Raw genomic sequence first — 72,089 nt, forward strand, 5'->3', positions numbered from 1 at the left:
TCCGAGCGAAAAGCCTATTTTCGACCCACCCTAATATACATACATACATACAATAACAAAATGTCACTAAAAAATCATCAAAATGCTTAAATTTAAATCAATTTTTATTTAAAGAAAATATCTAAATTTATAAGTATAGTAATTTATAATTTTATAAATTTTAAATTAATTAACAATTTCTATTAGCAATAATTATCAATTACTTTGTTTACTTTTGTCAAATTTAAACACAAAAATATACAATATACTAAAACAAATTGCATACAATAACAAAGTCTTAATGAACAAACAACCCATCAAGTTTTATTGTTCAGTCGGCTTGATTTGTACTAACCAGTCAAACTATCAGTTTTTTTTACGTCCCTTAGTAAGAAAACGAAACCAAGAACTAAGCAATACGTAAGCAGCACACGCAAAACTGTTTTTACTGTTCAGTCGTTGTGTTCAGTTCGGCTGAGTTGAAAAACTTAACATGGCCGCTGCTTGTGTGTGTGGCTGCTGAAGAAAAACAAAACCATTTGCAAGTTATTGCAGCAATGTGTTGACACAGTTGACTGACTTCAGTTAGCTTGTAAGGGGAAATTTTAACGAGTTACTATTTTTTAAGCATGGTACTAAATTTAGTCAAATATTTAGTAATTTGCGACTGCAATTAGCAGTTTTTTGAAACCCTGGTTATTATTTAATTTATTTGTAAACAATAATTGTTATTTAAATTGTTTTTATTTATTTGTATTTTGTTTTGCACAATTTTGTTTGTTTATTTTAGTTAGCACTTTTTATGTATGTTTAGGGTAATTTTTCTTTTAGTTTGTAGGGTACTATTTATTTATTTATTGTGAACTTTTATTTTATTTATTTATATTTTTAATTTGTGGACTGTATCACTGTTTCACTTCACTTTTTAACGGTTCGTGAGGACCAATGTTTATTCGGGTTAGAAAGTGTAGGGTATAGAATAAGTTTAAGTAGCGGGTAAGTAAATAAAAACTCTTGTTCTTTCCTTTTTTCATAAAACGTTATAAATTCATGTGTTTATTGAACTATAGCGGGTAAGTATTTATTATATAGGATTAAGGTAAGTATATATATATATATTGTGCTGTGTGGGTTGGTGGATTTGTTGAACATCTGTTTGTTCATTGAACAAACAGAAAACAAAATAAACAACAAAAAAAACAGTGTGGCCAGATTGCCGGCGGCGCTGGTATGCTCGCGATTGCCGGGCTTGGAGCTCGCCGGAGGGGGTGGTCCTTGCCAGCAATCTGTACCGAATACACACACCATCACAAAAAAATCATACCAGCAAATATATATTAAAGTTAAAGGGCTCAAAGTAGTCTTTCTCCATTTCCCTGCGTACTAGTCTATCGAACAATTCTTCTCCTGGCTGATGTTGTTGCCAGGAAATAACCCTCCCACTCGGGATTGAATCCCGCCATGACATCCAATAGTAGGGATGTCCCAAACTTTCCCCGCAGACAATACCTTCCCTACTTACCGCCGCGTTTACTGAATTTTAGCCAGTCATATTAATTAAAATAAAACTTGGAAAGTAGTATTTTCATTTATACATTATAAAATTTGTTTTATTAAAAAAAAAAGAATTTATATAAACGAAAATATCGGAATAAAATTTACAAAAATTTTACTTTTAGATGACGATTTCATATTTTACTCTTATTTCTAGTTTTAATTTTCAGATTTTAGTTTTAAATTTCAATTTTAAAATTTTAGTTTTAAATTTTAATTTTTAAGATTTTAGTTTTAAATTTCAATTTTAAAATTTTAGTTTCAAATTTTAGTTTTAAAATTTTAGTTTTAAAGTTTAATTTTAAAATTTTAGTTTTAAAGTTTAATTTTAAAATTTTAGTTTTAAAGTTTAATTTTAAAAATTTAGTTGTAAATTTTAATTTTACAAATTTAGTTTTAAATTTTAATTTTAAAAATTTAGTTTTAAATTTTGGATTTTTTTTCTTTTTAGTTTTCGACTTTTCTTTTCCAAGTTAGGTTTAATTCAATAGTTCCCTTCTGATAATAATAATTTATAATTTCACTTTCTCAACCTCTCGGATTTATTACCGATTTCCGGCTCTAGTTCCTGGCGGCCAACTACTTTATCGGAAGTATCTCCCAAATGAGGATAGGGTAGATGGATATTTCCTGTTCGTGACGTGTCCAGATGTCAAAGTAGTTTGAGGTACGAATAAATTATAAATTCTCTAATTCCTTTTATTTATTTCTAAATAATTATATATATTTTTTTTTTATTAGGAGAATTACCTATATAAGATTTTAGGAAAATCTTGGTTAATCAACCTCGCGACTCACTGATCCCTAGGCCAGAGCTCTAACCTAACTCGCGCACGCGTGGTTAATGTTCACACGCGGGATGAAATTTACGAGACGTAAGACTTCCTATTTTTTTATATAAATATCTCACTATTCACTTTTTTTTTAATATATATTTATCTTTTTTTTTTTTATTTTCTTAAAGAAAAGGAACCGAATCGAACGTCCGTCTATGTGTCCCGGTATTTCACTGTACTGTAGTCGGAATATCACCAAATATACCCTAGCACCCCAGGCGTGGTGATGCTAATGCGGCTGCTCCCTCGATGGATGAAGTTTGGTGTTGAGTGGCTTGCAGGTTTGTTTATTTAGCTTTTTCTTATTTTTATTTTGAAGATTTAGTTTTAAGTTTAATGTTACGTTTACAATTTCTTTTCAATAAAATTTATTTAATTTATAAAAAAAAACAAAAATTTAGTTTTTTTTTTGTATGACGGAGCCACAACTCCACCTTCTTCTTTGTTGGCCCAGTTCGATTAAAAAGAACGAATTTGTCCTCGTTTCCTGCCTCGAAACCTAGCTTTATCGAAAAGATGGCTGATATTTTTTTTTTTCAGCTATTTAAAATTCATAGTTTTGTTCATTTGTTTTTGTTTACCAAATTTCCATTTGTCAAAGATGACAAGAAGTATAGAAAATCCCTTTATTTTTTTGTTTACTCTTCTTCTTTTTATTAGTAGCTGTTTATTAGGGAGGTGCACACTACAAACCCCACCATTCCTGTTATCCATCCCTGGATACAGGATGGGAGGGAAAAAATCGCACCCTAAATTTTCCTAAAACTTTTCTGGGATTTTGGGTATTTCATTATTCCCATACAAAAATTTGCGCTATGGCAACCCTTATTCATTCGATAACAAAAGTACAACTCTGTACCGCCGTTAAAAACTGGTCAGGCGGCGACGTACTCTGAACAGCTGCTTGAATGAATGGAAGAGGAGGAGGCAAATAAGAAAAATACTACGCGAGGTAAGTAGTTTTTTTGTTGATAAACAATAAAATAACAAAAATATTACTTTAAATAGTTTAAAACAATATAATAATTTTTTCTTTTGTTTCTTTACAGGTTCTGGTGGAGATTTATGGCCAATAAAGGGGTTTTTAAACAAGGTAAGTAAAAGTGTTATACAAATGGGAATTTTATTAGTGGTGTTGCTAACTAACACAACCAAATTTTCTTTCTTTACAGATATCATGTTGGCGGCCCTGGGCCTATATAAAAAAACTGATGGCCGATTCTGAAAGATGGCGGATCGAAGCAGAATGAAATGGTAAGTAAAAAAAAGTGGAAATTATTTTAATTATTTTTATAAAATTTTCTAATAATTTTGTTTTAAATTTTCTAGGTTTTGTTCCAGATGGGCCAGTGGACTAGGGATTAAGGTCGTTCCGGAAATTTAAGGTAAGTGAAATGAATTATTTTTGAAATATAAAAAGTGGAATTTAGTGAAAATTAAAATGTGGTTCGGTGCAACAAAAAAAACTTTTTGGTTACAGTGTGCGTCAAAAGTGTGAGTGCCGTGTAAAAAAAAATTTTAATCGAATAAAATAAAAAAATTTGAATAAATTTAAAATAATTTCGGTTCGGGTTTTGGAAAAAGTGAATTCGGGTAAAAAAAAATATTTTGGAATTTACAGTGCGTGTAAAAAGTAAACGGAAAAAAACTTGAAAAAGTTTTAACAATCGTATCGTGTAGAATAATTAAAAGTGAAAATGTTAAAGAAAAATTATTTGATCGGAATTTATAGTGAGTGTCAAAAGTGTTCGGACAAAAAAAAAATTAATTTAATGAAAAAAAGTTGGAAAAAGAAAATTGTTTAAGAAATTAGAGTGGTTCTGAAAAGTAACAAAAACAATTTAAAATTTAAATTCGGAAGATACAGTGAGAACAAAAAGTGAAGTGACAGTGAAATATTTTTTTTTTTCTTCAAATACAGTGGGTGTAAAAAAAAAGTGAAAATTTTTAGTGACTGGATTTAATAAGCGAGACCAACGGAAACTAAAGTTTGAAAATTTACAGTGGCCATCAGAATTTGTGAATCAGTTAAATTTAAAACAAAATTATTTGTGTAAACAAAAATGAAGTGAACCGTGACCAAAACCTTTTGTAACCAAAACAAAAGAAAAATTAATAAAGAAAACTCTAAAAAAAATCAAACCAATCCTAAATGGATAAAATAAAAGAAAAGTGAAAATAAAATTATTTCTCCGATTAAAATATCTTTTGCTTTAATTCAAAATTAATAATTTTATAAATTTTCTTTTACTTTCAGCTAATAAAATTCAATTGGACCTGGGATTTGGCCTTGGTTGCTGCTTCCGTTCAGGAAAGGTAAGTAATAAACCTAAAACTAAATAATATATAATGAAACATAATTTCACTTATATTAAGTTTTCTCTTCATATTCACGACTTAATCGCAGGAATTTGGTAGAAATGTAAGGACTAAGTTCACCAAAGCTCATAGACTAACGTCTAGAGACTTTGGCGAGAAATACCCCTTACAATTTCTCCGGAAATAAAAGTAAAAATATTCAAAAATAAAATTATTTTGAAAGAAAAAAAAAAGAAAAATATATATATAAAGTGTAATTTTCTAAAAGAAATAATAAATAAAAATGATTTGATCTTAGCTTGGAATTCAGTTTGTCCTTTTAGAAGATTACAAAAAGCTAGATTAAATTAATTCAACTAATTATATTCTATTTCTCTTCCACAGGTTATAAATTCAGATTGGACCTGGACCGGAAGCTTGAATGCGGTATATGAACCCAATTATTGTTCTAAAACGTAAGTACTAACTAATACTGAACTTATCTAAATCAAATGATTAGATATTGAAAATGACTTGTATCATCAAAATTTACATTAGACCAAATACTAATTGTTTTGTTTTTCCTTTCACAGGTTGAATCATCACATTTTGGTTCCTGAAGAAAATCAATAATACCAGCCAACTGTAAGATCGAGAGGAAAATTTCTCCAATCAACGAAAATTTTAATCGGTAAGTGAAAACTTTAAATTTCTATTATTAACATCTAATTTTAAGTTATTCTGTTTAGTCTAATATTAGATTTAGTATTTAAATTAGATTTAAAAGCAAACTATAGATATATTGCCTTATTTCGTGATCGTTAAGATCATAATGTTTTCCATTAGAAAAAACTATTTTGCCAGGAATAGTTCGTGTTGTGAGAACAACATACCGTAGTGATAGATTTCCCTGTTAACGAGTAATTCACGTGTTTCTACCCGAAACGCTTGTTGGATACTCGTCGCAGCTTTGCTCCCAGACAATTCAAATTGCCAAATTTTAGTCAGCGCTTAGATGACTAATAATTCCTAACCCTGAGCGCATGGTTCCAAAGGGTGCTATGACGGAATTGCATCTATGACTAGCGTCTGACGATCACAACGTGGTCATAAACGAAAATTAATATATTTAGTCTGGTTGAGCACTCGACGAACTACTCGTTAACGGGCAAACTATCACGACTGTTTACTGTTCCACAACACAAATGAACTTCCCTGGTCGTAGGCTTTCACAAAAAAAAGAAAACAAAGTGTTAAATATAATCAAGGCAAAATATCATTAACAAAATGTTTTGTGTAGAAAGTATCTACTAACTCATTTATACAAAATACAGAAAATAAAATAGGTTTTATCATTTTGGTTCGAGCTTGGAGTAGGTATAATCGTTGGGACTAGAACCACCAAAGATGTTGAAACTATTGTTTTAAATCTTTGGCATGAAATACCCCCAACGATTTTCCTTGAAGGTCTTCAACCTCGTATAGGCTATTACCAATAGGTCTGACAATTCGGCATTTTAAAAATTTCTTGGCTAGTTTAGCATTAAAATTATTTTTGAAATCGCTTTGCTGAAAGTTGCGGCGATAAACCTCTTGACCTGGTACAAACTTGACTTGACGGCAACGGGTATTGTATGTCTTCTCGTGTTTCAAATATGCTTTGTGCAGATTCTCACGAATTTTGTGCCGTACTAAGTCCATTTTTACGGGTTTTGGTACTATGTCGATTTCCGGATCATGAAGCCATTGTAGTTTCTTCGCAAGCTTATATACACTTCCGTGCGAAATCATGTTCATACCGAACAGTGCGAAGTACGGCGTAACCCCAATAGACGTTTGGACTGACGACCGCAGCGAAAATTCAATTTCGGACAGGTACTTATCCCACTCAGTGTGATCCTCCTGTAAGTAGGAACGAATTGCGGACAGGATGGACTGGTTAACCCGTTCCGAAGCGTTGGCTTGTGGCGAGTGTGTGGCAGTTTTTACATGCTTTACGCCAAAGCTACAAACCATATCTTGAAATTCTTTGCTGACGAACTGTTTCCCGTTGTCTGACACAACTATTTCCGGGGTACCAAATTTGTGGAATACTTCGGAGATTAGGAATTTTATGACATTTTTCGTATTTGCCTTTGCCATAGCTTTCAAAAGCACGAATTTCGTAAGGTGGTCCAGAACGATGAATATAAATGAATTCCCGTTTTTGGACCGCGGATACGGACCTAGGAAATCGATAAAGATTCTCTGGAACGGGCGCTCCGTTTGAGATTCCGCTCCCATGGGTGGTCGTAAAGTTGAATTGGCGGGTTTTGTTTCTCGACAGATTTGGCAATTGGCTACAAAGGTACGAACCTGTATATTTTGGTTTGGCCAGTAGAAATATTCTTTGACCCTTCGGAGTGTTTTTCCAAAACCTCCATGTGCGGCTTGAGGTGGATTATGGCACTTGGCAATAATGTCTTGGGTCAATTCAAGCGGAACCCAAAGTTTCCAAGCGAAGTCTTCGTTTATTGGAATACCATCGCAAGGCAAAACTCGTTTGTAGACCAAATCGTCAACTACCTTCAAATCTGGTAAACGTTCGGCATTTTCATGGATTTTGGCGATTAAGTCCAGGTAACCTTGCTCTTTAAAATAATTTGACTGCAAATCTATTAAATTATTTACCTCCGCAGATATTTCCTCCATATCATATCTCGATAAGGTGTCAGGTACTATATTTTTGGATCCGGGCCGATGTTCAATAGAGAATGAAAAGGCTTGGAGGTGTAAACTCCACCGAGCTAGTCTGCCACTGAGGTCCTTATGAGACATTAACCATTTGAGGCTACTGTGGTCAGTGATGACGGTAAACGGCAACAGTTCGATGTACGGCCGGAATTTTTTAATTGCCATCACTACCGCCAAGCACTCTCTCTCGGTGACCGAATAGTTTTTCTGGGCACTGGTTAATTTATGAGAGAAGAACGCTACCGGATGCTCGCCGTCGTCTTCATCTTTTTGGAACAAAACTGCTCCCAACCCGACGTCTGAAGCATCACACTGCACGTAAAAATGCTTGTTGAAATCCGGATGTCTAAGTACTGGTGCTGTTGTAAGGGCCGATTTTAATTTGTCGAAGGCTTCTTTAGCTTCGTCCGGAAAACTGAAGACTTTTCCTTTCTTGAGAGTGTTAAATATTGGAGTGGATATGGTGGCATAGTCGGGAATGAAGCGTCTGTACCAACCAGTGGCTCCCATAAAGCTTCTAACCTGCTTCGCGGTTTTCGGGTATGTATATTTTATAATAGTATTAACTTTATCAGGATCAGGTTTTAATTTTCCTCCTCCTACTATATACCCTAGGTACTTCAGTTCCTTGAAGCAGAATTTGGACTTGGCTACGTTGATGGTCAGACTCGCTGAATCCAAACAACGCGCTACCCGTTCCAGCAATTCCAAGTGTGTCTTAAAGTCTGGAGATACTATCAAAAGATCATCTAGATAGACGAAAACTCTATCACGAAGTGCTGCGGGGATCACTTTATCCATTAGGCGACATAACCTTTGGGCTGCATTACACAACCCAAAAGGCATGACCGTAAAATGGTAAAGTGGTCGTCCTGGCACCGTGAATGCAGTTTTCTCCTTACTAGATGCATCTAGTGGTATCTGCCAGAACGCGTCTTTGAGATCAACGCTTGATATGTAATATGTATCCCCTAACCGGCTGAGAAGACCTTCGATGTGCGGCAGAGGATAGGCGTCCTTAACCGTGAGAGCATTTAGCTTACGAGCGTCCAGACACAAACGGTTCTTCTCGCCCCTACGGACGAGAGTAACCGGATGGCTCCAAGGACTCTCGCTCTGCTCAATGACCCCAAGGTTAAGCATCCTATCCAGCTCTGCGTACATCAACTTCTGCACAGCTGGTGAGACGGGATAATGTCTGTCTTTAACCGGAATCGCTTCGCGGGTATCGATTGTATGACATTCGAGCGTAGTCTGGCCAAGACCTTTCTTAGTGCAACAAGGAAATAACGCCACCACTTTCTCTAAAGCCGCCTGATCATCAGGAGTGAGTACATGAACTTTATGGGTGTCCTTAACTTCTTCCGACTCTGGACATAAATTTACTCCATTAGTAGAGAGACTACACAGGGCAGGGAAAAGACCGAAACTCTTCATGAAGTCTACGCCTAAGAATAGACTCCGACTTAGTGTTGGTACCAAATATAAGGTGACTTCATTAGAATGATTATTAAATTTTATCACCGTTTTTACCCTTCCAACAATTTTGTGTGGACTGCCATCGGCCGTTTTAACGTAGGACAGAAACTTTTGGACTGGTAGACCCGTACTCTCCACTAACTCCATACAACCTTTACCCAGACAGGAAACGGTAGCTCCACTGTCCAATAAACCATCTACCTCGTGTCCATTAATAGGAATTTTCAAATATATTCTAGCATCTTTTCCTTCATACAAACTTGTCGACATTATTTCATGCTTCACTCTTTTCCTGATTTTGTAACGCTGTCTGGCTTTCTTTATCTTGTTAGAGACCTGCCCGAAGATTCTTAATTTAGCTTCATTATACTCATGAATTCTTTGATGTAATGGTTTAATTACATGAACTTTCGGCTTTTCAGCTTCAGGAGCTAAACGCTCGGAATTAATTAGAATTCGAGTAGGTCTGGACGGAGTATTATCCGGGATTAGGGTTGGTTTGAACGAGTCTCCCCCGTTTGGGACTCGCTCCCCTTCAGGTTTCCCTGACATTTAGGGCACTTAGGCGTGACTACATCGTCTCTACCGCATCGAAAACAAAATATGCGCCTATTGGGTGATGGGCAATCCATGAAGCTATGGCCTGGTTGCTTGCAATTCCAGCATATATACCGGCTACTAGTGGCTAAGGCGTCTACTTCGGGGATAGGTGTCGGCTCTTCATCTCCAAACTGGAGTTCATGTACGCGAGCTGGGACGGAATGTCTAGCTTGAAAAGTCTGCCTTTGAGTGGTAATTAAGTTTTCGGCTCGTTTCGCCTGTTGACAGAACTCATTCAGATTAGCAGTGGTCACCGAAAATAGCAAGTGCGACATTGACGGTTTTAAGTTACTTTTCATAATTTCCACCAAGTCTCGCTCAGAATATGGATTTCGCTGCTGGTTCCTTAGCTTTATCACAGCATTGTAGAAACTTTCGAAGCTTTCCATCGGTAGTTGGCGACGGTCCATTATTTGTTTCTGCAGTTGGAACTCGCTCTCGTACCGTCGGAACTGCGTAAGAAATGCTCCGACCAACTCTTCCCAGGAGCGTATTGGCCTTAACTTGCGGAGGTTCCAGTACCAATCTAAAGCCTGGCCTTCCAACAACGAATGGAAACTTCTTAAAATGTCATTGAAGCTACAATCATAATCCTGCCTCAAGACGTCAATACGGAAGATAAAATCCTCCGCACTCATGTGCCATCAAATTTAATCCCCCACTTTGATAAATCCACCTTCCGTGCGATGGAAAAGGCACCTTCTGTGGGCCAGCTAGGGGCTTGCGACGACTGTGGTGGTGGCAAAACTGGATTGAAGTTTAGCGGATGTGTATAAGCTGCTTGTGGTGGCAACGGCTGAAAAGCGTCTGGTTGCTGATTATTAAGCACAGGTATATTTAAATACGATTGTGGTTGAACATTTGTCGCTAAATTGTTATTTTGTTGTAGGACAGGTGGTTGCGGTTCGGCAGGCTGTGGAGGTGATGCTTGGGATAACGCTCGAGTTATGGATTGCGCAATCTCTTGTTGCATATCGCTACGCAAGAACTGCATTTGCCTTTGCAATTCCTCGCGCATAAAATTAACCACCTCGGTTGCGGCTGTCACATTATTAGCAGGTGGAGGTGCTGCCGGTGGCATGCTGGAACGATATTCCTGCTGCACATTCCTGGCAGTAATACTGCTATATTCAGGCGAAGTTATCGTACTGTTTATAAAAGAAGACTCGTGATGAAATCCTGAGCGTTCTTGTGCTAATGACATAAACTGCCGGACGGCGGGTGTTACTGTCGAAGTTGCTGTAGTTGTGGTTGTTGTTGTGGTCATAGTATTAGCGATGGTGTACAAGGGGAGCGCAGCGGAAACCGCAGTTTCAATCACGGTTCTGTTAGCGTTCTCCATTTCAAGATTATTTCTGTTGTCTGCTTGGGATCGACTCCTAGCTGAGCGAGTTAATACCATAGTAGAGAACACCAATATTAAAATGAGCTTGACCAAATAATCGTAAATATTTAGGTCCAATTCAAATGATAAAATGTCAATACATATATATAAATATATAAAAGCAAAATCGAGCGCTAGTAAAAAAAAAAATATATATATATATTTTTTTAAAGGTAAATCTCAAACGAGATACTAAGAAAATATCTTCCTTTTTCTTTCAAAAAACTAAAAGTCTAAATCTAAAAAGAAAAGATCCAAACTCAAAACAAAAAATGAAGATTCAAAACGTAATTTTGTAAACGGCGATGCTTTCGGGAAAGTAAAGTTTGCAGGTAAAGTATATTGAAATTGTTCGAAGATATAGTCGTAATTGTTTTCCTATTGGTTTCAGGAGATGGAGAAGTTAAAATGGATGATAAATGGTAGTGCTTGTTTCACCACAGCAAAAATGTTAAGGTGCAACTAGATGTTGGTTTTAAAAACCTAGTTCTTCTAGGACTACTTTAACTATTTAGCTGTAGACAAACGTGAGTTTTAAACAAACACTAATAGTTTTGCTATTAAGGGTGGCTGCCTATGCTATTCTTTCCTCCCAACTTGAGCAATCTCGCTCTTGCTATGGAAAGCTAATACGAGAGCCTCAAGTTGCTTGGAAAGAACAGGCTGAAGAATCTATAATTCCGCATGACTATATTGCCCACACCAAACGTCGCAACGCGAACCAGACTGGGTTGTCCAGATGTTCGGGACTTACGTTAGTGTGTACAATATTAGTCATGCACAATTATAGATTCCCATCTATTGAAAAGTAGAAATGAAAAAAAATAAAATAAATAACTATTTCGTCTGACGACGTCGCTACAATTAGGGACTCTTGTTATGACCTAACAGGACTTACGTAGTCTTGACTGAATAGCATTAAGGACTAACTAGATTAATCTATGGACCTACTTCGGGCCCCACGTTGGGCGCCATTTATTGCTGTGTGGGTTGGTGGATTTGTTGAACATCTGTTTGTTCATTGAACAAACAGAAAACAAAATAAACAACAAAAAAAACAGTGTGGCCAGATTGCCGGCGGCGCTGGTATGCTCGTGATTGCCGGGCTTGGAGCTCGCCGGAGGGGGTGGTCCTTGCCAGCAATCTGTACCGAATACACACACCATCACAAAAAAATCATACCAGCAAATATATATTAAAGTTAAAGGGCTCAAAGTAGTCTTTCTCCATTTCCCTGCGTACTAGTCTATCGAACAATTCTTCTCCTGGCTGATGTTGTTGCCAGGAAATAACCCTCCCACTCGGGATTGAATCCCGCCATGACATCCAATAGTAGGGATGTCCCAAACTTTCCCCGCAGACAATACCTTCCCTACTTACCGCCGCGTTTACTGAATTTTAGCCAGTCATATTAATTAAAATAAAACTTGGAAAGTAGTATTTTCATTTATACATTATAAAATTTGTTTTATTAAAAAAAAAAGAATTTATATAAACGAAAATATCGGAATAAAATTTACAAAAATTTTACTTTTAGATGACGATTTCATATTTTACTCTTATTTCTAGTTTTAATTTTCAGATTTTAGTTTTAAATTTCAATTTTAAAATTTTAGTTTTAAATTTTAATTTTTAAGATTTTAGTTTTAAATTTCAATTTTAAAATTTTAGTTTCAAATTTTAGTTTTAAAATTTTAGTTTTAAAGTTTAATTTTAAAATTTTAGTTTTAAAGTTTAATTTTAAAATTTTAGTTTTAAAGTTTAATTTTAAAAATTTAGTTGTAAATTTTAATTTTACAAATTTAGTTTTAAATTTTAATTTTAAAAATTTAGTTTTAAATTTTGGATTTTTTTTCTTTTTAGTTTTCGACTTTTCTTTTCCAAGTTAGGTTTAATTCAATAGTTCCCTTCTGATAATAATAATTTATAATTTCACTTTCTCAACCTCTCGGATTTATTACCGATTTCCGGCTCTAGTTCCTGGCGGCCAACTACTTTATCGGAAGTATCTCCCAAATGAGGATAGGGTAGATGGATATTTCCTGTTCGTGACGTGTCCAGATGTCAAAGTAGTTTGAGGTACGAATAAATTATAAATTCTCTAATTCCTTTTATTTATTTCTAAATAATTATATATATTTTTTTTTTATTAGGAGAATTACCTATATAAGATTTTAGGAAAATCTTGGTTAATCAACCTCGCGACTCACTGATCCCTAGGCCAGAGCTCTAACCTAACTCGCGCACGCGTGGTTAATGTTCACACGCGGGATGAAATTTACGAGACGTAAGACTTCCTATTTTTTTATATAAATATCTCACTATTCACTTTTTTTTTAATATATATTTATCTTTTTTTTTTTTATTTTCTTAAAGAAAAGGAACCGAATCGAACGTCCGTCTATGTGTCCCGGTATTTCACTGTACTGTAGTCGGAATATCACCAAATATACCCTAGCACCCCAGGCGTGGTGATGCTAATGCGGCTGCTCCCTCGATGGATGAAGTTTGGTGTTGAGTGGCTTGCAGGTTTGTTTATTTAGCTTTTTCTTATTTTTATTTTGAAGATTTAGTTTTAAGTTTAATGTTACGTTTACAATTTCTTTTCAATAAAATTTATTTAATTTATAAAAAAAAACAAAAATTTAGTTTTTTTTTTGTATGACGGAGCCACAACTCCACCTTCTTCTTTGTTGGCGCAGTTCGATTAAAAAAGAACGAATTTGTCCTCGTTTCCTGCCTCGAAACCTAGCTTTATCGAAAAGATGGCTGATATTTTTTTTTTCAGCTATTTAAAATTCATAGTTTTGTTCATTTGTTTTTGTTTACCAAATTTCCATTTGTCAAAGATGACAAGAAGTATAGAAAATCCCTTTATTTTTTTGTTTACTCTTCTTCTTTTTATTAGTAGCTGTTTATTAGGGAGGTGCACACTACAATATATATAACAAATTTTAGGTTAAGGTTTATTTTCTTTTAAATTAGGGTTTAGTTTGAACACTAGGGATAGGTTTATATATAAGTAATTTTAAATATATTTTATGTTTAAGGGTTTTTATATAAGCTTAGGGGTTTCACTATGTTTTAATGTTTGTAACCATAGGTTTAAGTTTGATATATAAGTTTTAACTATTTTAGCTGTGATATACTTTAGGAACACTAGTTTTAAGTTTTATTTTTAGGCTTAGGGTTTAAAACTAATTGTAATTTTTACCACTAGGTTTTTGCTTTAAGTTTTATAAATTATTTATTTCCAAAAAAACACTTCTAGCTTTAATTTTTTGTTGTAGGGATTGATGTTTTGTTTGTTTGGTTGGTTGTAGAGCGCTTGTTGGCTGTAACACTTGTTGTTACTTGCAAATTTGTACTTGAAGTCTTTATATTAAGATGTGGGTGCTGTTTGACATCAGGGATGGGTATGTTTTGTTCATTGAAATGAACAGTCAATTTGATAGATCGGTAGAATTATTGTTCTATGTTTAATAAACGCGGTAATCTGAGGTTCCGATATGGCTGCAATTAACTTTGGCAGTTTTCGTGCACCATTTTAAAGCATTAAAATTGCCATTTGTTTTGGTATATAATTTATTGCATAATGTATTTTTAGAAAACGGCCAATTGGATAAATCGGTAGAATTATTTTCCCAGGTTTAAAAACGCGGTAATTTGAGGTTCCGATATGGTTGTGAATTGACAGTTTTCGTGCTATGACAGTCATTTATGCATCATTTTAAAGCATTACAGTTGTACTTTGTTTTGGTGTATAATTTGTGGCATAATGAATTTTTACAAAAATTGGATAGATCGGTATATTTATTGGTACAGGTTTAAAAATGCGGTAATTTAAGGCCCCGAAATGGTTGCAAATAACTTTTATAGTTTTTATGTTATAACAGTCGTTTATACATCTTTTTATTGCATTATAGTTGCCATTTGTTTTGGTATATAATTTATTGCATAATGTATTTTGAGAAAATGGCCAATTGGATAGATCGATAGAATTATTTTCCCAGGTTTAAAAAGGCGGTAATTTGAGGTTCCGATATGGTTGTGAATAACTTTGAGTTTTCATGCTATGACAGTCATTTATGCATCATTTTAAAGCATTATGATTGCACTTTAATTTGATATATCATTTGTGGCATAATGTGTTCGTCTAAAAAATGGTCAATTTGATGGATCGGTAGAATTATTGTACTATGTTTAAAAACGCTGTAATTTGAGGTTCCGATATGGCTGCAAATAACATTGACAGTTTTCATGCTATGACAGTCATTTATGCATCATTTTAATATGGTATATAATTTGTTGCATAATGTGTGTTTTTACAAATTGGTCAATTTGATAGATCGGTAGAATTATTGTTCTATGTTCAATAAACGCAGTAATCTGAGGTTCCGATATGGCTGTAATTAACTTTGGCAGCTTTCGTGCTAGGACAGTCGTTTATGCACCATTTTAAAGCCTTAAAATTGCCATTTGTTTTGGTATATAATTTATTGCATAATGTATTTTTAGAAAACGGCCAATTGGATAAATCGGTAGAATTATTTTCCCAGGATTAAAAAGGCAGTGATTTGAGGTTCCGATATGGTTGCAAATAACTTTGACAGTTTTCATGCTAGGGCAATAGTTTATGCATCATTTTAAAACATTACAGTTGCACTTTATTTTGGTGTATAATTTGTGGCATAATGAATTTTTACAAAAATTGGATAGATCGGTATATTTATTGGTGCAGGTTTAAAAATGCGGTAATTTAAGGCCCCGATATGGTTGCAAATAACTTTTATAGTTTTCATGTTATAACAGTCGTTTATACATCTTTTTATTGCATTATAGTTGCCATTTGTTTTGGTATATAATTTATTGCATAATGTATCGATAGAATTATTTTCCCAGGTTTAAAATGGCGGTAATTTGAGGTTCCGATATGGTTGTGAATAACTTTGACAGTTTTCATGCTATGACAGTCATTTATGCATCATTCTAAAGCATTATGATTGCACTTTAATTTGATATATCATTTGTGGCATAATGTGTTCGTCTAAAAAATGGTCAATTTGACGGATCGGTAGAATTATTGTTCTATGTGTAAAAACGCTGTAATTTGAGGTTCCGATATGGTTGCAAATAACATTGACAGTTTTCATGCTATGACAGTCATTTATGCATCATTTTAATATGGTATAGCATTTGTAGCATAATATGGTATATCATTTGTAGCATAATGTGTGTTTTTACAAATTGGTCAATTTGATAGATCGGTAGAATTATTGTTCTATGTTTAATAAACGCAGTAATCTGAGGTTCCGATATGGTTGCAATTAACTTTGGCAGTTTTCGTGCTAGGACAGTCGTTTATGTACCATTTTATAGCATTAAAATTGCCATTTGCTTTGGTATATAATTTATTGCATAATGTATTTTTAGAAAATGGCCAAATGGATAGATCGGTAGAATTATTTTCCCAGGTTTAAAAAGGCGGTAATTTGAGGTTCCGATATGGTTGCAAATAACTTTGACAGTGTTTAAGTGTAGATTATTATTATTATTATTATTATTATTATTATTATTATTATTATTATTATTATTATTATTATTATTATTATTATTATTATTATTCAACTGGCACTGAACTGCTCTTATTTAATTCACCACTAGTGTACTGGAATGCATGTACATTTGGTGGTTGTTTTTATTATGCTCTTTGTATGTCTCTCAGTTCTGAATTCGCCGCATACTTCATATGTACGTACATATAATTGTGTTTCTTAAATGCATGCAGTTCAGTTGATCAGTACCCAGGGAACGACAATAAACAAAACAACACTTAAATACATAAAGAAAAAGAGGTTCTTGTGTTTTTTATTTAAAGTGGACAACAATAAAAATAAATTACAGTAAGACAATTTACAGCATTTAAAAATAATCTATTTGTTCCCCTTTCCCCTTCATAATAACATTTGATCCAACGAACCGGATTAAAACCCCCTTATAAATTTTGTCAAATACTTTATTTTTAAATATTGTGAAACCCCTTATTCCTTGTTTTTTTTTAAACCCCTTATTGTAAAAGTGTTGTGTTTAATTGCTCTTGTGCATTTATTAAAAAAAAGCCTTGGTTCAAGAAAAAAAAAAACCCCTGGCTCTTGTGAAATTTATAGAAAAAAAAACGCCTGGCTCTTGTGAAATTTATAAAAAAAACCCCTGGCTCTTGTGAAATTTATAGAAAAAAACCCCTGGCTCTTGTGAAATTTATAACAAACCACGTGGCTCAAGTGAAATTAAAAAAAAAAAAAAAAGAAGAAAAACCCTGTTTTTAAATGGAAAAGTTAACATACAAACCCAGGCCTAAAGTGTGGAATATCATCTGTATCCATCAGTAACAACAACAGCAAGTAACCCCATTTTGCGGAAATTCAAAGGTAATATTTGATTTTTTCATATTTATCTGCGTATCCCTAATAAAACTGTGGCATCAATTTTTTGTCCGTTTGATATTGTCATATTTATTTGAGCATCCCTAATAGAATATATATTATTGTGTGCAACAACAAGTTTTCCGTTTGTTAACTCATCTTTATATACATACCGTTAGAAATCTCTAAAAAGTAAAAAATCCCTTCTTAATAACAATAAAATCCACAAGTGGTTAAATTAGTGTTTGTATGACAGTTTTGCTTGTTTTTTAACATTAATGCTGTGGATCAAAGAGTACCTAACATATTTCAACTTTAAAGTTTACATTATTTGTTACTCGCTACTTTATCTTACTCAGAGAGAATTAAATACATACCACAACAATTGGTTAGAACTGAAAACCACAAATTTAAGAGAATTTAACTGTTCATTAAATTCGTAACACTCACAAAAAATATTAGTAATAAACGGAAGATACTTTACAAAAACCAAATCACTTTAATAAAATACTACAAATAAAATCTAAGCAACTTTGAAACCTGTGAATCAGTTGCAAAGTTTTTTTATCAACTTTTGAAATTTAAAAACTATTTTATATGTGCGGATATTTTTTTTTAAATAACTTTATAAAATAACTTAACAAAAACAACATAAAGTTTTAAATTAAATCAAATAATTTTGCCATTATAACTCTTGTTTTTTATAATAAAAACCGAACATTCTTTCATCACTCGTTGTGAAGTAAACTAAATTCGTGTTTACATATAGAATCCTGTCAAATACAAACGCAATATGGCGGTTTTAGATGAGTTTATTCGATCATCCGATAAAGTCGTTGAATTTGAGGCCTTTTTCTCTGGCATCCCAGTTGCTACTCATACAATTCACACCCTCGATATACATAAGGATGAAATTCTTAGACACTGGTCAGATTTTAGAACAGCCTATGATAAAATTTTGCTAAATTATAACACGGTTGAAGAAAATATTGATGTCGAAACTCTGAAAGAAAGATTTTTTAAAACTTTTGACTCCCACGTTCGGGCTCTGTCAAAAGCTAATGAGATTTTAGATTCCCTCAGAAACCAAAATGTCCCTGCGATCACACCCCCTACAGTTTCGACAGATTCTAACCCCAACATATCTTTACCCCCTTGTGATACGCAAACCTTTTTTGGAGATTATGTCTCTTGGCCATCTTTTCGTGATATGTTCACGGCCCTTTATATTAACAACCCCAGATTGTCCCCCGTTGAAAAATTATTTCACTTATTAAAGAAGACGGAGGGAGAACCCCATGATATTTTGAAGAATTGTCCACTCACAAATAATGGATTCGAGATGGCGTGGAAGAATTTAGTCGAACGATACGAAAATTCTCGTATTCTTGTAAATTCACAACTGAAAACACTATTCAGCTTATTAAATAACCCTATTAGTAAAGAGTCTGGTCGCTGTATCAAACAACTGCAGCAATCGATAAACAATTGTATTAAAAATCTTTCTCTGCTTCAAATAGATACCAAAAACTGGGATGTTATTTTTGTTTTTATCTGTGCGAAATGTCTTCCTGATATCAGCTTACATTTATGGCAACAACACTTAGGGAACAGTAAAGAATTACCCACTTGGCAGGAAATGGATAGCTTTCTAACTTCTAGGTATCAATCCCTTGAAGGTTTCGCGGATATACGGACTACTTCGTCCGATTCTCACAACACCTACAAGAAATATAATCCGAAGAAACAGAATCCCAATAATAATAAAAAAGTTAATACATTTCAAACAAAAGTTAAAACAGATAAGCCTCTAAAATGTCCAATTTGTCAAGAACCACATCCCTTAAGGTTTTGTCCCACTTTCTTATCAATGTCAAGTGAAGATCGATATTCGTTGGTTAAAAAACAAAGGCGGTGTACTAACTGTCTAGCAGCCTCACATGATCATAAATCTTGTAAAAGTCAATTCAGATGTTCATTCTGTAAACAGAAACATCATTCCCTCTTACACCGTTCCGAAAATCAACCTGTAACCCAACTAGCGAATAATATATCCTTTAACGATTACTCAATGAACAATAATAATGGTAATACTAATCACGACTCAAATCCCTCACAAACCAATGGCAATCCTGTTGATAACCCCACAACTTCAGCTGCTGCTGCAGCAAGATCACGACAAGCGTAGCAACCTTTATTTCTAAAAAACTCCAGGCTTCTCAGGCAATCCCCACAAAAACTTCACATACCACTATAAGGGGTCTTAGCGGTTCGTTATCTGCTACTGCTACTCGAATTTGTACTATTACAATAAGTTCCCCTCTAGAAAAACTCTTTAAAACTTCAACCGATGCATTCGTTGTTAATAAACTGACAGGAGACTTACCCTATTACGAACTCTCTTCCATTATGAGTACCAAGTTTTCTGATCTTCCCTTAGCTGATAGCTACTCTGCTAAAACTTCGAATGTTGAACTTTTGATTGGTTGTGATGTTTACCCAAAAATCCTTAGAGATGGTATTCGTTGGGATTATAATAGATCACTCGTCGCTCAGCGTACCATTTTTGGATGGATAATCTCTGGAAAATTACAATCTCCTACCCCTCTTCTAAATTCTGTTTCTTCATATATGAATCTTATCGATCTAAATACACAACTTACTAAATTCTGGGAACTCGAAGAAGTTTATGAAAAACCAACCCAATCTGATGAAGATATCTTTTGCGAAAATTTGTACAAAAGTACAACCTTTAGAGACGAAAATGGTCGATTCGTTGTCTCCCTGCCCTTTAAATCTGAATATTCTAATAATATTCCCCTTGGCAACTCTCGCAACTCTGCATTATCACAATTTCTTAGAAATGAGAGTAGACTCACTAATAACCCTACATTAAAGCATGATTACGATAAAGTAATCCAAGAATATTCAACATTGAACCATATGATTCCCGTAAAACCAGATTCATCTACTCGATCTAACTGTTCATACTATTTACCCCATCATTCTGTGCTCAAACCCGAATCTACAACTACTAAACTACGTGCTGTATTCAACGCCTCTAACCCCACTACGTCAGGACTAAGTCTAAACGACGTCTTATACCCCGGTCCAGTTTTACAACAAGATTTAACTGTCCTTATAACCCGTTGGCGTTTGTTCAAATACGTTTTTAATGCCGACATCGAGAAGATGTACCGGCAAATACTTGTTAATCAACATCACACCCCATTTCAAAGGATTTTATTCCGAAGTTCTCCTGACAAAGAACCCCAAGATTTTGAGCTACAGACCGTAACATTTGGAGTTAACTGTGCTCCATATCTAGCCCTGCGAACTCTTATTGAACTTGCTAAATGCTGTAATCACGATTACCCCGAAATCTCTACCATACTTAAAGAGAATATGTATGTCGATGACGTACTAGCAGGATCCCATGATCTTTCTTTAGCCTTAAAATCAAGAGATAACCTAATTAAAATCTTAAATTCTGCCGGATTCCCTCTCCGTAAATGGATATCAAACGAAAAATCCCTACTAAAAGGCTTAGAACCTGAACATTTACTTATGTCTGATACATTAGAGCTTGAAGACACAGTTACAACTAAGACATTAGGACTCCGCTGGAATGCGAGTGAAGATTATTTCTATTTTAACCCCATAACTCAACCAATCCGAAATAATATAACCAAGCGAACTGTTTTGTCAGATATTGCAAGATTATTTGACCCCGCTGGATGGCTAGCCCCAAAGATCATCGTTGCAAAAATAATAATGCAACAAATCTGGAAAGATCAAATCGATTGGGATGAACCCCTCAAGCTCGAAACTTTGCATAGTTGGCTAGCGTTTTTAGATGATTACCCGAACATTAGAATGATAAAAATACCCCGATTTGTAAATTATAACCCCTCATACTCAGCAGAACTTCACGGTTTTTGTGATGCTTCTGAAAAAGCCTATGCTGCTACCCTATATCTTCGAACCACAAGCGAAACAGGTCATATATCTACTCATTTACTCTTAGCCAAAACTAAAGTTGCCCCAGTAAAATTCGTTACGCTCCCCAGGAAGGAACTCTGTGGCGCTGAACTGTTAGCCAAATTGATATCTACATTTCTGTCGCAAGTTAATTTTGATAAATGCAATCTACATCTGTGGACAGATTCAACTATTGTGTTATCATGGCTTCAAAAACACCCGTCGCATTGGACCACTTTCGTCGCCAATAGAATCACATCTATAGTAGATAAAGTTGGTAATGATAAATGGCGTCATGTTTCCTCTAAAGATAACCCAGCTGATCTAGGATCTCGAGGTCTTACAGCAAACGATTTGATTTGCAACGATCTATGGTGGCATGGACCAAAGTGGCTTAAACTCCCTAGTTCTGAATGGCCATCAGTTTTGCCAATTATAGACACACACGAAGAGGTTAGACCTTTAAAAACTCATGTAAATCAAAATTCTGAAGATATTCTTACCCGCTTCTCTGATCTCTCACGCGCTATGCGCGTAATCGCTTATATATATCGATTTTATCATTCTACTCACCCACGTTATAAAACCACATATAATTACCCCTCTCCCACCATTTAACACACAGAAATGAAACATGTTAAACTTCGCTTAGTGTTTTCTTGTCAAAAATTCTATTTTCCCGAATATACACTGCTTTCTAGAGGTCAAGAGATTCCCAAGAAAAGTCCCTTGTTAACTTTAAACCCGTTTATCGATTCTGATAATATAATGAGGATCAATGGTAGACTTTCTCGGAGTGAGATGCTATCTTATGATGAAAGATTTCCTCAGATTCTCCCCTACTCAGGTCGTTTTACCCGATTGTACTTAGAACTTTTACACAAATACACGATACATGGAGAAAATTCCCTTCTAATACGTCTAGCACGTTTAGAGTTTTGGGTACCAAAGTTAAAAAATCTTATCAAAACTATTATTTTTAACTGCAAGACTTGTGTTTTATTTAAGAAAAAACTGAGTCAACAAATCATGGCTTCTCTGCCCCCCGAACGTACGTTTTTATCGCGCCCTTTTACTAATACCGGTCTAGATTTCGCCGGCCCATTTAATATAAAGTCATTTGCTGGCCGTGGAAGTAAAATAATTAAAGGCTATGTACTAGTATTTGTTTGCTTTGCTACAAAGGCAATTCATTTGGAGGCCACCAGTGAACTTTCAACCCAAGCTTTTTTAGCAGCATTTTCTCGTTTTTACTCCCGTAGAGGCACCCCACAAGTTCTATATTCTGATAATGGCGCATCTTTTGTAGGCGCTGCTAACATATACAATACAACCCAAGAAAACTTCTTATCCCAAGTACGACAGAACATCCTATCTCAAAATGCGTTTCAAAACATTGAGTGGCGTTTTAACCCCCCTGGAGCTCCTCATATGGGAGGACTCTGGGAGGCAGGTGTGAAAAGTTGTAAATCACACCTCAAAAAGATATCCCATGCTCAACATTTTACCTTTGAAGAATTCACAACTATGCTTACAAGAATTGAAGCTTGTCTCAATTCAAGACCATTAAGTCCAATGAGTGACAACCCCAATGAAATAAGTGCTTTAACACCCGGCCATTTTCTTATTGGCGCCCCCCTTCTATCACCCCCGGAACCAGACTTCTCTAATCGACCACTTAGTCATGCTAATAGATGGCAAAAATTGAACATACTCCACCATCATTTTGCGTGCAGATGGAAAGAAGAGTATCTAAAAGAATTGCACAAACGCATAAAGTGGAAATATCCACAAAGAAACCTCGTTGTAGGTGATCTTGTAGCTATAAAGAAAGAGCATCTTCTCCCTAATGAATGGCGACTTGGTCGTATTCAAAAGGTTTACCTTGGTCACGACAATAAAGTCAGAGTAGCAGAAATTATTACTACAACTGGTCCTGTAATTAGGCCAATTGTCAAATTAGTTCTTCTTTCCCCGATTAATAATGCATCAAACTAATAATTCCCTTATATTTGCAGTATTATGCCTTCACTCAGACGTCAAGCCAGAAATGTATCTCCCATCAACGAGAGACGAAGACCACAACGTCATCAGCCAGACTGCCGTCTATGTAAAAGGGACCACCCTATGCGTACTTGCTACCGGTTTAATAATATGAACGTAGCCGATAAACTTAAAGTGGTCAAGAAGTATAAATACTGTCAAAATTGTTTGGCTCATAGTCATGTCCTGGCAAGATGTCGCAGTACTGAAAGATGTCGAAAATGTCACCAAAAGCACCACACCATATTGCACTTCCATCGTCTCATCAGGCCTACCAGAAGCATCCGTACCAACCCAGACGTTAATCTACGCCAATCAACTATCTTACGACCAACAGTATTAGTTAGCATCCAGCTCGGTGGGGAATGGCGTGATATTAGAGGCATTATCAATCCATCTATAGATACGAGTCAAATTGCAGAATTTCTACCAACCCGCTACCAATTGCCTATTGAAAGGTCAGGTTCCAGACGCATTTGTAAACTCATGTTTAAACCACACTTTTTTTAAAAAGACATCTTTTGATTATAAATGCCCTAGTAACAAAAGAGTTACCTCAATTCCCACACCCCCAAGAGCTGGATGCAGCGGTTGCTGAGCCATATAAAAATTTACGTTTGGCAGATCCCAGATTTTACGTCCAATCAGAGATAGATTTGATTCTTGGCGCTGATGTTTATCCCCACATCATAAAGTCCGAAATCCGTCCACCAACATTCACTTCACCGATGGCCCAGGATACCGTGTTAGGCTGGATCCTAATCGGAAAAGTTCGCCAATCTTAAAGATGACAGCTGTATTTACCAAATTTATGTATATAAAATTTTATAAAAAATTTATTACCATTCAGTATTGTGAATTATTTTCAAAAAATCATGAATTCCCCATAACTATTAACAAAATTATTAAAATTATCGCTTTATAAAAGTATAAATTTTCTAAAAAAAAAATTTATTGTTTCATACAAAAAAAACCAAAATGAATTGTACTTATTGAATTTGTCAGCACTGTAATTATTTTCTTATCTTATTGTATCTTATAAAACTTAAACATTCTAATTTGTCAAAAGGAACCAAAACAGATATGTAATCTCAACTTGTATATAAATCTTGAACTTGTATTTATTGTTCCAATTTGCTGTAAATTTTTTATTTGAAATTACATATATATATATATATATATATATATATATATATATATATATATATATATATATATATATATATATATATATATATATATATATATATATATATATATATATATATATATATATATATATATAAATATCCACTCCGTCCTCTTGTGATTTTGCGTAACCGCAAGGGGGCCGGAATGTTTAAGTGTAGATTATTATTATTATTATTATTATTATTATATTTATTATGCTCTTTGTATGTCTCTCTCTCTATTTGAATTCGCCGCATACTTCATATGTACGTACATATAATTGTGTTTCTTAAATGCATGCAGTTCAGTTGATCAGTACCCAGCGAACGACAATAAACAAAACAACACTTAAATACATAAAGAAAAAGAGGTTCTTGTGTTTTTTATTTAAAGTGGACAACAATAAAAATAAATTACAGTAAGACAATTTACAGCATTTAAAAATAATCTATTTGTTCCCCTTCATAATAACAGACAGTTTTCATGCTTTGGTATATAATTTATTCCATACTATATTTTTAGAAAATGCCCAATTGGATAGATCGGTAGAATTATTTTCACAGCTCTAAAAACGCGGTAATTTGAGGTTCCGATATGGCTGCAAATAACATTGACAGTTTTCACGCTATGACAGTCATTTATGCATCATTTTAAAGCATTATGATTGCACTTTAATATGGTATATCATTTGTAGCATAATGTGTATTTTTAAAAATTGGTCAATTTGATAGATCGGTAGAATTATTGTTCTATGTTTAATAAACGCAGTAATCTGAGGTTCCGATATGGTTGCAATTAACTTTGGCAGTTTTCGTGCTAGGACAGTCGTTTATGCACAATTTTAAAGCATTAAAATTGCCATTTGTTTTGGTATATAATTCATTGCATAATGTATTTTTAGAAAATGGCCAATTGGATAGATCGGTCGAATTATTTTCCCAGGTTTAAAAAGGCGGTAATTTGAGGTTCCGATATGGTTGTGAATAACTTTGACAGTTTTCATACTATGACAGTCATTTGAGCATCATTTTAAAGCATTATGATTGCACTTTAATTTGGTATATCATTTGTGGCATAATGTGTTCGTCTAAAAAATGGTCAATTTGAAGGATCGGTAGAATTATTGTTCTATGTTTAAAAACGCGGTAATTTGAGGTTCCGATATGGTTGCAAATAACTTTGACAGTTTTCATGCTAGGGCAATAGTTTATGCATCATTTTAAAGCATTACAGTTGCACTTTATTTTGGTGTATAATTTGTGGCATAATGAATTTTTACAAAAGTTGGATAGATCGGTATATTTATTGGTACAGGTTTAAAAATGCGGTAATTCAAGGCTCCGATGTGTTGCAAATAACTTTTATAGTTTTCATGTTATAACATTCGTTTATATATCTTTTTATTGCATTATAGTTGCCATTTTTTTTGGTATATAATTTATTGCATAATATATTTTTAGAAAATTGCCAATTTTATAGATCGGTAGAATTATTTTCACAGCTTTAAAAAGGCGGTAATTTGAGGTTCCGATATGGTTGCAAATAACATTGACAGTTTTCATGCTATGACAGTCATTTATGCATCATTTTAAAGCATTATGATTGCACTTTAATATGGTATATAACTTGTAGCATAATGTGTGTTTTTACTAATCGGTCAATTTGATAGATATTGTTCTATGTTTAATAAACGCGGTAATCTGAGGTTCCGATATGGCTGCAATTAACTTTGGCAGTTTTAGTGCTAGGACAGTCGTTTATGCACCATTTTAAAGCATTAAAATTGCCATTTGTTTTGGTGTATAATTTATTGCATAATGTATTTTTAGAAAACGGCCAATTGGATAAATCGGTAGAATTATTTTCCCAGGTTTAAAAAAGCGGTAATTTGAGGTTCCGATATGGTTGTGAATAACTTTGACAGTTTTCATGCTATGACAGTCATTTATGCATCATTTTAAAGCATTATGATTGCACTTTTATTCGATATATCATTTGTGGCATAATGTGTTCGTCTAAAAAATGGTCAATTTGACGGATCGGTATTATTATTGTTCTATGTTTAAAAACGCGGTAATTTGAGGTTCCGATATGGTTGCAAATAACATTGACAGTTTTCATGCTATGACAGTCATTTATGCATCATTTTAATATGGTATATCATTTGTAGCATAATATGGTATACCATTTGTAGCATAGTGTGTGTTTTTACAAATTGGTCAATTTGATAGATCGGTAGAATTATTGTTCTATGTTTAATAAACGCAGTAATCTGAGGCTCCGATATGGTTGCAATTAACTTTGGCAGTTTTCGTGCTAAGACAGTCGTTTATGCACCATTTTAAAGCATTAAAATTGCCATTTGTTTTGGTATATAATTTATTCCATAATATATTTTTAGAAAACGGCCAATTGGATAGATCGGTAGAAATATTTTTACAGCTTTAAAAACGCGGCAATTTGAGGTTCCGATATGGCTGCAAATATCATTGACAGTTTTCACGCTATGACAGTCATTTATGCATCATTTTAAAGCACTATGATTGCACTTTAATATGGTATATCATTTGTAGCATAATGTGTATTTTTACAAATTGGACAATTTGATAGATCGGTAGAATTATTGTTCTATGTTTAATAAACGCAGTAATCTGAGGTTCCGATATGGTTGCAATTAACTTTGGCAGTTTTCGTGCTAGGACAATCGTTTATGCACCATTTTAAAGCATTAAAATTGCCATTTGTTTTGGTATATAATTTATTACATAATGTATTTTAAGAAAATGGCCAATTGGATAGATCGGTAGAATAATTTTCCCAGGTTTAAAAAGGCGGTAATTTGAGGTTCCGATATGATTGTGAATAACTTTGACAGTTTTCATTTATACATCAGTTTAGAGCATTATGATTGGACTTTAATTTGGTATATCATTTGTGGCACAATCTGCTCGTCAGTTGCACTTTATTTTGGTGTATAATTTGCGACATAATGAATTTTTACAAAAGTTGGATAGATCGGTATATTTATTGGTACAGGTTTAAAAATGCGGTAATTCAAGGCTCCGATATGGTTGCAAATAACTTTTATAGTTTTCATGTTATAACAGTCGTTTATATATCTTTTTATTGCATTATAGTTGCCATTTGTTTTGGTATATAATTTATTGCATAATATATTTTTAGAAAATTGCCAATTGGATAGATCGGTAGAATTATTTTCACAGCTTTAAAAAGGCGGTAATTTGAGGTTCCGATATGGTTGCAAATAACATTGACAGTTTTCATGCTATACACCAAAATAAAGTGCAACTGTAATGCTTTAAAATGATGCATAAACTATTGTCCTGGCATGCATAGTGGGGCAGAATGGAAATTTTTTGGAAATAAATCTGGCATTTCTAAACGGCTGATCGGATCGGGATAAAATTTGGCGTGAGCGTAGCCAAGGAGTATTCGAGTTTAATTTTTGAAGATGAACCCTGCATATGCCCCAGGGACGGCGCTGTGGCGGCTAAAAGTAGGGTACCTACGACATGTAAAATTTTTAAACTCGTGCCATTTTTTTGTTTTTCACCCAAATACAAAGATTTTTATATTTTGTGAAAGCGCTCGACGAGATCTTGAAAAAACATGCTTGGACATACTACTTATCTCTTATAATATCCGAGTTATAGGCATTTAAAAATTTGGTGATACAAAATTTACCATACCTTGGTCCGCCTTTTTTTGAACACCGGGCGTAATTTTGGACCAAATGGACTCAATTTTTTCTTGTTAGTTAGACAACAAAATTTCCAATAATATACAAAAAATTTCAGATCAATATCATTTACTGATCCAAAAATATACGTTTTTTAATTTAAAAATTCAAAAAATTTTAGATTTTTGGCATTTTTTTGCCAAAAATGTGTCTTAACTCTTATATTAATAAAATAAAATTTTCTTTAAGAACATATAACAATTTTATAGTTTTCTAAAAGGTATCCTCACGCAGAACGCTTTGGCGTAAAAAAACTTGTCCTATTTTTTGAAAATGTTGCCACTGCGTCCTTCCGAATGTGACCTATTTTTTATCAAAACTTCAACTTTGGGCGACATGTTCTAAAATCCCAAAGCTGGGATCAGAAAACTGAAAGCACTTTTGGAAACCTCAATATGTTTTCTATTTACTCCAAAAGTATTTTCGCATCCCTGAAAGAAATGTGGACCCTATGGGCAAAAAAGTAAAAAATCCCATTTTTGGGATTTTCATTCCTATTTTTGGGAATTGCGGGATGCCCTTTGACATTTTCAATTTTTTTTTGCATTTTCTTATTTTAAATGACAAATTTAACAATCGTTGAAAATTTCATTGAGTTTTGTTCATAAATAAAGATTTTGTCATATATTACATATTTGTTTAATTTCTAAAACTATGATTTATATCAAAATTTTAATAGGGTCGCAGATAGCTACAACAATTTAGTCCATATTTATCCCTTAATATCAGTTTTTAGTTAGATATGGAAATTCTCGACCCTTTACAAAAAATTTCAAGCCAATATCTCAATTACATTCAAAAATATGTTCATTTAAACCTGTGTCCTTTAATTTCATCTTTTTCATATTTTAGTATTAAGTATGACAGAACATATTTAAATCTTATATTTACCTATTTTCTATTTGTTTGCTTATCCTTATAATTGAAAGGTCCTATTATGCTTAAATTGTCAAAAATTTATAACTATTTTTTACCTAAATTTTTTCGACAGATCATTTCGTTCTGTTTCGTTTATGATCATGTAGGTAAAAATATACAGGTAATGATAATTTCGATTCATTCACTAATAAGAAATATCAATGACTGAATTACAGGTTATAGTAATATAGTCCTAAATGTTAATAGGTAGACAATTTGTAATTTTTACTTTGAAATACCTGTATCGGAAATGACAAGAATTGGTATATAAGTAAACTTCTTAGATTTTAAGTACCATATTTAATAAATATACAATGAAGATTACATTAAAGTACGAAGAGTTGTGTTCCGTTTTATGGAGTGTATCTTCAAAAGGGCCAGAAAGAATTGAAGACATTTCAAATTATATAAAAACTACATATAGTAGAAAAGTAGACAAAACAGGCATATCAAAAATTGAAAACTTTTTAAAACTTTTTGATGTAAAAAGTAAGTCTATGGATGGAAATCAAAAGAAATTTCGATTAAAATTTTGTAGTTGGATGGAAACTACTACGGAAATCTCAACTTACAACACATCAACAGGAGCGCCTTGCCAGTCATACGAAGACTTATGTTCAAGGTCAAAAAAAAGAGGGTCACACAAAAACTTTTTTCAATCTCAAATGAGGAAATTGCTGATACATTTAACGAAATGCTGAAAAAGGAAAACCAACCTATGGATGCCGTACATATTGCAACCATTCTTCCTAATGCATCACCAAAACGACTTAAGCGAATTGTGGAAAGTATACCAACTCCAACATCACAATCAAATTTTACTGAAGAGGAAGCAATAGCGCTTATGTTGGAACTGGGTCTCAGTCGAAATAAGTACCAAATATTAAGGAAAGCTCTGCATGAAAAAGGACACAATATATTACCATCATACAAGGCGATCCAGGAAAAAAAACCATCACCTATTGCTGTTAATGATGTGGAAGCTTGTATTGATATATCATCTTTGCTCGAAAACACAGCATCAAGAATTGTGTCAGACTTTTCAGAAGACCAACTAAGGAAAATTCATAACTGTGATGTTGTCTTAATGTGTAAGTGGGGATGTGACGGTTTATCAGCACTTCCAGAATACAAACAAGCTTGTGGAAGTCGGACATTAGCAGACTACAAAAGTGTATTTATGTCATCATTAGTGCCATTACGAATTCGTTCATATTCCCTTAATCCATCATCGTCAAGCATCGAAAATTCATTTGAAGATATATATATATATCAATACAACTCCGGGTTCAAAAAATTTTTGTAGACCCATTGGATTTGAACATATAAAGGAGTCAAAGAAAACAACAAAAGATTTAGTGGAATATTTAAAAGATGAAATAAATGCACTGGAGCCCATTTGCATAAAAAGAAAGGAATTCTCTATTAACGTATCATATCAGCTAAGCTTAACAATGATTGATGGAAAGATCAGCAATGCCATAACAGAAACTTCTTCCTTCTGGAGATGCTCAATATGTAATGAGAAAAAGTCGCAATTCTCAAATATAAACAAAAGCAAAAGTATTAATGAAGAAGTCCTGTCTTTCGGAATTTCACCACTTCATGCCAGAATACGATTTTTGGATTACTTTTTACACATAGAATACGACTTCAAATATAGAAGTGTGCCAGAGAATCTTACTAAATCAACAAAAAATAATGAAGAATTGAAAGAACTGAGAGCTGCGGAAAAAAGCAGAATCCAAGAAGAATTTAAAGTTCAGATGGGATTAAACATCGACAAACCACTTCCAAGTTGCGGTAGTACAAATGACGGTAATACGGCGAGAAGGTTTTTTCGTGATTTTGAAATTACTTCAAAAATAACTGGAATCGACAAGGAGTTGCTTCGAAGAGGTAACACTATTTTAATGGCACTGAATAGTAAACATAAAATTAATGGAAATCGATTTGGGGAATATACATCTGAAATTTCTAAATTACTTGTATCTCTGTATCCATGGAGGGAACTAACACCAACAGTACACAAAGTATTGTGTCATGGTCAAATAATAATTGAATCGAATATTCTTCCACTTGGAGAGTTAACAGAAGAAGCCCAGGAATCGAGGAATCGAGATTTTAAGCATGTTCAACTATTCAGCTCAAGAAAATGCTCCAGGCAATCACAGAATGAAGATATTTTTAATAGTTTACTTCTGATCCTGTTCTTTCAACTATGCGAAAAAGATGGATTTGTTATGAAACTTTATCATCTCAAAACAAGGAAGATTTAAAGGACTTATATTACCTTCTGGATATGTATACCGATATGACAGATTATTTTATAGAAAATAAGTAGTGTTAGGATTTAACTATAAAAGTAGGTTGTAAGAATTAATTGTATTATGTTTAAGATAAACAGTTCAAATAAAAATAGCTATTATACTAACTGATGATATTGTATTAAATTGTGTTTTATATTTCGGTGGGCGGGAAAGGTGGTTTGTGTGGGGTGATTTAGGTGTTGTTGTGCGTGGCTCATAATAAAATTATAACTTTTTATTGTATATACAATGTTATAGTCTTTAATAAAATAATTAACTAAATAATTTTTAAAAATTGTCCAAATATTTTATTCAACACCAAATGTATGTTCTGTCATACTTAATATTAAAATATGAAAAAGATGAAATTAAAGGACACAGGTTTAAATGAACATATTTTTGAATGTAATTGAGATATTGGCTTGAAATTTTTTGTAAGGGGTCGAGAATTTCCATATCTAACTAAAAAATGATATTAAGGGATAAATATGGACTAAATTGTTGTAGCTATCAGCGACCCTATTAAAATTTTGATATAAATCATAGTTTTAGAAATTAAACAAATATGTAATATATGACAAAATCTTTATTTATGAACAAAACTCAATGAAATTTTCAACGCTTGTTAAATTTGTCATTTCAAATAAGAAAATGCAAAAAAAATTGAAAATGTCAAAGGGCATCCAGCAATTCCCAAAAATAGGAATGAAAATCCCAAAAATGGGATTTTTTACTTTTTTGCCCATAGGGTCCACATTTCTTTCAGGGCTGGGAAAATACTTTTGGAGTAAATAGAAAACATATTGAGGTTTCCAAAACTGCTTTCAGTTTTCTGATCCCAGCTTTGGAATTTTAGAACATGTCGCCCAAAGTTGAAGTTTTGATAAAAAATAGGTCACATTCGGAAGGACGCAGTGGCAACATTTTCAAAAAATAGGACAAGTTTTTTACGCCAAAGCGTTCTGCGTAAAGATACCTTTTAGAAAACTATAAAATTGTTATATGTTCTTAAAGAAAATTTTATTTTATTAATAAAAGAGTTAAGACACATTTTTGGCAAAAAAACGGCAAAAATCTAAAATTTTTTGAATTATTAAATTAAAAAACGTATATTTTTGGATCTGTAAATGATATTGATCTGAAATTTTTTGTATATTATTGGAAAAAAATTACGCTCGGTATTCAAAAAAAGGCGGACCAAGGTATGGTAAATTTTGTATCACTAAATTTTTAAATGCCTATAACTCGGATATTATAAGAGATAAGTAGTATGTCCAAGCATGTTTTTTCAAGATCTCGTCGAGCGCTTTCACAAAATATAAAAATCTTTGGGTGAAAAACAAAAAAATGGCACGAGTTTAAAAATTTTACATGTCGTAGGTACCCTACTTTGAGCCGCCACAGCGCCGTCCCTGGGGCATCTGCAGGGTTCATCTTCAAAACTTAAACTCGAATACTCCCTGGCTACGATCACGCCAAATTTTATCCCGATCGGATCAGCCGTTTAAAAATGCCAGATTTATTTCCAAAAAATTTCCATTCTACCCCACTGTGGCATGAAAACTATCAAACTTATTTGCAACCATATCGGAACCTCAAATCACAGCGTTTTTAAACATAGAACAACAATTCTACCGATCCATCAAATTTACAATTTTTTAGAAGAACACATTTTGCCACAAATGATATACCAAGTTAAAGTACAATCGTAATGCATTAAAATGATGCATAAATGATTGTCATGGCATGAAAACTATCAAAGGTATTCGCAACCATATGGGAACCTCAAATTACCGCCTTTTAAACCTGGGAAAATAATTCTACCGATCTATCCAATTGGCCATTTTCTAAAAATACAATATGCAATAAATTATATACCAAAACAAATGGCAATTTTAATGCTTTAAAATGGTGCATAAATGACTGTCCTAGCAGAAAACTGCCAAAGTTAATTGCAACCATATCGGAACCTCAGATTACTGCGTTTATTAAATATAGAACAATAATTCTACCGATCTATCAAATTGACCAATTTGTAAAAACACACATTATGCTACAAATTATATACCATATTAAAGTGCAATCATAATGCTTTAAAATGATGCATAAATGACTGTCATAGCATGAAAACTGTCAATGTTATTTGCAACCATATCGGAACCTCAAACTACCGCGTTTTTAAAGCTAAGAAAATAATTCTACCGATCTATCCAATTGGCCATTTTCTAAAAATATATTATGGAATAAATTATATACCAAAGCAAATGGCAACTATAATGCAATAAAAAGATATATAAACGACTGTTATAACATGAAAACTATAAAAGTTATTTGCAACCATATCGGGGCCTTAAATTACCGCATTTTTGAACCAGTACCAATAAATATACCGATCTATCCAATTTTTGTAAAAATTTATTATGCCACAAATTATACACCAAAATAAAGTGAAACTGTAATGCTTTAAAATGATGCATTAACTATTGTCCTGGCATGAAAACTGTCAAAGTTATTTGCAACTATATCGGAACCTCAAATCACAGCGTTTTTAAACGTAGAACAACAATTCTACCGATCCATCAAATTTTCAATTTTTAGTAGAACACATTTTGCCACAAATGATATACCAAGTTAAAGTACAATCGTAATGCATTAAAATTATGCATAAATGATTGTCATAGCATGAAAACTGTCAAAGGTATTCGCAACCATATCGGAATCTCAAATAACCGCCTTTTTAAACCTGGGAAAATAATTCTACCGATCTATCCAATTGGCCTTTTTTTAAAAAATACAATATGCAATAAATTATATACCAAGACAAATGGCAATTTTAATGCTTTAAAATGGTGCATAAATGACTGTCCTAGCACGAAAACTGCCAAAGTTAATTGCAACCATATCGGAACCTCAGATTACAGCGTTTATTAAACATAGAACAATAATTCTACCGATCCATCAAATTGACCATTTTTTAGACGAACACATTATGCCACAAATGATATACCAAATTAAAGTGCAATCATAATGCTCTAAACTGATGCATACATGACTGTCATAGCATGAAAACTGTCAAAGTTATTCACAGCCATATCGGAACCTCAAATTACCGCATTTTTAAACCTGGGAAAATAATTCTATCGATCTATCCAATTGGCCATTTTCTAAAAATACATTATGCAATAAATTATATACCAAAACAAATGGCAACTATAATGCAATAAAAAGATGTATAAACGACTGTTATAACATGAAAACTATAAAAGTTATTTGCAACCATATCGGGGCCTTAAATTACCGCATTTTTAAACCTGTACCAATAAATATACCGATCTATCCAATTTTTGTATAAATTCATAGCATGAAAACTGTCAAAGTTATTCACAACCATATCGGAACCTCAAATTACCGCGTTTTTAAACCTGGGAAAATAATTCTACCGATTTATCCAATTGGCCGTTTTCTAAAAATACATTATGCAATAAATTATATACCAAAACAAATGGCAATTTTAATGCTTTAAAATGGTGCATAAATAAAAAAATGGTCCTAGCACGAAAAGTTAATTGCAGACATATCGGAACCTCAGATTTCTGCGTTATTAAACATAGAACAATAATTCTACCGATCTATCAAATTGACCAACTTGTAAAAATACACATTATGCTACAAATGATATACCATATTAAAGTGCAATCATAATGCTTTAAAATGATGCATAAATGACTGTCATAGCGTGAAAACTGTCAATGTTATTTGCAGCCATATCGGAACCTCAAATTACCGCCTTTTTAAAACTGGGAAAATAATTCTACCGATCTATCCAATTGGCCATTTTCTAAAAATACAATATGCAATAAATTATATACCAAAACAAATGGCAATTTTAATGCTTTAAAATGGTGCATAAATGACTGTCCTAGCACGAAAACTGCCAAAGTTAATTGCAACCATATCGGAACCTCAGATTACAGCGTTTATTAAACATAGAACAATAATTCTACCGATCTATCAAATTGACCAATTTGTAAAAACACACATTATGCAACAAATTATATACCATATTAAAGTGCAATCATAATGCTTTAAAATGATGCATAAATTACTGCCATAGCATTAAAACTGTCAATGTTATTTGCAACCATATCGGAACCTCAAACTACCGCGTTTTTAAAGCTGTGAAAATAATTCTACCGATCTATCCAATTGGCCATTTTCTAAAAATATATTATGGAATAAATTATATACCAAAGCAAATGGCAACTGTAATGCAATAAAAAGATATATAAACGACTGTTATAACATGAAAACTATAAAAGTTATTTGCAACCATATCGGAGCCTTAAATTACCGCATTTTTGAACCAGTACCAATAAATATACCGATCTATCCAATTTTTGTAAAAATTTATTATGCCACAAATTATACACCCAAATAAAGTGCAACTGTAATGCTTTAAAATGATGCATAAACTATTGCCCTAGCATGAAAACTGTCAAAGTTATTTGCAACCATAACGGAACCTCAAATTACCGCGTTTTTAAACATAGAACAATAATTGTACCGATCCATCAAATTGACCATTTTTAGACGAACACATTATGCCACAAATGATATACCAAATTAAAGTGCAATCATAATGCTTTAAAATGATGCATAAATGACTGTCATAGCATGAAAACTGTCAATGTTATTTGCAGCCATATCGGAACCTCAAATTACCGCCTTTTTAAACCTGGGAAAATAATTCTACCGTCATTTTCTTAAAATACATTATGCAATAAATTATATACCAAAACAAATGGCAATTTTAATGCTTTAAAATGGTGCATAAACGACTGTACTAGCACGAAAACTGCCAAAGTTAATTGCAACCATATCGGAACCTCAGATTACTGCATTTATTAAACATAGAACAATAATTCTACCGATCTATCAAATTGACCAATTTGTAACAACACATTATGCTACAAATGATATTCCATATTAAAATGATGCATAAATGACTGTCATAGCATGAAAACTGTCAATGTTATTTGAAACCATATCGGAACCTCAAATTACAGCGTTTTTAAACATAGAACAATAATTCTACCGATCCATCAAATTGACCATTTTTTAGACGAACACATTATGCCACAAATGATATACCAAATTAAAGTGCAATCATAATGCTCTAAACTGATGCATAAATGACTGTCATAGCATGAAAACTGTCAAAGTTATTCACAGCCATATCGGAACCTCAAATTACCGCATTTTTAAACCTGGGAAAATAATTCTATCGATCTATCCAATTGGCCATTTTCTAAAAATACATTATGCAATAAATTATATACCAAAACAAATGGCAACTATAATGCAATAAAAAGATGTATAAACGACTGTTATAACACGAAAACTATAAAAGTTATTTGCAACCATATCGGGGCCTTAAATTACCGCATTTTTAAACCTGTACCAATAAATATACCGATCTATCCAATTTTTGTATAAATTCAAAGTGCAACTGCACAGTGGGGCAGAATGGAAATTTTTTGGAAATAAATCTGGCATTTCTAAACGGCTGATCCGATCGGGATAAAATTTGGCGTGAGCGTAGCCAAGGAGTATTCGAGTTTTGAAGATGAACCCTGCAGATGCCCCAGGGACGGCGCTGTGGCGGCTCAAAGTAGGGTACCTACGACATGTAAAATTTTTAAACTCGTGCCATTTTTTTGTTTTTCACCCAAATACAAAGATTTTTATATTTTGTGAAAGCGCTCGACGAAATCTTGAAAAAACATGCTTGGACATACTACTTATCTCTTATAATATCCGAGTTATAGGCATTTAAAAATTTAGTGATACAAAATTTACCATACCTTGGTCCGCCTTTTTTTGAATAACGGGCGTAATTTTGGACCAAATGGACTCAATTTTTTCTTGTTAGTTAGACAACAAAATTTCCAATAATATACAAAAAATTTCAGATCAATATCGTTTACAGATCCAAAAATATACGTTTTTTAATTTAAAAATTCAAAAAATTTTAGATTTTTGGCGTTTTTTTGCCAAAAATGTGTCTTAACTCTTTTATTAATAAAATAAATTTTTTATTAAGAACATATAACAATTTTATAGTTTTCTAAAAGGTATCTTTACGCAGAACGCTTTGGCGTAAAAAACTTGTCCTATTTTTTGAAAATGTTGCCACTGCGTCCTTCCGAATATGACCTATTTTTTATCAAAACTTCAACTTTGGGCGACATGTTCTAAAATCCCAAAGCTGGGATCAGAAAACTGAAAGCAGTTTTGGAAACCTCAATATGTTTTCTATTTACTCCAGAAGTATTTTCCCAGCCCTGAAAGAAATGTGGACCCTATGGGCAAAAAGTAAAAAATCCCATTTTTTGGATTTTCATTCCTATTTTTGGGAATTGCGGGATGCCCTTTGACCTTTTCAATTTTTTTTTTGCATATTCTTATTTGAAATGACAAATTTAACAAGCGTTGAAAATTTCATTGAGTTTTGTTCATAAATAAAGATTTTGTCATATATTACATATTTGTTTAATTTCTAAAACTATGATTTATATCAAAATTTTAATAGGATCGCAGATAGCTACAACAATTTAGTCCATATTTATCCCTTAATATCATTTTTTAGTTAGATATGGAAATTCTCGACCCTTTACAAAAAATTTCAAGCCAATATCTCAATTACATTCAAAAATATGTTCATTTAAACCTGTGTCCTTTAATTTCATCTTTTTCATATTTTAGTATTAAGTATGACAGAACATATTTAAATCTTATCTCTTTACCTATTTTCTATTTGTTTGCTTATCCTTATAATTGAAAGGTCCTATTATGCTTAAATTTTCAAAAATTTATAACTATTTTTTACTAAATTTTTTCGACAGATCATTTCGTTCTGTTTCGTTTATGATCATGTAGGTAAAAATGTACAGGTAATGATAATTTCGATTCATTCACTAATAAGAAATATCAATGACTGAATTACAGGTTATAGTAATATAGTCCTAAATGTTAATAGGTAGACAATTCGTAATTTTTTACTTTGGAATACCTGTATCGGAAATGACAAGAATTGGTATATAAGTAAACTTCTCAGATTTTAAGTACCATATTTAATAAATCTACAATGAAGATTACATTAAAGTACGAAGAGTTGTGTTCCGTTTTATGGAGTATATCTTCAAAAGGGCCAGAAAGAATTGAAGACATTTCAAATTATATAAAAACTACATATAGTAGAAAAGTAGACAAAACAGGCATATCAAAAATTGAAAACTTTTTAAAACTTTTTGATGTAAAAAGTAAGTCTGTGGATGGAAATCAAAAGAAATTTCGATTAAAATTTTGTAGTTGGATGGAAACTACTACGGAAATCTCAACTTACAACACATCAATAGGAGCGCCTTGCAAGTCATACGAAGACTTATGTTCAAGGTAAAAAAAAAGAGGGTCACACAAAAACTTTTTTCAATCTCAAATGAGGAAATTGCTGATACATTTAACGAAATGCTGAAAAAGGAAAACCAACATATGGATGTCGTACATATTGCAACTATTCTTCCTAATGCATCACCAAAACGACTTAAGCGAATTGTGGAAAGTATACCAACTCCAACATCATAATCAAATTTTACTGAAGAGGAAGCAATAGCGCTTATGTTGGAACTGGGTCTCAGTCGAAATAAGTACCAAATATTAAGGAGAGCTCTGCATGAAAAAGGACACAATATATTACCATCATACAAGGCGATCCAGGAAAAAAAAACAAACTATCCTACTAAATCAACAAAAAATAATGAAGAATTGAAAGAACTGAGAGCTGCGGAAAAAAGCAGAATCCAAGAAGAATTTAAAGTTCAGATGGGATTAAACATCGACAAACCACTTTCAAGTTGCGGTAGTACAAATGACGGTAATACGGCGAGAAGGTTTTTTCGTGATTTTGAAATTACTTCAAAAATAACTGGAATCGACAAGGAGTTGCTTCGAAGAGTTAAAACTATTTTAATGGCACTGAATAGTAAACATAAAATTAATGAAAATCGATTTGGGGAATACACATCTGAAATTTCTAAATTACTTGTATCTCTGTATCCATGGAGGGAACTAACACCAACAGTACACAAAGTATTGTGTCATGGTTAAATAATAATTGAATCGAATATTCTTCCACTTGGAGAGTTAACAGAAGAAGCCCAGGAATCGAGGAATCGAGATTTTAAGCATGTTCAACTATTCAGCTCAAGAAAATGCTCCAGGCAATCACAGAATGAAGATATTTTTAATAGTTTACTTCTATCTTCTGATCCTGTTCTTTCAACTATGCGAAAAAGATGGATTTGTTATGAAACTCTATCATCTCAAAACAAGGAAGATTTAAAGGACTTATATTACCTTCTGGATATGTATACCGATATGACAGATTATTTTATAGAAAATAAGTAGTGTTAGGAATTAACTATATAAGTAGGTTGTAAGAATTAATTGTATTATGTTTAAGATAAACAGTTCAAATAAAAAAAGCTATTATACTAACTGATGATATTGTATTAAATTGTGTTTTATATTTCGGTGGGCGGGAAAGGTAATTTGTGTGGGGTGATTTAGGTGTTGTTGTGCGTAGCTCATAATAAAATTATAATTTTTTTTATTTAATATACAATATTATAATAAAATAATTAACTAAATAATTTTTAAAAATTGTCCAAATATTTTATTCAACACCAAATGTATGTTCTGTCATACTTAATACTAAAATATGAAAAAGATGAAATTAAAGGACACAGGTTTAAATGAACATATTTTTGAATGTAATTGAGATATTGGCTTGAAATTTTTTGTAAAGGGTCGAGAATTTCCATATCTAACTAAAAAATGATATTAAGGGATAAATATGGACTAAATTGTTGTAGCTATCAGCGATCCTATTAAAATTTTGATATAAATCATAGTTTTAGAAATTAAACAAATATGTAATATATGACAAAATTTTTATTTATGAACAAAACTCAATGAAATTTTCAACGCTTGTTAAATTTGTCATTTCAAATAAGAATATATAAAAAAAAAATTGAAAAGGTCAAAGGGCATCCCGCAATTCCCAAAAATAGGAATGAAAATCCCAAAAATGGGATTTTTTATTTTTTTGCCCATAGGGTCCACATTTCTTTCAGGGCTGGGAAAATACTTTTGGAGTAAATAGAAAACATATTGAGGTTTCCAAAACTGCTTTCAGTTTTCTGATCCCAGCTTTGGGATTTTAGAACATGTCGCCCAAAGTTGAAGTTTTGATAAAAAATAGGTCATATTCGGAAGGACGCAGTGGCAACATTTTCAAAAAATAGGACTAGTTTTTTACGCCAAAGCGTTCTGCGTAAAGATACCTTTTAGAAAACTATAAAATTGTTATATGTTCTTAATAAAAATTTTATTTTATTAATAAAAGAGTTAAGACACATTTTTGGCAAAAAAACGCCAAAAATCTAAAAATTTTTGAATTTTTAAATTAAAAAACGTATATTTTTGGATCTGTAAACGATATTGATCTGAAATTTTTTGTATATTATTGGAAATTTTGTTGTCTAACTAACAAGAAAAAATTGAGTCCATTTGGTCCAAAATTACGCCCGGTATTCAAAAAAAGGCGGACCAAGGTATGGTAAATTTTGTATCACTAAATTTTTAAATGCCTATAACTCGGATATTATAAGAGATAAGTAGTATGTCCAAGCATGTTTTTTCAAGATCTCGTCGAGCGCTTTCACAAAATATAAAAATCTTTGTATTTGGGTGAAAAACAAAAAAATGGCACGAGTTTAAAAATTTTACATGTCGTAGGTACCCTACTTTGAGCCGCCACAGCGCCGTCCCTGGGGCATCTGCAGGGTTCATCTTCAAAACTTAAACTCGAATACTCCTTGGCTACGCTCACGCCAAATTTTATCCCGATCGGATCAGCCGTTTAGAAATGCCAGATTTATTTCCAAAAAATTTCCATTCTGCCCCACTGTGAACTGTAATGCTTTAAAATGACACATAAATGACTATCATAGCATGAAAACTGTCAAAGTTATTCACAACCATATCGGAACCTCAAATTACCGCGTTTTTAAACCTGGGAAAATAATTCTACCGATTTATCCAATTGGCCGTTTTCTAAAAATACATTATGCAATAAATTATATACCAAAACAAATGGCAATTTTAATGCTTTAAAATGGTGCATAAACGACTGTCCTAGCACGAAAAGTTAATTGCAGCCATATCGGAACCTCAGATTACTGCGTATATTAAACATAGAACAATAATTCTACCGATATATCAAATTGACCAACTTGTAAAAATACACATTATGCTACAAATGATATACCATATTAAAGTGCAATCATAATGCTTTAAAATGCTGCATAAATGACTGTCATAGCGTGAAAACTGTCAATGTTATTTGCAGCCATATCGGAACCTCAAATTACCGCCTTTTTAAAACTGGGAAAATAATTCTACCGATCTATCCAATTGGCCATTTTCTAAAAATACAATATGCAATAAATTATATACCAAAACAAATGGCAATTTTAATGCTTTAAAATGGTGCATAAATGACTGTCCTAGCACGAAAACTGTCAAAGTTATTCACAGCCATATCGGAACCTCAAATTACCGCATTTTTAAACCTGGGAAAATAATTCTATCGATCTATCCAATTGGCCATTTTCTAAAAATACATTATGCAATAAATTATATACCAAAACAAATGGCAACTATGATGCAATAAAAAGATGTATAAACGACTGTTATAACATGAAAACTATAAAAGTTATTTGCAACCATATCGGGGCCTTAAATTACCGCATTTTTAAACCTGTACCAATAAATATACCGATCTATCCAATTTTTGTATAAATTCAAAGTGCAACTGTAATGCTTTAAAATGACACATAAATGACTGTCATAGCATGAAAACTGTCAAAGTTATTCACAACCATATCGGAACCTCAAATTACCGCGTTTTTAAACCTGGGAAAATAATTCTACCGATTTATCCAATTGGCCGTTTTCTAAAAATACATTATGCAATAAATTATATACCAAAACAAATGGCAATTTTAATGCTTTAAAATGGTGCATAAACGACTGTCCTAGCACGAAAAGTTAATTGCAGCCATATCGGAACCTCAGATTACTGCGTTTATTAAACATAGAACAATAATTCTACCGATCTATCAAATTGACCAACTTGTAAAAATACACATTATGCTACAAATGATATACCATATTAAAGTGCAATCATAATGCTTTAAAATGATGCATAAATGACTGTCATAGCGTGAAAACTGTCAATGTTATTTGCAGCCATATCGGAACCTCAAATTACCGCCTTTTTAAAACTGGGAAAATAATTCTACCGATCTATCCAATTGGCCATTTTCTAAAAATACAATATGCAATAAATTATATACCAAAACAAATGGCAATTTTAATGCTTTAAAATGGTGCATAAATGACTGTCCTAGCACGAAAACTGCCAAAGTTAATTGCAACCATATCGGAACCTCAGATTACAGCGTTTATTAAACACAGAACAATAATTCTACCGATCTATCAAATTGACCAATTTGTAAAAACACACATTATGCAACAAATTATATACCATATTAAAGTGCAATCATAATGCTTTAAAATGATGCATAAATTACTGCCATAGCATTAAAACTGTCAATGTTATTTGCAACCATATCGGAACCTCAAACTACCGCGTTTTTAAAGCTGTGAAAATAATTCTACCGATCTATCCAATTGGCCATTTTCTAAAATATATTATGGAATAAATTATATACCAAAGCAAATGGCAACTGTAATGCAATAAAAAGATATATAAACGACTGTTATAACATGAAAACTATAAAAGTTATTTGCAACCATATCGGAGCCTTAAATTACCGCATTTTTGAACCAGTACCAATAAATATACCGATCTATCCAATTTTTGTAAAAATTTATTATGCCACAAATTATACACCCAAATAAAGTGCAACTGTAATGCTTTAAAATGATGCATAAACTATTGCCCCAGCAGGAAAACTGTCAAAGTTATTTGCAACCATAACGGAACCTCAAATTACCGCGTTTTTAAACATAGAACAATAATTGTACCGATCCATCAAATTGACCATTTTTAGACGAACACATTATGCCACAAATGATATACCAAATTAAAGTGCAATCATAATGCTCTAAACTGATGCATAAATGACTGTCATAGCATGAAAACTGTCAAAGTTATTCACAACCATATCGGAACCTCAAATTACCGCCTTTTTAAACCTGGGAAAATAATTCTACCGTCATTTTCTTAAAATACATTATGCAGTAAATTATATACCAAAACAAATGGCAATTTTAATGCTTTAAAATGGTGCATAAACGACTGTACTAGCACGAAAACTGCCAAAGTTAATTGCAACCATATCGGAACCTCAGATTACTGCATTTATTAAACATAGAACAATAATTCTACCGATCTATCAAATTGACCAATTTGTAAAAACACACATTATGCTACAAATGATATACCATATTAAAATGATGCATAAATGATTGTCATAGCATGAAAACTGTCAATGTTATTTGCAACCATATCGGAACCTCAAATTACAGCGTTTTTAAACATAGAACAATAATTCTACCGATCCATCAAATTGACCATTTTTTAGACGAACACATTATGCCACAAATGATATATCAAATTAAAGTGCAATCATAATGCTTTAAAATGATGCATAAATGACTGTCATAGCATGAAAACTGTCAAAGTTATTCACAACCATATCGGAACCTCAAATTACCGCCTTTTTAAACCTGAGAAAATAATTCTATCGATCTATCCAATTGGCCTTTTTTTAAAAATACATTATGCAATAAATTATATACCAAAACAAATGGCAACTATAATGCAATAAAAAGATGTATAAACGAAAGTTGTATTTGTTGATTCTGTTTGATGGAAATAAAGCAGAATATTTAAAGGCTTGTTACATGAGATGTAACAATGTAGGGTACAATTGCAGTCGAGTATATTAGCGAGTATTGATCGATATGTAAATTCAAAGAGCTTGACTATACTTACTTGATTTGAACCTGTTGTTAAATTAAAGACAAGAACTTCTTTTGAATAAATGTTTATAGATTTTATTGTTGCAATTTTAAAGAAATTTAAAACTGCTTTATTTGTTACACTTTGTGTTCGTTTTGTTTGGTAAACGTTTTTAATGTATCAATATTAAAATTGATTTTAGTGTGGTGTATGTTGGTTGTTGTTGGTGCACTTTGTGTTGGTTTTGTTTGTAAGTTGCACTATTTGTTTTGTTTGTGTTTCTGCACTTTGTTTTTTGTAAACAATTGAAAATTGTTTCGTATTCGTTCACTGTTAGTGAGTTTTTTTTAATGTTTTTATTATGTTTTTACAAAGTGAATTTTAATTTTGTTTTATTTGTTTGTTTTTCTGATGTTGTTCGTTCTCTGTGTCGATGACAAGTGAAGTCTCTTGTTCTCCTTTATGTTGGCGCCTTGAACAGGGCGATCAAGCCGTTTACAATGCGGGTGATGGCGACAGATCGATCTTCGACATGGCGGCCCCCTTGCACTAGTGCAATGCTGAAGACACCCAACTCTTGGAAGACTGTCTGGAGTGTGGTAAACTTCGGAATGGACTTCCAGCTCTCGGCAGGCTATGTTATATTTGCATAATCCTGAAAGGCGTTCGTCTTTATCTGGAAAGAAATAAGAAAAGAAAAGAGAACAGGAGAATCGTTTCGACAACAAATTGAACATTTGATAGGTATTATGCACTTGATCAGTATATTTTCGAAATATATGACCGATAAAATAACGCATTGTTATTTTTTTAAATCGTATATGAGCTCTATATAACTCTAGTTGAAAACCTGAGTACTGTCTCTGGATCAGAGAAAGAAAAATATTTCCTAAATCGTATGTAGCTGCACAATACGATTTTTATATGAATAAATGGTCGGACGCCATTTTGTGTATTCAAAGAATTTTTGAATTTTATTCAAAATTTTTGTGCAAATTCTAAAACAAATATCAGCTGCAAGGAATTGCTCTGATTTGCTTGAGTCTGGGCGATGTCGTAAGCTAATAGAATTTGACTTTAATGAAAGGTGCAATTGCGCATTGTTATTGTATAACATTCTTTGCAAAGGAATTTGCAGTGTTTTGGCATGTTGCAACAACGCAACTTTAGCGAGATGGATCGCATTGTGTACAATTTTTTGCAAAGGAATTTGCTGTGTTTTGAAATGTTGCAACGGCGCAACATTAGCGAGATGGATCGCATTTGGTATAATTCTGTATAATAGATTATATACTAAAGGTGTAATAATATTTCCAAGAAAATTAGGCGTAAGCCACCCTGCTGGGGGAAAACTATTGAAATATATTAACTCTGACCCTTGAGCCGAAAAAGAATTGTTAGTTTTACATGAATGTTTTTCTTGGAAAGAATATGTTTTAATTACCAAGGAATTGGCATGTGTAGTATCATTTCTTAATGAAATTAAGCTGTTGGTATGATTCATTTCGCAAGAACTATCTAAAGACACTTGAGAAGTGCCTTGTGAATTTATTGAGCCAAATATATACCAACCGAATATTGAATTCTGAGCGATCAGACTTCCTACTATATTGTTTTTCATCCCATCTAAGACTATATGCGGAATTATATCGCTTCCCAAGATCATCTCAATTTCAGAAGGAACTAAGAAATTAGGATCAGCTAAATCTATATCACTGATATCGAAAATATCAGAAATCTGCATTAAAGAATTTGGCATTAGACTAGTGATCTGCGGAACAATCACAACTTTAGAGCTAAGTTTTGTCTTATGTCTTTCAGAAAATAATGTTACGTTCGAAATTTTATTGCTATTCGCGACTACATTATCGCCCAATCCGCATATTTTTACATTTGAACATTCTGTGCCTAACCCAATTCTTCTAGCTGCATTTTCAGTTAAAAGGGATCTTTTAGAACCTGAATCGATTAACGCACGAACTGTGTGCATATTACAAGAATGCAGAATTTGGACAAGAGCTGTAGGTAGTAATATATTATCTTGATTTACAGAGAAGAGCGTCTGTGAAGTAACTTCTTGGACTAGAGATGTCGGTGACGAAAATTGCTTACTTGTGTTTAGAACAATAATTCTACCGATCTATCAAATTGACCAATTTGTAAAAACACACATTATGCTACAAATGATATACCATATTAAAATGATGCATAAATGACTGTCATAGCATGAAAACTGTCAATGTTATTTGCAACCATATCGGAACCTCAAATTACAGCGTTTTTAAACATAGAACAATAATTCTACCGATCCATCAAATTGACCATTTTTTAGACGAACACATTATGCCACAAATGATATATCAAATTAAAGTGCAATCATAATGCTTTAAAATGATGCATAAATGACTGTTATAGCATGAAAACTGTCAAAGTTATTCACAACCATATCGGAACCTCAAATTACCGCCTTTTTAAACCTGGGAAAATAATTCTATCGATCTATCCAATTGGCCTTTTTTTAAAAATACATTATGCAATAAATTATATACCAAAACAAATGGCAACTATAATGCAATAAAAAGATGTATAAACGAAAGTTGTATTTGTTGATTATGTTTGATGGAAATAAAGCAGAATATTTAAAGGCTTGTTACATGAGATGTAACAATGTAGGGTACAATTGCAGTCGAGTATATTAGCGAGTATTGATCGATATGTAAATTCAAAGAGCTTGACTATACTTACTTGATTTGAACCTTTAGCGTTGTTGTTGTTAAATTAAAGACAAGAACTTCTTTTGAATAAATGTTTATAGATTTTATTGTTGCAATTTTAAAGAAATTTAAAACTGCTTTATTTGTTACACTTTGTGTTCGTTTTGTTTGGTAAACGTTTTTAATGTATCAATATTAAAATTGATTTTAGTGTGGTGTATGTTGGTTGTTGTTGGTGCACTTTGTGTTGGTTTTGTTTGTAAGTTGCACTATTTGTTTTGTTTGTGTTTCTGCACTTTGTTTTTTGTAAACAATTGAAAATTGTTTCGTATTCGTTCACTGTTAGTGAGTTTTTTTTAATGTTTTTATTTATATTTATACAAAGTGAATTTTAATTTTGTTTTATTTGTTTGTTTTTCTGATGTTGTTCGTTCTCTGTGTCGATGACAAGTGAAGTCTCTTGTTCTCCTTTATGTTGGCGCCTTGAACAGGGCGATCAAGCCGTTTACAATGCGGGTGATGGCGACAGATCGATCTTCGACATGGCGGCCCCCTTGCACTAGTGCAATGCTGAAGACACCCAACTCTTGGAAGACTGTCTGGAGTGTGGTAAACTTCGGAATGGACTTCCAGCTCTCGGCAGGCTATGTTATATTTGCATAATCCTGAAAGGCGTTCGTCTTTATCTGGAAAGAAATAAGAAAGAAAAGAGAACAGGAGAATCGTTTCGACAACAAATTGAACATTTGATAGGTATTATGCACTTGATCAGTATATTTTCGAAATATATGACCGATAAAATAACGCATTGTTATTTTTTTAAATCGTATATGAGCTCTATATAACTCTAGTTGAAAACCTGAGTACTGTCTCTGGATCAGAGAAAGAAAAATATTTCCTAAATCGTATGTAGCTGCACAATACGATTTTTTATATGAATAAATGGTCGGACGCCATTTTGTGTATTCAAAGAATTTTTGAATTTTATTCAAAATTTTTGTGCAAATTCTAAAACAAATATCAGCTGCAAGGAATTGCTCTGATTTGCTTGAGTCTGGGCGATGTCGTAAGCTAATAGAATTTGACTTTAATGAAAGGTGCAATTGCGCATTGTTCTTGTATAAAATTCCTTGAAAAGGAATTTGCAATATTTTGACACGTTGCAACGGCGCAACATTAGCGATATGGATCGCGTTGTATAACATTCTTGGCAAAGGAATTTGCAGTGTTTTGGCATGTTGCAACAACGCAACTTTAGCGAGATGGATCGCATTGTGTACAATTTTTTGCAAAGGAATTTGCTGTGTTTTGAAATGTTGCAACGGCGCAACATTAGCGAGATGGATCTCATTTGGTATAATTCTGTATAATAGATTATATACTAAAGGTGTAATAATATTTCCAAGAAAATTAGGCGTAAGCCAACCTGCTGGGGGAAAACTATTGAAATATATTAACTCTGATTCTTGAGCCGAAAAAGAATTGTTGGTTTTACATGAATGTTTTTCTTGGTAGTATCATTTCTTGTAGTAGTATCATTTCTTAATGAAATTAAGCTGTTGTATGATTCATTTCGCAAGAACTATCTAAAGACACTTGAGAAGTGCCTTGTGAATTTATTGAGCCAAATATATACCAACCGAATATTGAATTCTGAGCGATCAGACTTCCTACTATATTGTTTTTCATCCCATCTAAGACTATATGGGGAATTATATCGCTTCCCAAGATCATCTCAATTTCAGAAGGAACTAAGAAATTAGGATCAGCTAAATCTATATCACTGATATCGAAAATATCAGAAATCTGCATTAAAGAATTTGGCATTAGACTAGTGATCTGCGGAACAATCACAACTTTAGAGCTAAGTTTTGTCTTATGTCTTTCAGAAAATAATGTTACGTTCGAAATTTTATTGCTATTCGCGACTACATTATCGCCCAATCCGCATATTTTTACATTTGAACATTCTGTGCCTAACCCAATTCGTCTAGCTGCATTTTCAGTTAAAAGGGATCTTTTAGAACCTGAATCGATTAACGCACGAACTGTGTGCATATTACCAGAATGCAGAATTTGGACAAGAGCTGTAGGTAGTAATATATTATCTTGATTTATAGAGAAGAGCGTCTGTGAAGTAACTTCTTGGACTAGAGATGTCGGTGACGAAAATTGCTTACTTGTGTTTAGAAGAGTCAGAGAGTTATTTGCTCGAAGAGAAGTCTCTGGTGTTTCTATTTGATTTGAAACGATAGAAACTTTGGTTATTAGTGATTTGGTTTGACTGTGTACGACAAGAGCTCGTCGTAGAACCTATAGGTTCAGTAGAATTCTGTGAGTTATAGTTTCTAGATATATGAAGCAAACTATGGTGTTTATTGCCACATTGATCGCATCTATAACGGCTAATGCAATCAGTAACTCTATGTGATAGAGATAAACAATTTTTACAAATCTCGTTTTGTGAAACAAAACTATTTTTTTTGCTTTAGGGAAAAAGCATAAAAATTTGGAACAAAGTCGTAAATTATGATTCTTCCTACATAATATGCATTCAGAATTCTTTGAAAATACATTTTGATTATTTGTATAGTTATTTGAGTCTATAGAGCTTTGAGTGTCTTGAAATTTTTCTTTTGTCATTCCTACGATTCGTTCCACAACCCGATGTCGTTTTATAAGAAATTGTTCCATTTGTGACCAGGAAGGTAAAATCGAATTTGAAACAAGAGATTGTTCCCAGAGGGCTAATGTTTCTGTTGGAAGTTTTGTGGAGCACAAATAAATAAGGATGGGATCCCATTGTTCAACATTTATACCCTGAGACGATAGCAATGCAAGACAATCACTAATTGTTGTCTGAATGTTGTTTATTGCTTCTGGAGATTCTAAATCTGCGGGCGGGATGTTAAAAAGGGCTTTCAGCTGTAGATCTACCAGAATGCGTTTATTTTCATAACGTGCTCGTAGAGCTTCCCATGCTAAAGGAAAGCCGTCATTTGTTAAAGGGTATTTATTAACTATTGAACTTGCTTCTGCCTTGCATTTTTGTCGTAAATACAACAATTTTTGAACATCGGGCATGCTTACTTTGCTGATGTAAACAGCTGTAAACATATCCCGGAATGAGGGCCATTCTTCATAGGAACCATGAACATTTTGAGCGTCACAGGGCGGAACATTTATTTCAGAATGTGGAGATTCGTAGGACGTATTAATGTAAGCTGATGGATCTTCTACGAAGGTAAGCGTTGGACCATTTCCTCTTTGAGCATTATCGGACGATGTCTTAGAAGCTTTTATGAAATCCATCATTAGTCTTTTGTATATTGATAAATCTCTCTACAGTCTTCAAATTTGGATTTTGCTTCATTTTCAAAATCTACATTAACTGTTTCAGCTAAATAAACGCTTTCGTAAGCATGGCGAAGTGATTGCCAATCTTCTTCAAGAGCTTGAAGTTTTGTTTCGAATAGAGACTCAGTCAAATCATCTATGGAAACACTTGAAAATTTCCTACATACATCAAATAAATTTTCATATTCATGAACGAATCTTAGGCAAATTGTCGAAGCCATTGTATCTTTTATATACTATATAGCAATGAAAATGCAAATGTACTTAATTACCGAAGGTAATTTATTAAAGGAAGTAATGTTACAAATCAAAACAAAAAATTTTAAGTGCCGAATTTCAATGAAGGGTGTATGGAAAGAAATACCACAATTTAATAAAATCTGATTTATATTTATTATATGTATGAAAATCTACTTTGGTACAAAGCGAAAGTTGAACTAATAATATTTACTTCTTGAGTGTAGGGTACACACAAGTAATGTAACAACAATTACACTTAAGAGATTTTTTACAATTCTCTTTTGTGCTTTATTCCCGCTTTAGCTGTGTACAAGCCTGAGTATTTAAATATTTTTTTTTTTGAGAATAAAGAAAGCAACAAAAATCTTTCACTAAATATTTTAAAAATGTATAAAAACAACACAATATTTTAGAAGAAATAAAATATGTGGATCAATACTTGCTGATATTTACAAGGTATATTATGTTGTGAACAAACGTTTGCAAAAGTCGTAATTATGTTATACAAATGGAAACTTTGTATTTATTTTAATGAAATTAAAATAATTTAAATAACTGCTTCTTTTTTGATTAACGAAGGACCATGAACAAATTCCAACCGAAAGTTGTATTTGTTGATTCTGTTTGATGGAACTAAAGCAGAAATGTAGGGTACAATTGCAGTCGAGTATATCAGAGAGTATTGATCGATATGTAAATTCAAAGAGCTTGACTATACTTACTTGATTTGAACCTTTAGCGTTGTTGTTGTTAAATTAAAGACAAGAACTTCTTTTGAATAAATGTTTATAGATTTTATTGTTGCAATTTTAAAGAAATTTAAAACTGCTTTATTTGTTACACTTTGTGTTCGTTTTGTTTGGTAAACGTTTTTAATGTATCAATATTAAAATTGATTTTAGTGTGGTGTATGTTGGTTGTTGTTGGTGCACTTTGTGTTGGTTTTGTTTGTAAGTTGCACTATTTGTTTTGTTTGTGTTTCTGCACTTTGTTTTTGTAAACAATTGAAAATTGTTTCGTATTCGTTCACCGTTAGTGAGTTTTTTTAATGTTTTTATTTATATTTTATACAAAGTGAATTTTAATTTTGTTTTATTTGTTTATTTTTCTGATGTTGTTCGTTCTCTGTGTCGATGACAAGTGACTTCTCTTGTTCTCCTTTATGTTGGCGCCTTGAACAGGGCGTTCTTACACGGAAGTGTCAATTTTAGTCGAAGTCGATCAAGCCGTCTACAATGCGGGCGATGGCGACAGATCGATCTTCGACAGTTTGTATACCTCATTTTAATCCATAAGAAATGCACTGATATGATTGCAATTTTTGGAACAGAGTAAATTCCTTAGTATATTGTATTTTCCCTATTTCTGCAAATAACTTTGACAGTTTTCAAGCTACGACAGTTTTGTATAACTCATTTTAATCCACAAGAAATGCACTTTCTTTTGACATATCGCTTATTCCAAAATCTTACGTTCTTAAATTTGGGATATCATTGCAATTTTTTGTACAGAGTAAATTTCTTAGTATATTGTATTTTCCCTATTCCTGCAAATAACTTTGACAGTTTTCAAGCTACGACAGTTTTGTGTACCTCATTTTAATCCATAAAATACCCATTTTCTTTTAATATATCGCTTCTTCAAAAATCTTAAGTTCTTAAAATTAGTAAAATTGGGATATCATTGCAATTTTTGGTACAGAGTAAATTTCTTAGTATATTGTTTTTTCCCTATTCCTGCAAATAACTTTGACAGTTTTCAAGCTACGACAGTTTTGTATAGCTCATTTTAATCCATAAGAAATGCACTTTCTTTTGACATTCAAAAATCCTAAGTTTCTAAAATTGGTAAAATTGGGATATCATTGCAATTTTTGGTACAGAGTAAATTTCTTAGTATATTGTATTTTCCCTATTCCTGCAAATAACTTTGACAGTTTTTAAGCTACGACAGTTTTGTATACCTCATTTTAATCCATAAGAAATGCACTTTGTTTTGGTATATCGCTTATTCAAAAATCTTAAGTTCTTAAAACTGGGATATCATTGCAATTTTTTGTACAGAGTAAATTTCTAAGTATGTTGTATTTTCCTATTCCTGCAAATAACTTTGACAGTTTTCAAGCTACGACAGTTTTGTATACCTCCTTTTAATCCATAAGAAACGCAGTTTTTTTGACATATCGCTTATTCAAAAATCTTAATTTCTTAAAATTGGTAAAATTGGGATATGATTAACATTTTTGGTACAAAGTAAATTTCTTAGTGTATTATATTTTCCCTATTCCTGCAAATAACTTCGACAGTTTTCAAGCTACGACAGTTTTGTATACCTCATTTTAATCCATAAGAAACGCACTTTCTTTTGACATATCGCTTCTTCAAAAATCTTAAGAGTAAATTTCTTAGTATATTGTATTTTCCCTATTCCTGCAAATAACTTTGACAGTTTTCAAGCTACGACAGTTTTATATGCCTCATTTTAATCCATAAGAAACGCACTTTCTTTTGACATATCGCTTATTCAAAAATCTTAAGTTCTTAAAGTTGGTAAAATTGGGATATCATTGCAATTTTTGGCACAGAGTAAATTTCTTAATATATTTTATTTTCCCTATTCCTGCAAATAACTTTGACAGTTTTCAAGCTACGACAGTTTTGTATACCTCATTTTAATCCATAAGAAACGCACTTTCTTTTGACATATCGCTTATTCAAAAATCTTAAGTTCTTAAAATTAGTAAAATTGGGATATCATTGCAATTTTTGTTACAGAGTAAATTTCTTAGTATATTGTATTTTCCCTATTCCTGCAAATAACTTTGACAGTTTTCAAGCTACGACAGTTTTGTATACCTCATTTTAATCCATAAAAAACGCACTTTCTTTTGACATATCGCTTATTCAAAAATCTTAAGTTCTTAAAATTGGTAAAATTGGGATATCATTACAATTTTTGGTACAAATAAATTTCTAAGTATATTATATTTTCCCTTTTCCTGCAAATAACTTTGACAGTTTTCAAGCTACGACAGTTTTGTATACCTCATTTTAATCCATAAGAAACGCACTTTCTTTTGACATATCGCTTCTTCAAAAATCTTAAGTTCTTAAAATTAGTAAATTGGGATATCACTGCAATTTTTGGTACAGAGTAAATTTCTTAGTATATTGTTTTTCCCCTATTCCTGCAAATAACTTTGACAGTTTTCAAGCTACGACAGTTTTGTATACCTCATTTTAATCCATAAGGAAACGCACTTTCTTCTGACATATCGCTTATTCAAAAATCTTAAGTTCTTAAAATTATTAAATTTGGGATATCATTGCAATTTTTGGTTTAGAGTAAATTTCTTAGTATATTGTATTTTCCCTATTCCTGCAAATAACTTTGACAGTTTTCAAGCTACGACAGTTTTGTATACCTCATTTTAATCCATAAGAAACGCACTTTCTTTTGACATATCGCTTATTCAAAAATCTTAAGTTCTTAAAATTGGTAAAATTGGGATATGATTGCAATTTTTGGAACAGAGTAACTTATTTAGTATATTGTATTTTCCCTATTCCTGCAAATAACTTTGACAGTTTTCAAGCTACGACAGTTTTGTATACCTCATTTTATTTTCATAACGTGCTCGTAGAGCTTCCCATGCTAAAGGAAAGCCGTCATTTGTTAAAGGGTATTTATTAACTATTGAACTTGCTTCTCCCTTGCATTTTTGTCGTAAATACAACAATTTTTGAATATCGGGCATTCTTACTTTGCTGATGTAAACAGCTGTAAACATATCCCGGAATGAGGGCCATTCTTCATAGGAACCATGAAAAACTTGAGCGTCTCAGGGCGGAACATTTATTTCAAAATGTGGAGATTCGTAGGACGTATTAATGTAAGCTGATGGATCTTCTACGAAGGTAAGCGTTGGACCATTTCCTCTTTGAGCATTATCGGACGATGTCTTAGAAGCTTTTATGAAATCCATCATTTCAGCTTTTGTATATTGATAACTCTCTCTACAGTCTTCAAATTTGGATTTTGCTTTATTTTTAAAATCTACATTAACTGTTTCAGCTAAATAAACGCTTTCGTAAGCATGGCGAAGTGATTGCCAATCTTCTTCAAGAGCTTGAAGTTTTGTTTCGACCAGAGACTCAGTCAAATCATCTATGGAAACACTTGCAAATTTCCTACATACATCAAATAAATTTTCGTATTCATGAACGAATCTTAGGCAAATTGTCGAAGCCATTGTATCTTTTATATACTATATAGCAATGAAAATGCAAATGTACTTAATTACCGAAAGTAATTTATTAAAAGAAGTAATGTTACAAATCAAAACAAAAAATTTTAAGTGCCGAATTTCAATGAAGGGTGTATGGAAAGAAATACCACAATTTAATAAAATCTGATTTATATTTATTATATGTAAGAAAATCTACTTTGGTACAAAGCGAAAGTCGAACTAATAATATTTACTTCTTGAGTATAGGGTATACACAAGTAATGTAACAACAATTACACTTAAGAGATTTTTTTCTATTCTCTTTTGTGCTTTATTCCCGCTTTAGCTGTGTACAAGCCTGAGTATTTAAATAATTTTTTTGGAGAATAAAGAAAGCAACAAAAATCTTCCACTAAATATTTTAAAAGTGTATAAAAACAACACAATATTTTTAAAGAAATAAAATATGTGTGATCAATACTAGCTGATATTTACAAGGTATATTATGTTGTGAACAAACGCTTGCAAAAGTCGTAATTATATTATACAAATGGAAACTTTGTATTTATTTTAATGAAATTAAAATAATTTAAATTACTGATTCTTTTTTGATTAACGAAGGACCATGAACAAATTCCAACCGAAAGTTGTATTTGTTGATTCTGTTTGATGGAACTAAAGCAGAATATTTAAAGGCTTGTTACATGAGATGTAACAATGTAGGGTACAATTGCAGTCGAGTATATCAGCGAGTATTGATCGATATGTAAATTGAAAGAGCTTGACTATACTTACTTGATTTGAACCTTTAGCGTTGTTGTTGTTAAATTAAAGACAAGAACTTCTTTTGAATAAATGTTTATAGATTTTATTGTTGCAATTTTAAAGAAATTTAAAACTGCTTTATTTGTCACACTTTGTGTTCGTTTTGTTTGGTAAACGTTTTTAATGTATCAATATTAAAATTGATTTTAGTGTGGTGTATGTTGTTGTTGGTGCACTTTGTGTTGGTTTTGTTTGTAAGTTGCACTATTTGTTTTGTTTGTGTTTCTGCACTTTGTTTTTTGTAAACAATTGAAAATTGTTTCGTATTCGTTCACCGTTAGTGAGTTTTTTTAATGTTTTTATTTATATTTTATACAAAGTGAATTTTAATTTTGTTTTATTTGTTTATTTTTCTGATGTTGTTCGTTCTCTGTGTCGATGACAAGTGACTTCTCTTGTTCTCCTTTATGTTGGCGCCTTGAACAGGGCGTTCTTACACGGAAGTGTCAATTTTAGTCGAAGTCGATCAAGCCGTCTACAATGCGGGCGATGGCGACAGATCGATCTTCGACAGTTTTGTATACCTCATTTTAATCCATAAGAAATGCACTGATATGATTGCAATTTTTGGAACAGAGTAAATTCCTTAGTATATTGTATTTTCCCTATTTCTGCAAATAACTTTGACAGTTTTCAAGCTACGACAGTTTTGTATAACTCATTTTAATCCACAAGAAATGCACTTTCTTTTGACATATCGCTTATTCCAAAATCTTACGTTCTTAAATTTGGGATATCATTGCAATTTTTTGTACAGAGTAAATTTCTTAGTATATTGTATTTTCCCTATTCCTGCAAATAACTCTGACAGTTTTCAAGCTACGACAGTTTTGTGTACCTCATTTTAATCCATAAAATACCCATTTTCTTTTAATATATCGCTTCTTCAAAAATCTTAAGTTCTTAAAATTAGTAAAATTGGGATATCATTGCAATTTTTGGTACAGAGTAAATTTCTTAGTATATTGTTTTTCCCTATTCCTGCAAATAACTTTGACAGTTTTCAAGCTACGACAGTTTTGTATAGCTCATTTTAATCCATAAGAAATGCACTTTCTTTTGACATATCGCTTATTCAAAAATCCTAAGTTTCTAAAATTGGTAAAATTGGGATATCATTGCAATTTTTGGTACAGAGTAAATTTCTTAGTATATTGTATTTTCCCTATTCCTGCAAATAACTTTGACAGTTTTCAAGCTACGACAGTTTTGTATACCTCATTTTAATCCATAAGAAATGCATTTTCTTTTGACATATCGCTTATTCAAAAATCTTAAGTTCTTAAAACTGGGATATCATTGCAATTTTTTGTACAGAGTAAATTTCTAAGTATGTTGTATTTTCCTATTCCTGCAAATAACTTTGACAGTTTTCAAGCTACGGCAGTTTTGTATACCTCCTTTTAATCCATAAGAAACGCAGTTTTTTTGACATATCGCTTATTCAAAAATCTTAATTTCTTAAAATTGGTAAAATTGGAATATGATTAACATTTTGGTACAAAGTTAATTTCTTAGTGTATTATATTTTCCCTATTCCTGCAAATAACTTCGACAGTTTTGTATACCTCATTTTAATCCATAAGAAACGCACTTTCTTTTGACATATCGCTTCTTCAAAAATCTTAAGAGTAAATTTCTTAGTATATTGTATTTTCCCTATTCCTGCAAATAACTTGACAGTTTTCAAGCTACGACAGTTTTATACGCCTCATTTTAATCCATAAGAAACGCACTTTCTTTTGACATATCGCTTATTCGAAAATCTTAAGTTCTTAAAATTAGTAAAATTGGGATATCATTGCAATTTTTGGCACAGAGTAAATTTCTTAGTATATTTTATTTTCCCTATTCCTGCAAATAACTTTGACAGTTTTCAAGCTACGACAGTTTTGTATACCTCATTTTAATCCATAAGAAACGCACTTTCTTTTGACATATCGCTTATTCAAAAATCTTAAGTTCTTAAAATTAGTAAAATTGGGATATCATTGCAATTTTTGTTACAGAGTAAATTTCTTAGTATATTGTATTTTCCCTATTCCTGCAAATAACTTTGACAGTTTTCAAGCTACGACAGTTTTGTATACCTCATTTTAATCCATAAAAAACGCACTTTCTTTGACATATCGCTTATTCAAAAATCTTAAGTTCTTAAAATTGGTAAAATTGGGATATCATTACAATTTTGGTACAAAGTAAATTTCTAAGTATATTATATTTTCCCTATTCCTGCAAATAACTTTGACAGTTTTCAAGCTACGACAGTTTTGTATAGCTCATTTTAATCCATAAGAAACGCACTTTCTTTTGACATATCGCTTATTCAAAGATGTTAAGTTCTTAAAATTAGTAAAATTGGGATATCATTGCAATTTTTGGTACAGAGTAAATTTCTTAGTATATTGTTTTTCCCTATTCCTGCAAATAACTTTGACAGTTTTCAAGCTACGACAGTTTTGTATACCTCATTTTAATCCATAAGAAACGCACTTTCTTCTGACATATCGCTTATTCAAAAATCTTAAGTTCTTAAAATTAGTAAATTTGGGATATCATTGTAATTTTTGGTACAGAGTAAATTTCTTAGTATATTGTATTTTCCCTATTCCTGCAAATAACTTTGACAGTTTTCAAGCTACGACAGTTTTGTATACCTCAATTTAATCCATAAGAAACGCACTTTCTTTTGACATATCGCTTATTCAAAAATCTTAAGTTCTTAAAATTATTAAATTTGGGATATCATTGCAATTTTTGGTTAAGAGTAAATTTCTTAGTATATTGTATTTTCCCTATTCCTGCAAATAACTTTGACAGTTTTCAAGCTACGACAGTTTTGTATACCTCATTTTAATCCATAGGAAACGCACTTTCTTTTGACATATCGCTTATTCAAAAATGTTAAGTTCTTAAAATTAGTAAAATTGGGATATCATTGCAATTTTTGGTACAGAGTAAATTTCTTAGTATATTGTTTTTTCCCTATTCCTGCAAATAACTTTGACAGTTTTCAAGCTACGACAGTTTTGTATACCTCATTTAATCCATAAGGAAACGCACTTTCTTTTGACATATCGCTTATTCAAAAATGTTAAGTTCTTAAAATTAGTAAAATTGGGATATCATTACAATTTTGGTACAAAGTAATTTCTAAGTATATTGTATTTTCCCTATTCCTGCAAATAACTTTGACAGTTTTCAAGCTACGACAGTTTTGTATACCTCATTTTAATCCATAGGAAACGCACTTTCTTTTGACATATCGCTTATTCAAAAATGTTAAGTTCTTAAAATTAGTAAAATTGGGATATCATTGCAATTTTTGGTACAGAGTAAATTTCTTAGTATATTGTTTTTTCCCTATTCCTGCAAATAACTTTGACAGTTTTCAAGCTACGACAGTTTTGTATACCTCATTTTAATCCATAAGAAACGCACTTTCTTCTGACATATCGCTTATTCAAAAATCTTAAGTTCTTAAAATTAGTAAATTGGGATATCATTGTAATTTTTGGTACAGAGTAAATTTCTTAGTATATTGTATTTTCCCTATTCCTGCAAATAACTTTGACAGTTTCAAGCTACGACAGTTTTGTATACCTCATTTTAATCCATAGAAACGCACTTTCTTTTGACATATCGCTTATTCAAAAATCTTAAGTTCTTAAAATTATTAAATTTGGGATATCATTGCAATTTTTGGTTAGAGTAAATTTCTTAGTATATTGTATTTTCCCTATTCCTGCAAATAACTTTGACAGTTTTCAAGCTACGACAGTTTTGTATACCTCATTTTAATCCATAAGAAACGCACTTTCTTTCGACATATCGCTTATTCAAAAATCTTAAGTTCTTAAAATTGGTAAAATTGGGATATGATTGCAATTTTTGGAACAGAGTAACTTATTTAGTATATTGTATTTTCCCTATTCCTGCAAATACTTTGACAGTTTTCAAGCTACGACAGTTTTGTATACCTCATTTTAATCCATAAGAAACACAGTTTTTTTTGACATATCGCTTACTCAAAAATCTTAAGTTCTAAAAATTGGTAAAATTGGGATAATCATTGCAATTTTTAGTACAAAGTTAATTTCTTAGTGTATTATATTTTCCCTATTCCTGCAAATAACTTCGACAGTTTTCAAGCTACGACAGTTTTGTATACCTCATTTTAATCAATAAGAAACGCACTTTCTTTTGACATATCGCTTTTTCAAAAATCTTAAGTTCTTAAAATTGGTAAATTGGGATATCATTGCAATTTTTGGTACAGAGTAAATTTCTTAGCATATTGTATTTCCATATTCCTGCAAATAACTTTGACAGTTTTCAAACTACGACAGTTTTTTATACCTCATTTTAATCCATAAGAAACGCACTTTCTTTTGACATTCGCTTATTCAAAAATCTTAATGTTCTTAAAATTAGTAAAATTGGGATATCATTGCAATTTTTGGTACAGAGTAAATTTCTTAGTATATTGTATTTTCCCTATTCCTGCAAATAACTTTGACAGTTTTCAAGCTACGACAGTTTTGTATACCTCATTTTAATCCATAAGAAACGCACTTTCTTTTGACATATCGCTTATTCAAAAATCTTAAGTTCTTAAAATTAGTAAATTGGGATATCATTGCAATTTTTTGTACAGAGTAAAATTCTTAGTATATTGTATTTTCCCTATTACCTGCAAATAACTTTGACAGTTTTCAAGCTACGACAGTTTTGTATATCTCATTTTAATCCATAAGAAACGCACTTTCTTTGACATATCGCTTATTCAAAAATCTTAAGTTCTTAAAATTGGTAAAATTGAGATATCATTGCAATTTTTGGTACAGAGTAATTTTCTTATTGTATTTTCCCTATTCCTGCAAATAACTTTGACAGTTTTCAAGCTACGACAGTTTTGTATACCTCATTTTAATCCATAAGAAACGCACTTTTCTTTTGACATATCGCTATTCAAAATCTTAAGTTCTTAAAATTGGTAAAATGGGATATCATTGCAATTTTTGGTACAGAGTAAATTTCTTAGTATATTGTATTTTCCCTATTCCTGCAAATAACTTTGACAGTATAGTACTTTTGTATACCTAATTTTAATTCCATAAAAACCGCACTTTCTTTTGACATAATCGCTTATTCAAAAATCTTTAGTTCTTAAAATTAGTAAAATTGGGATATCATTGCAATTTTTGTTACAGAGTAAATTTCTTAGTATATTGTATTTTCCCTATTCCTGCAAATAACTTTGACAGTTTCAAGCTACGACAGTTTGTATACCTCATTTTAATCCATAAGAAACGCAAGTTTTATTGACATATCGCTTATTCAAAAATCTTAAGTTCTAAAAATTGGTAAAATTGGGACATGATTAAAATTTTTGGTACAAAGTTAATTTCTTAGTGTATTATATTTTCCCTATTCCTGCAAATAACTTCGACAGTTTTCAAGCTACGACAGTTTTGTATACCTCATTTTAATCAATAAGAAACGCACTTTTTTTGACATATCGCTTCTTCAAAAATCTTAAGTTCTTAAAATTGGTAAAATTGAGATATCATTGCAATTTTTGTACAGAGTAATTTTTCTTATTGTATTTTCCCTATTCCTGCAAATAACTTTGACAGTTTTCAAGCTACGACAGTTTTGTATACCTCATTTTAATCCATAAGAAACGCACTTTTTTTTGACATATCGCCTATTCAAAAATCTTAAGTTCTTAAAATTAGTAAAATTGGGATATCATTGCAATTTTTGGTACAGAGTAAATTTCTTAGTATATTGTATTTTCCCTATTCCTGCAAATAACTTTGACGGTTATTAAGCTAAGACAATTTGGTATACCTCATTTTAATCCATAAGAAACGCACATTCTTTTGACATATCGCTTATGCAAAAATCTTAATTTCTTAAAATTGGGATATCATTGCAATTTTTGGTACAGAGTAAATTTCTTAGTATATTGTATTTTCCCTATTCCTGCAAATAACTTTGACAGTTTTCAAGCTACGACAGTTTTGTATACCTCAATTTAATCCATAAGAAACGCACTTTCTTTTGACATATCGCTTATTCAAAAATCTTAAGTTCTTAAAATTGGTAAAATTGAGATATCATTGCAATTTTTGGTACAGAGTAATTTTCTTATTGTATTTTCCCTATTCCTGCAAATAACTTTGACAGTTTTCAAGCTACGACAGTTTTGTATACCTCATTTTAATCCATAAAAACGCTTTTTCTTTTGACATATCGCTTATTCAAAAATCTTAAGTTCTTAAAATTAGTAAAATTGGGATATCATTGCAATTTTTGGTACAGAGTAAATTTCTTAGTATATTGTATTTTCCCTATTCCTGCAAATAACTTGACAGTTTTTAAGCTACGACAGTTTTGTATACCTCATTTTAATCCATAAGAAAAGCACTTTCTTTTGACATATCGCTTTTTTAATCCATAAGAAACCCACTTTCTTTTGACATATCGCTTTTTTAAATCCATAAGAAACCCACTTTCTTGTGAAATCGCTTTTTTAATCCCTAAGAAACACACTTTCTTTTGACATATCGCCTTTTTAATCCTTAAGAAACACACTTTCTTTTGACATATCGCTTTTTCAAAAATCTTAAGTTCTTAAAATTGGTAAAATTGGGATATCATTAAAATTTTGGTACAGAGTAAATTTCTTAGTATATTGTATTTTCCCTATTTAAGTTCTGAAAATTGGTAAAATTGGGATATCATTGCAAATTTGGTAGAGAGTAAATTTCGTAGTATATTGTATTTTCCCTATTCCTGCAAATAACTTTGACAGTTTTCAAGCTACGACAGTTTTGTATACCTCAAATTAATCCATAAGAAACGCACTTTCTTTTGATACATCGCCTATTCAAAAATCTTAAGTTCCTAAAATTTTTAAAATTGGAATATCATTAAAATTATTGGTACAGAGTAAATTTCTTAGTATATTGTATTTTCCCTATTCTTGAAAATAACTTTGACAGTTTTCTAGCTACGACAGTTTTGTATACCTCATAAGAAACCCACTTTCTTTTGACATATCAATTCTTCAAAAATCATAAGTTCTTAAAATTGGTAAAATTGGGATATCATTACAATTTTTGGTATAGGGTAAATTTCTCAGTAAATGGTATTTTCCCCATTCCTGTAAATAACTTTGACAGTTTTCAAGCTACGACAGTTTTGTATACCTCATTTTAATCCATAAGAAACGCACTTTCTTTTGACATATCGCTTATTCAAAAATCTTAAGTTCTTAAAATTGGTAAAATTGTGATATGATTAAAATTTTTGGTACAGAGTAAATTTCTTAGTATATTGTATTTTCCCTATTCCTGCAAATAACTTTGACAGTTATTAAGCTAAGACAGTTTTGTATACCTCATTTGAATCCATAAGAAACCCATTATCTTTTGCTATATCGCTTCTTCAAAAATCTTAAGTTCTTTAAATTGGGATATCATTGCAATTTTTGGTACAGAGTAAATTTCTTAGTATATTGTATTTTCCCTATTCCTGCAAATAACTTTGGCAGTTTTCAAGCTACGACAGTTTTGTATACCTCATTTGAATCCATAAGAAACCCATTATCTTTTGATATATCGCTTCTTCAAAAATCTTAAGTTCTTAAAATTGGGATATCATTGCAATTTTTGGTACAGAGTAAATTTCTTAGTATATTGTATTTTCCCTATTCCTGCAAATAACTTTGACAGTTTTCAAGCTACGACAGTTTTGTATACCTCATTTTAATCCATAAGAAACGCAATTTCTTTTGACATATCGCTTATTCAAAAATCTTAAGTTCTTAAAATTAGTAAATTTGGGATATCATTGCAATTTTTGGTACAGAGTAAATTTCTTAGTATATTGTATTTTCCCTATTCCTGCAAATAACTTTGACAGTTTTCAATCTACGATAGTTTTGTATACCTCATTTTAATCCATAAGAAACGCACTTTCTTTTGACATATCGCTTATTCAAAAATCTTAAGTTCTTAAAATTGGTAAAATTGTGATATGATTAAAATTTTTGGTACAGAGTAAATTTCTTAGTATATTGTAATTTCCCTATTCCTGCAAATAACGTTGACAGTTTTCAAGCTACGACAGTTTTGTATACCTCATTTCAATCCATAAGAAACGCACTTCCTATTGACAAATCGCTTATTCAAAAATCTTAAGTTCTTAAAATTGGGATATCATTGCAATTTTTGGTACAGAGTAAATTTCTTAGTATATTGTATTTTCCCTATTCCTGCAAATAACTTTGACAGTTTTCAAGCTACGACAGTTTTATATACCTCATTTTAATCCATTAGAAACGCAATTTCTTTTGACATATCGTTTATGCAAAAATCTTAATTTCTTAAATTGGGATATCATTGCAATTTTTGGTACAGAGTAAATTTCTTAGTATATTGTATTTTCCCTATTCCTGCAAATAACTTTGACAGTTTTCAAGCTACGACAGTTTTGTATACCTGATTTTAATCCATAAGAAACGCACTTTCTTTTGACATATCGCTTATTCAAAAATCTTAAGTTCTTAAAATTGGTAAAATTGGGATATGATTGCAATTTTTGGAACAGAGTAAATTCCTTAGTGTATTGTATTTTCCCTCTTTCTGCAAATAACTTTGACCGTTTTCAAGCTACGACAGTTTTGTATAAGTCATTTTAATCCACAAGGAATGCACTTTCTTTTGACATATCGCTTCTTCAAAAATCTTAAGTTCTTAAAATTGGGATATCATTGCAATTTTTGGTACAGAGTAAATTTCTTAGTATATTGTATTTTCCCTATTCCTGCAAATAACTTTGACAGTTTTCAAGCTACGACAGTTTTGTATACCTCATTTTAATCCATAAGAAACGCAATTTCTTTTGACATATCGCTTATTCAAAAATCTTAAGTTCTTAAAATTAGTAAATTTGGGATATCATTGCAATTTTTGGTACAGAGTAAATTTCTTAGTATATTGTATTTTCCCTATTCCTGCAAATAACTTTGACAGTTTTCAATCTACGATAGTTTTGTATACCTCATTTTAATCCATAAGAAACGCACTTTCTTTTGACATATCGCTTATTCAAAAATCTTAAGTTCTTAAAATTGGTAAAATTGTGATATGATTAAAATTTTTGGTACAGAGTAAATTTCTTAGTATATTGTAATTTCCCTATTCCTGCAAATAACGTTGACAGTTTTCAAGCTACGACAGTTTTGTATACCTCATTTCAATCCATAAGAAACGCACTTCCTATTGACAAATCGCTTATTCAAAAATCTTAAGTTCTTAAAATTGGGATATCATTGCAATTTTTGGTACAGAGTAAATTTCTTAGTATATTGTATTTTCCCTATTCCTGCAAATAACTTTGACAGTTTTCAAGCTACGACAGTTTTATATACCTCATTTTAATCCATTAGAAACGCAATTTCTTTTGACATATCGTTTATGCAAAAATCTTAATTTCTTAAAATTGGGATATCATTGCAATTTTTGGTACAGAGTAAATTTCTTAGTATATTGTATTTTCCCTATTCCTGCAAATAACTTTGACAGTTTTCAAGCTACGACAGTTTTGTATACCTGATTTTAATCCATAAGAAACGCACTTTCTTTTGACATATCGCTTATTCAAAAATCTTAAGTTCTTAAAATTGGTAAAATTGGGATATGATTGCAATTTTTGGAACAGAGTAAATTCCTTAGTGTATTGTATTTTCCCTCTTTCTGCAAATAACTTTGACAGTTTTCAAGCTACGACAGTTTTGTATAAGTCATTTTAATCCACAAGGAATGCACTTTCTTTTGACATATCGCTTACTCAAAAATCTTAATTTCTTAAAATTGGGATATCATTGCAAATTTTGGTACAGAGTAAATTACTTAGTATATTGTATTTTCCCTATTCCTGCAAATAACTTTGACAGTTTTCAAGCTACGACAGTTTCATATGCCTCATTTTAATCCATAAGAAACGCACTTTCTTTTGACATATCGCTTTTTCAAAAATCTTAAGTTCTTAAAGTTGGTAAAATTGGGATATCATTGCAATTTTTGGCACAGAGTAAATTTCTTAGTATATTTTATTTTCCCTATTCCTGCAAATAACTTTGACAGTTTTCAAGCTACGACAGTTTTGTATACCTCATTTTAATTCATAAGAAACGCACTTTCTTTTGACATATCGCTTATTCAAAAATCTTAAGTTCTTAAATTAGTAAAATTGGGATATCATTGCAATTTTTGTTACAGAGTAAATTTCTTAGTATATTGTATTTTCCCTATTCCTGCATATAACTTTGACAGTTTTCAAGCTACGACAGTTTTGTATACCTCATTTTAATCCATAAGAAACGCACTTTCTTTTGACATATCGCTTATTCAAAAATCTTAAGTTCTTAAAATTGGTAAAATTGGGATATCATTACAATTTTTGGTACAAAGTAAATTTCTAGTATATTATATTTTCCCTATTCCTGCAATAACTTTGACAGTTTTCAAGCTACGACAGTTTTGTATACCTCATTTTAATCCATAAGAAACGCACTTTCTTTTGACATATCGCTTCTTCAAAAATCTTAAGTTCTTAAAATTAGTAAAATTGGGATATCATTGCAATTTTTGGTACAGAGTAAATTTCTTAGTATATTGTTTTTTCCCTATTCCTGCAAATAACTTTGACAGTTTTCAAGCTACGACAGTTTTGTATACCTCATTTTAATCCATAAGAAACGCATTTTCTTCTGACATATCGCTTATTCAAAAATCTTAAGTTCTTAAAATTAGTAAATTTGGGATATCATTGTAATTTTTGGTACAGAGTAAATTTCTTAGTATATTGTATTTTCCCTATTCCTGCAAATAACTTTGACAGTTTTCAAGCTACGACAGTTTTGTATACCTCATTTTAATCCATAGGAAACGCACTTTCTTTTGACATATCGCTTATTCAAAAATCTTAAGTTCTTAAAATTATTAAATTTGTGATATCATTGCAATTTTTGGTTTAGAGTAAATTTCTTAGTATATTGTATTTTCCCTATTCCTGCAAATAACTTTGACAGTTTTCAAGCTATGACAGTTTTGTATACCTCATTTTAATCCATAAGAAACGCACTTTCTTTTGACATATCGCTTCTTCAAAAATCTTAAGTTCTTAAAATTAGTAAAATTGGGATATCATTGCAATTTTTGGTACAGAGTAAATTTCTTAGTATATTGTTTTTTCCCTATTCCTGCAAATAACTTTGACAGTTTTCAAGCTACGACAGTTTTGTATACCTCATTTTAATCCATAAGAAACGCACTTTCTTCTGACATATCGCTTATTCAAAAATCTTAAGTTCTTAAAATTAGTAAATTTGGGATATCATTGTAATTTTTGGTACAGAGTAAATTTCTTAGTATATTGTATTTTCCCCTTTCCTGCAAATAACTTTGACAGTTTTCAAGCTATGACAGTTTTGTATACCTCACTTTAATCCATAGGAAACGCACTTTCTTTTGACATATCGCTTATTCAAAAATCTTAAGTTCTTAAAATTGGTAAAATTGGGATATGATTGCAATTTTTGGAACAGAGTAACTTATTTAGTATATTGTATTTTCCCTATTCCTGCAAATAACTTTGACAGTTTTCAAGCTACGACAGTTTTGTATACCTCATTTTAATCCATAAGAAACACAGTTTTTTTTGACATATCGCTTATTCAAAAATCTTAAGTTCTTAAAATTGGTAAAATTGGGATATCATTGCAATTTTTGGTACAGAGTAAATTTCTTAGTATATTGTATTTTCCCTATTCCTGCAAATAACTTTGACAGTTTTCAAGCTACGATAGTATTATATACCTCATTTTAATCCATTAGAAACGCACTTTCTTTTGACATATCGTTTATGCAAAAATCTTAATTTCTTAAAATTGGGATATCATTGCAATTTTTGGTACAGAGTAAATTTCTTAGTATATTGTATTTTCCCTATTCCTGCAAATAACTTTGACAGTTTTCAAGCTACGACAGTTTTGTATACCTCATTTTAATCCATAAGAAACGCACTTTCTTCTGACATATCGCTTATTCAAAAATCTTAAGTTCTTAAAATTAGTAAATTTGGGATATCATTGTAATTTTTGGTACAGAGTAAATTTCTTAGTATATTGTATTTTCCCCTTTCCTGCAAATAACTTTGACAGTTTTCAAGCTACGACAGTTTGTATACCTCATTTTAGTCCATAGGAAACGCACTTTCTTTTGACATATCGCTTATTCAAAAATCTTAAGTTCTTAAAATTATTAAATTTGGGATATCATTGCAATTTTTAAAGTATACCAATCGGCTTAGAATCATTTTCTGAGTCGATTTAGCTATGTCCGTACGTCTGTCCGTCCGTCTGTCCGTCCATGTAAACCTTGTAATCAAACTACAGGTCGCAATTTTGAAGATAATTCAATGAAATTTGGCACATGATCTTCTATTGGCCCAGGGACGAAGCCTATTGGAAATGGTTAATATCGGTCCATTATTTCACCTAGCCCCCATACAACTGAGCCCCCGAATAGGACTTGTAAACCTTGTAATCAAACTACAGGTCGCAATTTTGAAGATAATTCAATGAAATTTGGCACATGATCTTCTATGGTACCGGAGACAAAGCCTATTGAAAATGGTTAACATCGGTCCATTTTCTCATCTAGCCCCCATACATTGAACCCCCGAATAGGGCTTGTAAACTTTTAATCAAACTACAGGTTGTAATTTTGAAGATAATTCAATGAAATTTGGCACATGATCTTCTATTGTCCCAGAGACGAAGCCTATTGAAAATGGTTAACATCGGTCCATTTTCTCATCTAGCCCCCATACAACTGAACCCTCGAATAGGGCTTGTAAACCTTTTAATCAAACTACAGGTCGCTTTTTTGAAGATAATTTAATGAAATTTGGCAGATGATCTTCTATGGTACCGGAGACGAAGCTTATTGAAAATGGTTAACATCGGTCCATTATTTCACCTAGACCTCATACAACTGAAAACGACGAATAGGGATTTTAAGTTTATAATTATGTTTAATATACTCGTATCTCGACAAAAAGCTGCAAAACCAACTTCTATACTAGCCTTGATGACTCGCATGAATTTTATAATTATAGGGTCTCATTTGACCATAGCCCCTATACAAATCCCCCCTTCAAAATTTGACTTAAATGTCCACAATTTTATTCAACAATAAATGGCTTAAGTATAATTTAAGGCAAGGTGCAATTCAACTTAAATGCTTTATTATGAAAACTAAATCACATTTTATTTTTGTAACAGGTGTAGGGTATTATATGGTCGGCCTCGCCCGACTATAATTTCTTACTTGTTTTTATACCCTACACCACTTTAGTGGGGAGGGTATATTGGATTTGTGCTGATGTTTGTAACGCACAATAATATTAGTCCTATACCCACCTTAAAGTATACCAATCGGCTTAGAATCATTTTCTGAGTCGATTTAGCTATGTCCGTACGTCTGTCCGTCCGTCTGTCCGTCCATGTAAACCTTGTAATCAAACTACAGGTCGCAATTTTGAAGATAATTCAATGAAATTTGGCACATGATCTTCTATTGGCCCAGGGACGAAGCCTATTGGAAATGGTTAATATCGGTCTATTATTTCACCTAGCCCCCATACAACTGAGCCCCCGAATAGGACTTGTAAACCTTGTAATCAAACTACAGGTCGCAATTTTGAAGATAATTCAATGAAATTTGGCACATGATCTTCTATGGTACCGGAGACAAAGCCTATTGAAAATGGTTAACATCGGTCCATTTTCTCATCTAGCCCCCATACATTGAACCCCCGAATAGGGCTTGTAAACTTTTAATCAAACTACAGGTTGTAATTTTGAAGATAATTCAATGAAATTTGGCACATGATCTTCTATTGTCCCAGAGACGAAGCCTATTGAAAATGGTTAACATCGGTCCATTTTCTCATCTAGCCCCCATACAACTGAACCCTCGAATAGGGCTTGTAAACCTTTTAATCAAACTACAGGTCGCTTTTTTGAAGATAATTCAATGAAATTTGGCAGATGATCTTCTATGGTACCGGAGACGAAGCTTATTGAAAATGGTTAACATCGGTCCATTATTTCACCTAGACCTCATACAACTGAAAACGACGAATAGGGATTTTAAGTTTATAATTATGTTTAATATACTCGTATCTCGACAAAAAGCTGCAAAACCAAGTTCTATACTAGCCTTGATGACTCGCATGAACTTTATAATTATAGGGTCTCATTTGACCATAGCCCCTATACAAATCCCCCCTTCAAAATTTGACTTAAATGTCCACAATTTTATTCAACAATAAATGGCTTAAGTATAATTTAAGGCAAGGTGCAATTCAACTTAAATGCTTTATTATGAAAACATATCGCTTATTCAAAATCTTAAGTTCTTAAAATTGGTAAAATTGGGATATCATTACAATTTTTGGTACAAAGTAAATTTCTTATGTATATTTTCCCTATTCCTGCAAAATAACTTCGACAGTTTTCAAGCTACGACAGTTTTGCATACGTCATTTTAAATCAATAAGAAACACACTTTCTTTTGACATATCGCTTCAAAAATCTTAAGTTCTTAAAATTTGGATATCATTGCAATTTTTATACAGAGTAAATTTCTTAGTATATTGTATTATCCCTATTCCTGCAATACATTGACAGTTTTCAAGCTACGACAGTTTTGTATATTTCATTTTAATCCATAAAATACCCATTTTCTTTTGATATATTGCTTCTTCAAAAATCTTAAGTTCTTAAAATTGGGATGTCATTGCAATTTTGGTACGAGTGAATTTCTTAGTATATTGTATTTTCCCTATTCCTGCAAATAACTTTAACAGTTTTCAAGCTACGACAGTTTTGTATACCTCATTTTAATCCATAAGAAATGCACTTTCTTTTGACATATCGCTTATTCAAAAATCTTAAGTTTCTTAAACTGGTAAAATTGGGATATCATTGCAATTTTTGATACAGAGTAAGTTTGTTAGTATATTGTATTTTCCCCATTCCTGCAAATAACTTTGACAGTTTTCAAGCTACGACAGTTTTGTATACCTCATTTTAATCCATAAGAAACCCACTTTCTTTTGACATATCGCTCATTCAAAAATCTTAAGTTCCTAAAATTGGTAAAATTATGATATCATTACAATTTTTGGTCCAAAGTAAATTTCTTAGTGTATTATATTTTCCCTACTCCTGCAAATAACTTTGACAGTTTTTAAGCTACGACAGTTTTGTATATTTCATTTTAATCCATAAAATACCCATTTTCTTTTGATATATCGCTTCTTCAAAAATCTTAAGTTCTTGAAATTGGGATATCATTGCAATTTTTAGTACAGAGTAAGTTTCTTAGTATATTGTATTTTCCCTATTCCTGCAAATAACTTTGACAGTTTTCAAGCTACGACAGTTTCGTATACCTCATTTTAATCCATAAGAACCCCATTTTCTTTTGGTATATCGCTTCTTCAAAAATCTTAAGTTCTTAAAACTGGGATATCATTGCAATTTTTGGTACAAAGTAAATTTCTTTGTAAATTGTATTTTCCCTATTACTGCAAACAACTTTGACAGTTGTCAAGCTACGACAGTTTGGAATAACTCATTTTAATCCATAAGAAACGCACTTTCTTTTGACATATCGCTTATTCAAAAATCTTAAGTGCTTAAAATTGGGATATCATTGTAATTTTTGGTACAGAGTAAATTTCTTAGTATATTGTATTTTCCCTATTCTTGCAAATAACTTTGACAGTTTTCAAGCTACGACAGTTTTGTACACCTCATTTTAATCCATAATATACCCATTTTCTTTTGATATATCGCTTATTCAAAAATCTTAAGTTCCTAAAATTGGTAAAATTGGGATATCATTTCAATTTTTTGTACAGAGTAAATTTCTTAGTACATTGTATTTTCCCTATTCCTGCAAATAACTTTGACAGTTTTCAAGCTACGATTGTTTTGTATACCTCATTTTAATCCATAAAAATGCACTTTCTTTTCATATATCGCTTCTTCAAAA

At 32.0% G+C, this 72,089-nt stretch overlaps 2 long non-coding RNA genes across 2 annotated transcripts; both read left to right on the forward strand.

Annotated features, from left to right (window-relative positions):
- Positions 1–1,931: 1,931 nt before the first annotated feature.
- Positions 1,932–2,701, forward strand: LOC119610941. The gene is made up of 3 exons (XR_005232025.1): positions 1,932–2,200; positions 2,275–2,408; positions 2,498–2,701. It is a non-coding gene; the product is annotated as an uncharacterized LOC119610941 (long non-coding RNA).
- An 8,343-nt stretch (positions 2,702–11,044) lies between these two features.
- On the forward strand, positions 11,045–13,386 carry LOC119610940. The gene is made up of 5 exons (XR_005232024.1): positions 11,045–11,195; positions 11,255–11,390; positions 12,841–12,942; positions 13,017–13,150; positions 13,240–13,386. It is a non-coding gene; the product is annotated as an uncharacterized LOC119610940 (long non-coding RNA).
- The last annotated feature ends 58,703 nt before the right edge of the window (positions 13,387–72,089 follow it).

This window comes from Lucilia sericata, unplaced genomic scaffold (assembly GCF_015586225.1).
Source record: "Lucilia sericata isolate MDLA Ls3-8-SP2 unplaced genomic scaffold, ASM1558622v1 Contig001317F_arrow, whole genome shotgun sequence".
NCBI classification, from domain to species: Eukaryota; Metazoa; Arthropoda; class Insecta; order Diptera; family Calliphoridae; genus Lucilia; species Lucilia sericata.